Source organism: Delphinus delphis, chromosome 11, assembly GCF_949987515.2.
Source record: "Delphinus delphis chromosome 11, mDelDel1.2, whole genome shotgun sequence".
NCBI classification, from domain to species: Eukaryota; Metazoa; Chordata; class Mammalia; order Artiodactyla; family Delphinidae; genus Delphinus; species Delphinus delphis.
Window position 1 is genome coordinate 91,302,109 of NC_082693.1, and position 70,599 is coordinate 91,372,707.

General features: G+C 49.1%; 2 protein-coding genes across 4 annotated transcripts in view; both read left to right on the forward strand.

Annotated features, from left to right (window-relative positions):
• NCF4 (neutrophil cytosolic factor 4) overlaps positions 1-6,483 on the forward strand; it is an 18,207-nt gene extending 11,724 nt beyond the window's left edge. Inside the window, exons 5-10 of the mRNA XM_060023925.1 lie at positions 68-195; positions 1,391-1,448; positions 2,126-2,224; positions 4,474-4,604; positions 4,884-4,949; positions 6,117-6,483. Of these exons, the coding sequence (XP_059879908.1) occupies positions 68-195; positions 1,391-1,448; positions 2,126-2,224; positions 4,474-4,604; positions 4,884-4,949; positions 6,117-6,312 (678 nt within the window). The 3' untranslated portion in view covers positions 6,313-6,483. The remainder of the gene's footprint in view (positions 1-67; positions 196-1,390; positions 1,449-2,125; positions 2,225-4,473; positions 4,605-4,883; positions 4,950-6,116) is intronic.
• A 30,176-nt stretch (positions 6,484-36,659) lies between these two features.
• On the forward strand, positions 36,660-59,856 carry CSF2RB (colony stimulating factor 2 receptor subunit beta). 3 transcript variants are annotated; one of them, XM_060025593.1, is made up of 14 exons: positions 36,660-36,751; positions 43,867-44,104; positions 45,077-45,200; positions 47,019-47,209; positions 50,459-50,610; positions 50,693-50,861; positions 51,415-51,550; positions 51,711-51,868; positions 53,046-53,185; positions 54,132-54,294; positions 55,364-55,454; positions 55,675-55,732; positions 56,574-56,677; positions 57,343-59,856. In XM_060025593.1, exons 2-14 carry the CDS (start codon positions 43,966-43,968, stop codon positions 58,469-58,471), a joined length of 2,754 nt encoding a protein of 917 aa, XP_059881576.1. In that variant the 5' UTR covers positions 36,660-36,751; positions 43,867-43,965; the 3' UTR covers positions 58,472-59,856. The 3 variants fall into 3 exon arrangements, with proteins under 3 accessions (XP_059881576.1, XP_059881577.1, XP_059881578.1); XM_060025594.1 differs by having other exon boundaries at positions 36,749-36,770; XM_060025595.1 differs by lacking the exons at positions 36,660-36,751; positions 43,867-44,104; positions 45,077-45,200 and having other exon boundaries at positions 47,149-47,209; positions 50,464-50,610.
• The last annotated feature ends 10,743 nt before the right edge of the window (positions 59,857-70,599 follow it).

Genomic DNA, 70,599 nt, shown 5'->3' on the forward strand with positions numbered 1-70,599 from the left:
GCTGGGCTGCAATGTCAAGAGCTTTCTGCTGACCACCCCACCTGTCCTGCATCCTCCCCAAATGCAGCACCTCCTCAGCCTGCCCATCTGGGTGCTGATGGATGAGGACGTCCGCATCTTCTTCTACCAGTCGTCCTATGACGCGGAGCAGGTGCCCCAGGCTCTCCGACGGCTCCGCCCGCGCACCCGGAAAGTGTAAGTGACCGGCCCCTGTGCCCTCATCAGCTAGAGCCCTGGGCCACTTGCTCCTAATCAGGCGCTCTGTCCCAGAGGCCTCTGCGGCAAAGGCTCTTATTTTCCCTGAAAGAAGCAAGGAGTAGAGACCAGGTCTATACCTAAGCACTCCAGGGTGGTTTGGCTTGTTAGGTGAGCTTGGGAAATCAAGCGTAGGGCCTAGAGGACAGGAAGTGTGTTTGACAGTAAGGGCTGGAGGACAGGGGCTGGGCCATTGACGGGGAGAGCTTAGTGCCTCAGCAGCCACTGGGGATGGTCCGAGGGCTTTGGGTGCCTGGGGGGAGTAGGGAGGAGGGAAAGGAGGAAGGAGAAGGGAAGGGAGGAGGGATCGTTCTGTCTGCAAACACTCCTCCCAGCCTCTCCCGGGATGCCTTGTCCCTGCTTGGTTTTTGTTCCATGGGGCCGGCTGTGGCTCCTTGGTGTGTCACACTGGTCCCCAGGGGGCGCTGCTACTCACTCCCTTATTCCAAAGGGCCCACAGCTCCCTCCAGCCCCTCCTAAGCTGGAAAAAGTCTTCAGAAATCCAAGCCACCGAAATAGGGCTGGGCTTCCAAACAAATGGTTGCTGCTGGGCTTCCCTGGTGGCGCAGTGGTTGAGAGTCCGCCTGCCGATGCAGGGGACACGGGTTCGTGCCCTGGTCCGGGAAGATCCCACATGCCGTGGAGCGGCTGGGCCCGTGAGCCATGGCCACTGAGCCTGCGCGTCCGGAGCCTGTGCTCTGCAACGGGAGAGCCAGTATCTCTGAGCGTCCTCTCTGTGTGGTGCCTGGCCATCTCCCCTGTGCACCCAGGCAGGTGTGCTCTGAATGCCAGCTGTGCCCCACAGCAGCCCTGTGTCCTGGGGTGGAGCTCAGCACTTCTTGAAGCCCATTTCCTCAGCTGAAAAATTAGGGGTTGAGTGTGGGAGTAATGTGAAAGGGCTGGCAAGCTATGGCACTAAGCAAATGTATATGTGAGCCTATGCCTCCTGGTCCACAGAAGGGGAGGCAATCCTCCTCCAGGGCAGTGAAAGCTGTGGGGAGTGTGCTGGTCCAGAGGAGCAATTGTAGCTGCATCTTTAACACCCTCTCCCTCCCCTGCCTTTCCTGCCTCTGCTGAGGGTCTCCTCCGGGCACAGAAGCAGGAGAGGTGACAAGCCCCTCTTCTCTCTCCACAGAAAGAGCACGTCCCCACAAGGCGCCGGCTTTGACCGCATGGCAGCTCCACGAGCGGAGGTACCTCACCACTGGGCAGCAGCCTAGCTCCACCCTTCAGCCACTGAGCCCGTCCTGCTGGCGCCCGCTGTGTGCCCAGGATGCGGCTGGGTATTGGGGGTGGGGGTGGAAGGACCCACAACCATGGCCTTGGACGCCTGAGGACTCCCAGCCAGCTGAGGGGAGGGCGTGTGAGGAGCACACAGAGGCAAAGGGGAATCCACCCATCCATCATTCATTCAGCAAGCTCTTCTGGGTCAGCCCTGCCTTGGGGACTGAAGCTTCAGAGGTGACTCAGACCAGGCCCTGCCCTCAAGGGGCTCACACAGCTCCCCAGGGATGCACCCTTAGAAATGAGCATTTCAAAACCAGTGTGGTCAATGCCCTAGGGGTTGTGGGGGCATTGGAGTCCCCAGTGAGGCCTGGGGGATGGGGAGTTGCCCAGTCCATGGAGTCTGGCCCCTTCCCTCTCATGCTTATCCTGGCAGGCCTGGAAGGAGCACCATTCTGGAGTCAGGGAGACATGGGTTCTAAACCCGGCTCCTCCGCTAACAAACAGAGTGGCCTCAGACTAGTCACTTATCCTCTCTGAGCCTCAGTTTCCTCATCTGTTAAATGGGATGCTGAAGCATGTAAGCACTTTAGCAGGAGCTCAGTGAATGTTTCCTCCCTCCCTCCTCACTCCACCTTCTCCCCAGGCCCTGTTTGACTTCACTGGGAACAGCAAACTGGAGCTGAATTTCAAAGTTGGAGATGTGATCTTTCTTCTCAGTCGGATCAACAAAGACTGGCTGGAGGTAAGGTTGGAAGTGAGGATGGAGGTGAGGATGGAGGTAAGGTTGGAGGTGAGGATGGAGATGAGGATGGAGGTGAGGATGGAGATGAGGATGGAGGTGAGGATGGAAGTGAGGTTGGAGGTGAGGACAGAGATGAGGATGGAGGTGAAGATTGAGGTGAGGTTGGAGGTGAGGATGGAGATGAGGATGGAGGTGAGGATGGAAGTGAGGTTGGAGGTGAGGATGGAGGTGAGGATGGAGGTGAGGATGGAGGTGAGGATGGAAGTGAGGATGGAGATGAGGATGGAGGTGAGGATTGAGGTGAGGTTGGAGGTGAGGATGGAGGTGAGGATGGAGGTGAGGTAGAAGTTAAGTTGGAGGTGAAGTCACTTCAAGTCTGTGAGGGGATCAGAGAACATGGAGGTATCTGAGAAGGCCCCAGGGAAGAGATGCTGTCCAAAGGTAGTCCTGGGGATCTGGGCAGGTGGACCGGGGAAGCCTGAGGAGATACAGCTGTGTGTGGCTGGAGCAGCGGGTTCTGAGCCTACCCTTGCCTTTGGTACTGACCCCAACCAACAGTCGCTTTAGGCAAGTCAGTTAACCTTCTGAGTTGAATTTCTTGGTCTATAACAGGGTATCTCAGCCTGTTCACTACTGGCATTTGGGGCCAGGCAGATCTCTGTTGGGGGGCTGACCTGTGCACTGCGGGGTGTTTAGCGGCGTCCTTGGCCCCCATCCACTAGATGCCAGTAGCACCCCTCCAGATGCAACAATCAAATATGTCCCCAGACCTCTGGCCCTGGGGGGCAGAATCACACCCAGCTGAGACGCACTGTCCGTAATCTGGGGTAACGTTACTCACCACGCAGGGAGCGGGTGAAGGTGATGAGGGAGACTTGAGCTCCAGAGTCTGGCGTGACATCCTAGCTCTGTTTTTAACTAGCTTTGCAACTTTGGGAAACTTACTCAACCCCGTGGTTTCCTTTCCCATAAATGGAGACAACTAACAGTGGCCGTTTCTTCACAGGTTTCCGGGAAGGGTTGAAGGAGGCGCCGCTGTTCAGGGCTCGGCCCATAGGGAGCCTGGGCGTGTGGCATCTTGGCGATGCTTTGTCCCTGCACGCGGCAAGCGTGACCCATACAAGGGTTCATAGCATGACTGGAGGTGGGGGACGGGGGTCACCGGGTGGGAGGCCCTGGCCTGGTGCCAGCCTTTTGGGTTAAGTCCTATAGTTATGAAAGACTCTCTTTTCTCAGGGCTCCTGGGGGTGTGTGTGTGAAGGAGGTCATGGCACAGGAGGCAGGGCCAGCCCCCGGGGGTCCTGGAATCATTGAGGGAAGGGGAGGGTCCCTGGCATCCAGGGGCTGGAGAGGAGTGTGGACCAGCCGTTGGTCTCGCAACTTGGCGGTTTTGATTTTACGCCAGTCCCGGAGTTCTGTCTCAGGCAGTCTACAAGCTGTTACAGCTGAGGGGTATTGCTGGGTCATTCTCCAGAAACAGGAAATGTTTGTTGACTTCTTGTTTTCTAGAAGGTTCTATGAGTCAGTATGCTGGCCGACTTCTGGCCTCAGATGGAAGGGAGGGTTGGGGAGGAGTGAGGGTAGCACTTCAGCCTCAGTTTATACGTCTGTAAAAGGGGGCGGAAACAATATGTCTTCCATAGTATTGCGAAGGTTAAGAGAACAGGTGACAAAGCACAGGCAGTGGCTGGGTCTTGGATGGAGTTTAGGAGAGAGGCCTGGCTGGAGGGAGATTTCTGGCTGTCTGGTCTAGAGCAGATGGAATCCATGGACAAATGAGTGAATTGGCCCCACCCCTCCCTCCTCCCTCCCCCCACAATTTTCTCCCTGAGCGCCTACCACCACCTGAGTCCCCGTGAGGTCCACCTGTTTACCTGTGCCTTGTCTGTCGCCTTCCATCACACTGGAAGCTCCAGGAGGGAGGGCAGGGATTTTCATCCCTTCCGAGTGCCCAGAGCCTGCTCCGTAGCCGGCACTCAAGAAGCCTCTGAATAAATGACTGAGTGAATCAATGACTGAGGTGAAAGCAACTTTCCAGATAAATTCAGGTCTTAACTTGTTCTAAAATGGACGCCTTGGGGTGAACAGCTTGGTGACCTTGCCCACTTTTTCTCCTCCCTCTGCCTGAGGGGACCCAGAGCTCATCCGCCTGTCCTGTCATTATAAAGGGGCGGGTCCCCGGGGCATGGCCCCGCTGCCTCTGCTGATAGCAGGCAGGGCAGTGCCTTCTCCCCCTCCCGTCCCCACAGGGCACTGTCCGGGGAACCACAGGCATCTTCCCGGTGTCCTTTGTGAAGATCCTCAAGGACTTCCCGGAGGAGGAGGACCCCACCAACTGGCTACGCTGCTACTACTATGAGGACACCATCAGCACCATCAAGTTAGTGGCCTGCTGGGAGGGAGGGGCCTGTCCAGCCTCCCTGCCCCTCCCCACCCCTCCCCCACCTCCATGTCACACTCTGGGCTCTAAGACCCAAACCAGATCCCATGTCCCCCCACCAAACACACACACTTAAAAGCCTGCAGGGGCTCCCAGCGCCCTCCGGATAAGCCAAAAGGCTGTCACGGGGTGTCAGGGTCCAGCACGACCTGGCCAGCCTCATCCGCCTCTCCCCCTTCCAGCCTGCGGCCTCCTCACCCCTGCCTCTTGTCCCCTTAGGGACATCGCAGTGGAGGAAGACCTCAAAAGCACCCCACTCTTCAAGGACTTGCTGGAGCTCATGAGGTGAGGGGCTGGGGTGGGAGGCACTGGGGGCGTCAGACACCCTGGAGGAGAGAACAGAAGGGGAAACAGTGCATTCAGGGGCTGGGGGTTCTGCATCTATTTCACCTTCTTGTTTTATCCACAGCCCAGCCCTGAGGGGTGGGTATCGCCTCTCCACATTAGAGATGAGTGGGGGGGGCTGCAGAGAGGTAAAGGGGCTTACAGTTTGTGGGCCTGGATTTGCTAAAGTCTCTCTAGGTTCAAAACCTTGGACTTGGACCCTCCGCCCTCAGGGAACCACCACCTCCCAAGATCCAGTTGAGTTACGAACAGTTATTTTACAGAATGGAAATAGCATCGTTATATGCCTGACTGCAAAAGCGATATCTATTCATTATTTTTTCAAAAGAATGTCAGAAATCACAGAAAACGTAAAGAGGTGAAATCCCCTCGCATTTTGCTCCTCTCATTATCTGACACGTATTCAGATTCCTTCAGCACACACCCCACCTGCACCCCGCTCCCCCTTAAATATTATTTACTTGGCTGCACAGCATCGTTCTGCGGATGCACGGTAACTGCTGTAGCCACATCCCCATCTGTGGCCATTGAAGTTATCTTCCGCTTTTTTACTACTGTCAGTAGTGCTGGGATTCACATATTTGCTGACTTGCCTGATTATTTCCTTAGGACGACTTTCTAGAAGTGAGATTTGGGGATCAGGGTGTTTGCGAGTCTGATGGGGCTTCTGACCCATTTTGTCAGATTACCTATGGAAAATTGGATGTTTTCTCCCATCTACCTGCACCCCAGGTGGGACGGTTCCAATCCTTAAAAGGTTCTTCTCCATAGCCACATACACGGGCTTTTTTCTGCTCTATTCTGCGCCCGGCAAAACCCACTCTTCTTCCCTATGACGGTTCTTACGTCTTCAGCACATTGATGCACAAGACATTTCAAGCTGCACCACTAATTTGTTGTGAAAGTCCCGTTGTCCCCTGGAGGTCTCAGTTTCCCCATCTGTATAGTAGGAGGTTGGACCACTCGGATGACAGGGCTGGTGTCCAGCTCTGACCTCTTCTGATGTTTAGATCCCGGCCCTGAAACTCCCTCTGTCCCCTCTCCCTGCCCCCACGCTTAGGCCTAAGGCCGCTGGACCTTTCCTGAACCCTGATCTCTCCCACCCAGGCGGGAGTTCCAGAGGGAGGACATCGCCCTCAATTATCAGGATGCCGAGGGGGATCTGGTTCGGCTGCTATCAGACGAGGATGTGAGGCTCATGGTGAAGTGGACCCAAGGTCTCCCCTCCCAGAAGCACCTCTTCCCCTGGAAGCTGCATATCACCCAGGAGGACAACTACAAGGTCTACAACACGGTCCCCTGAGCCAGCGGCATCCCTGGGGCAGTGAGGGGACACCTAGCAAAGAGCCCTCGGAGAGGATTAGGACCAAGAAAGGCTGGGAGCACGGGACACACTTCCTGGTTCTGCACCAGATGGACCTACTGGCCTCGGCTTGTACCATCTCTACATTTGGTCTCTGAATTAAATAAACCATTTCATCTCAAAGTGCTGGACTGAGGAAGATAGTGTCTTTTGAAGAGAGAGAGGAGAGAGAGGAAAATACCCATTAATGAGCGTCACCGAGGGGTCATTTATATACGGAAGGGGGCCCTGGCTTTGGGCCGCTAATCCAGCTGCCCTGTTCCCTCGCCCTGTCCCCACGTGTGGTGAAACCCAGCGACACTCGTGTCCCTTCTGGTCACTCCCTTTTACGCCCTTTCCCAGGAGTGGCCGCCTGCCTCACGGAAGTCATACTGCCCCGGGAGCCCTCTGGGTCAGGCCAACACCAAGCCCTCCGCATGACCAGGGTCGAGGGCTTCCTCTGCCTTATTGCTGCTGCTCTGCAGAGGGGCAGAGACCTGGGTCGTGGTGTTGGTGGTCTCCATTGTAAGTAGGGGGTGAGCGGAGGGAAGACTCTGGCCCCACTGGGGAGGAAAAGGAAGCAGAATGACGGGATCTTCCTCTGTGAGCTGAAGCTTTTTCTCTCCTAAGCAGCTAAGATGGCAATAGCTGTCACCTCCAGAAGGGCGGCAGGAGGAGCTTGGCGGACGCCCCTCCCCAGTGACACAACCGCTTAACTGATGAACGATACTAAAAACCAACCATTGAAAGTTTCTGGAAATTGTTCTGAGGGCATACAGGAAGTGGAGAAGTATTTATTCTAGAAAAGCCTACTAAATCTCTAAGAACATTGAGTCTGTGGCATTTGAGCCTCCATGTGCTCCCCTCCCTTCCCCATCCCCTGCTCCATGTGATGGAAACTCTGCTCCAGATGCGCTATCCTGAGTGAATGCAGCCAAGAAGATGGGGGACCCCTCTCCCCTCAGCTCCCCGTCGTTTGCCATTTCAGCCCCAGAAAGGGCAGGCGGCCAGTGCCTCTCATCCCCACAGCCCTGTGTTGTGGAAGCGCTATTCCAGGCCATCACGGCCCCCTACATCTGTGTGCTGGGGCCGTCATAACAAAGTACCACAGGGATGTCGCTGGCAGTCCAGTGGTTAAGACTCCACGCTTCCACTGCAGGGGACACAGGTTCGATCCCTGGTCAGGGAACTAAGATACCACATGCCGCCCAGCAAGGCCAAAAATAAAATAAATAAGTAAATAACCACAAACTGGTGGCTTTCACAACAGAAACTTATTGTCTCACAGTTCTAGAGGCTAGAAGACTGAAATCAAGGTGTCTGCAGGGCCACGCTTCCAATGAAGCCTGCTGGGAAATCCTCCTTTGCCTCTTCTTAGCTGCTGGTACTTTTCTGGTGTCCTTTGCCATCCCTTAGCGTGTAGACACCTCACTCTAATCCTCCATCTTCATGTGTGTCTTCACATTTTCCTTCCCTCTGTGAGTGTCTGTCTCGGTGTCCAAATTTCCCCTTTTTATAAGGACACCAGTCATATTGGATTACAGCCTACCCTGATCATTTTATTTTGACTTAATAACCTCTGTCCAGACCCTATCTCCAAGTAAGGTCACATTCTGAGTCACTGGGGGTTCGTATCTTTTGGGGGAGTACAATTCAACCGTAAGAATGCACTAGAAACATCTGTTTAAGAATCATTAAACAGGGCTTCCCTGGTGGCGCAGTGGTTGAGAGTCCGCCTGCCGGTGCAGGGGACACGGGTTCGGGCCCCGGTCCAGGAAGATCCCACATGCCACGGAGCGGCTGGGCCCGTGAGCCATGGCCGCTGAGCCAGTGCGTCCAGAGCCTGGAAGCATGTTTGGATAAGCCGGATAAATTAAAAGTGGTCACAACTGGCTACAATATTTCAAAACTACAGAACATGGAAGTGCAAGGGAAGATCTTAAAAGCAGTCAGAGAGAAGTGGCGATCGCTACAAAATAACAACAATTAGAATGAGAAGTGGACTTTTCAACAGCATCAATGGAAGCCAAAGCCAATATAATTGTATCTTCAGATTTTTGAGACAAAATAACTTTCAAACTAGAATTCTATGCTCAGAAAAACTCTCTTTCAGTAATGAAGGTGAAATGAAGTCAAGTGTGGCTACAAACTGAGGATCTGCCATCGAGATACCTGAACTACGCTGTACGTCAGAAGTTAACACAACACTGCAAATCAACTATACTTCAATAAAAAAAAGAAAAGATACCTGAACTAAAAGTATCATTAAAGTACATGCTTCGAGAAGAGGGAGAATGGCCCTAGAGGGATAGTCTGAGATGCAAGAACAAATGATAAACAAAAAGGTGAACATAAGTTTTGGGCTTGTGTTGACTTAGCTAAGCTGGAACTATATTTCCAAGAACGTCCTTCCCTGCATGGATCCAGGGTAGCGTGGGCCGGAAGAGACATTTTGCAAGAGACTTTTAGAAAGCAAATGTGAAGCAGCAGCCCTTTTCAGTTCAGATAAGAAGTGCTGTCCAGAGAAACCAGACAGCATGGGTAACCAGAGAAATATCTCCTGACTGATTAGCAACTGCTTGTACCAGTGGTGCATATTCAGTGCAGGGACGGGCGGAAAACAAACAAACAAACAAACAAAAACACTGGTGAGATGTTACCATCCTTCCTGGAAAAATGCTACGCACGCCCCCTTCCTGACCTTCTAATGAAAAGCAATGTTTCACATGAAAGAATGCTCAACATTATTAATCATTAGAGAAATGCAAATCAAAACTACAATGAGGGCTTCCCTGTTGGTGCAGTGGTTGAGAGTCCGCCTGCCAATGCAGGGGACACGGGTTCGGGCCCCGGTCCGGGAAGATCCCACATGCCGCGGAGCGGCTGGGCCCATGAGCCATGGCCGCTGAGCCTGCGCGTCCGGAGCCTGTGCTCCGCAACGGGAGAGGCCACAACAGTGAGAGGCCCACGTACCGCAAAAAAAAAGACATTGTAAAGCAATGGAAAAGAAAATGGTGTGATATTGGGACAGGGATTGACAATCTAGCAACGGAGCAAAACAAACAGCCCAGGAATACCATGCGTACCTGATTTTTGATATGTGATAGAAGTAGCTTTGCAGATCTGTAGGGGAAAGGAGGAAGAAAATCAAAGAATGGCACTTGGACAAATTGCTCAACTGTACGGAATCCCAAACAAATGAGACTGAATCCCTAAGTCAAACAATTCCCAAAGGCAGTTTTAGATATATTAGATTGTAGGAAAGAAAAGCAATGCTTTGAGAAGATATATAGAATACTACCTATCTAATCTTGGAGTAGGGAAGACATTCTTAAATAAAGCAAAAATAAATATTAATACATTTGACTACGTTCTGTCAAACATACAAAGTTCTGTTCATCAAAAGATGCATGGGAAAAGATAAGGCAAAAACTAAAAGATATTTGCAAGATATATAAATGACAAAAGATTAGTATCTAAAATATTAAAGAATTCCCACATCTAGAAAAGAAAAATACAAACAATTCTATAATATTTAAAGTGAGCAACAAACATGAACATATATTCCACCAGGGAGGAGAAAATAAAGGGCGAATTAATATATGAAAAGATGCTCAGTAATAATAAGAGGAATGTAAATTAATTCAGTTTCTTTGGAAAACCATTTTCCATTATTTTGGAGAGTTGAACAGTTGTGTATCTTATGATCCAAGAGTGAACTCTTGCATGGGACCAGGAGACGGCAGCTCTCTTTGCAATAACCGCCAACAGAGGTTATCCATCCAAAACTCTCAATCAGAGAATAGTAGGTTCATTCGTTGATTAGAGCACAATGGTGAAACACACAGCAACACAAATGATGTTTAGAAACATAACTGAATGAAAAACATCAAGTCTCAGAAGATAGGATTCTATTTCTATAAAGCTCAAAAACTATGAAGAAAAAATAGCAAACACAAAATTCAGGATAGAAGTTGCTTCCGGGAGGGAGGCAGGAAATACATAGGGGAGGAAGACAGTTGGATACAGATGGTGGGTAATGTGTCGTAGTACTCAGGGTGTGAGTGGTAGGTTCACAGCTGTTTGTTATACTTTGTAGCTTACATACATGTTACACATGTTCTTTTCTATGTACCACTAAGACATTAAGGGTATATTAGAGGTTAAAAATGTAAGAGGGGGAGGGATAAATTAGGAGTTTGGGATTAACATATACACACTACTATATATAGGATAGGGAACCAACAAGGACCTACTGTATAGGACAGGGAACAATACTCAATATTTTGTAATAACCTCTAAGGGAAACAAATCTGAAAAAGAATATGTATATTCACCTGAAACTTTGCTGTACACCTGAAACTCACACAACATTGTAAATCAACTATACTTCAATTTTAAAAAGTTTAAAAGTCAGTTTCCATGGGAGATTCATACTCTCCAGGCTTCAGAACTTTGCGTTCATTTTGTGTTAATGAATTATTTGATCTCTTATGCTAAGAGAGCGTTGGCTCCCTCCCTTGGGTCAATTTGTACATTTTTGGACATGAAGAGAGACTGATCAGTTCTTTCTCTCCCCGCTCCAGAATGGCCATGGCAGGACTGAGGGCTGACATTTCCTGTCTCTACAATAATTGGAGGAGGATGATTTTCTGAGAGGGAGTGACTTCTATGCTTTGCAGTGCCCAAGGCTGCAGTCCGTGAATGTGACCTTAACATGTTTTCTCGACTCTTCTGGCTGACGGACGTGATAGAAATGGGGTTTTCCAGGATGAGGTTGTGGATTGGTGAGCCTGGCCTTGGAGAAGAAAGACCAAGGCAGGGATCCAAGTAGGCGCTGTTGTGGCGAGAGACTTGGAAGCCTCTTCCCAACCTGTAAACTTTGGGACTTTCCTCCTTTGAAATTCTGGTTAATGTTCCATTTCCCCAGAAGCTGGTGCAGTAAACCCGCACAATAGCCCCGGTTTGGAAGTCTGTCTTTAGGAGCAACAAGGAATGGACAAAAGGAAGGAAGGGGGGCCAACCAGGAAGGGAAGAGGGGGAGGGGGAGGAAAGTGAAGCAGCTGACAGCGGTGGGGGGAGGCTGTGAAGAGAGTGAAAGCAGGGGAGGCGCCTGGCTCAGTGAGTGAAAACATGGCTCCTGTCTCCATCACTTCCTAGCTGGGTAACTTGGGTAAAAGACTCAGTTTCCTCCTGTATAAAATGGGCTCATGATAATAGTACCTCCCTTTGTCATAGGGTTTGTGAAAATAAGGAAATATATCTTGTATTCCCTGGCATACCCCAAAAAATGCAGACTTAATAAAAAGAAGACCACCTAAACAGAAGTCACTAAGCCTTAACACAAACTCTGAGCATTTGAGCTGGGGCCCATGGTCCAGCGGGGAATGGGGTGCAGTGCAGCCTGGCTGGAGTCTGGAGGGAATCGCAGACACTGTGATCATATTTTCCCACCCCAATCCACCCACCCCATCCTATGACAATTCCCTCAAGGAAGAAATGCCCTTATAAACATGAAACCGCCCAAGCACTGTGCTGGAGACGCGGTTATTACTGTTAAGTGGACTTTTATGAGCCATGTCCTTTTCCTCTCATGCCTGTCCAGAATACATCAGGAGGTTTCCGGTAAGGCTGGTTTGACTTTTTCACCCATTTGACATTAAACAGTGTACACTTGGACCCAAATAACACCCATTGGGATGTTTGGTGGCGTTGGTCCGGGGCTTATGTCCTTCCTGTTTGGAAATTGGGGCCTTTGAGAAGGAACATTAGCTCCTGTGGATGCTGAAGTCTTATAACCTCAGAAACCTGGGCGATTGGAATCCTGGAATCCCCATGACTGAGTCACAGAACGTCTGAAGATCAGGGTGGTGTTTGGAAGAGGCGGGTGGGGCAGAGGCTTCCCAAACAACAAACCAACGTGGGACGGATGAGATGAAAGTCGTACAAAAAGGACAAAACATTTCGCAACCTGAAGCCAAAAGATACCTGGTGATGGCCCAACAGTGGTGCTACCTGCCCCTTTGTCCCAGGGAAAGCAGAGGTCATCTGGTAGGGGCCACTGCTGCCAGCCTTCTGGGAATGGGTGGCCAGGGGATGAAGCCAGATGAAGCCAGACTTTCCTCTGAATATCTCGTCAAGGCTGTTGGCACCTGTCCTGCAGAGTTAAGGAAAGATGTAAAGGAAGTCAGTGAAAGTCTGCAAGTCAGAAAATATCAACAGCTGGAAAGTGTTAAGATCTCTTGCCAAAGGGGAAAAGTAAAGTTCTTTTGGAAAAATATAATTTTTTTTGGTAATAAGTAAATAAAAATAAGTAAAATATTTTTTCTATGCACTGAAAGCATCCACTTCTATCAGGTGAATGGTTCAAAGATTAAAATATACTTGAAGAATAGCAAATGATTTGCTTGACTTAATCTGACCGAATGGAAGAGGTAAATTTTCTCCCAGTCAAAAACATCCAGGATATGGACCTAGAGATTATCACACTAAGTGAAGTAAATCAGACAGAGAAAGACAAATACCATTTGATATCATGTATATGTGGAATCTAAAATATGAACTTACTTACAAAACAGACTCACAGACATAGAAAACAAATTTATGGTTACCAAAGGGGAAAGGGAGTGGGGGAGAGATAAATTAGGAGTTTTGGACTAGCAGATACAAACTACTGTATATAAAATAGATAAACAACAAGGTCCTACTGTATAGCACAGGGAACTATATTCAGTATCCTGTAATAAACCACAATGGAAAAGAATATGAGAAAGAATATATATATGTGTGTGTATATATATATATATGTAACTGAATCACTTGACTGTACACCAGAAACTAAAACAATGTTGTAGATCAACTATACTTCAATTTTTAAAAGGCTGTACTAAGATATACACTCAAAAACAAATCAAAATTAAATTAGAGAAAATTCTAGAATGTGACCTACAGAAAAGGAAGGAAGAAAAAAGACAGAAAAACAAAAAATAAAATAAAACCAAAACAAAAACATCCAGGATCATATATTGAGCACGTCCTTCTGCCCAGGGCCAGCTCTAAGCACTTCCATGGATCACCGCACTGAATTTTCCAAGTGGTCCCGTGTATAAAGGAAAGTAGCATCCCCAGTTTGGAAATGAGGAAACGGAGGTATGGAGAGACTGAGGAAGTTGTTTGAAGTCCCGCTGACAGTAGCATTTGGACCCAGGCAGTCTGTCTCATTCTTTTAAACACTCCCGATCGTACCACGAGAGCATCTGCCTTTATTTTTGGAACCCAATTCTTTGAATGCTTCAGTTCCTTCCAATATTTTCCCTTAATTTTTGAAACATCATATTTTCTCCTGTCAAACTCAAGGACTGCACCATTCCTGGGTTTCTTGACATGGTGATCGGGTTAGAGAGAGGTCCACTGTAATTCCTCTAACGTTGAGTTGTGGATGCTTGCCATGTTTGGAACAAGTTCGAGATCTTATTTTTACCTCTGGTCTAGTGTCAGAATCTCCTTGGTTAGGCAGAGGAGGCTACTGGCTTCAAATTCACACCAAATGTGCTCTCGTGGGGAATGGCATCGCAAAAGGGCTTCCTCCAACTGTTCCTTGGAGTTGTTGCATTTGAAGATCATGAAATTTAAAGAATATCTCGACCCTTGGGCTTTCAGTAGCGTGTCAGAGAATAAACTTACCTCCAAATACTTATCCTGATCTCTGCATGCAGACACCCAGAAGCCGGGTGGCCCTTCTGGTGGCACATGGGTCTGTTGTAGGAACAGAAATAAACTGGAGAGATAATGATCACGATGAGCATTTCTTGAACTTTTATCACGTGCCTGACACTGATCTAAGCGCTTACCATCCATCAGCACCTTCCCTCTTTGTGACACCCCATGAAGTTCAAGAATTGGAGATATAGGGGGCTGTTAGGAGTTTTGCCCCCAGTCTCAAGCTGGGGAACAAATGGCTCCAGGGGAAGAACATTTCTCCTTTGTGATCCAGTGTTTCTTTTTGTCTCAGAGTTCTGAGAATTTATTCTTTTGCATAGAGGATGAGGTTACATTACCTTGGGGAATAAACTTGTCTTTGATGACAACTCCAGGCAGTGGCTGGACCTCGCTGCTTCCTAGGGGCCCAAGGTCTTCCATTAACTAGCCCAGGTGGTGACCTCACGGGTCAGGGCAGAGAGCAGTGGCCCTGAGAGCCAGAAGCTCCAGGCCAGACCACGCCCCCTTCCCCCTCCTCGTCACCTCGGCTTATCAATTTACAGCAAGAAATATAATTGCAGGGACACAGAACACTTGCAATCTTTATCCAGTATTCTCTCCGAGCCATCCTGGGGAGATGAATTCTAATCCTCAAGGCCTGGAATGGGGAGATAAGTGGGTGATTAGCATGTTTAATTATTTAGCGTGATGGTTGACGGTGTTCATCTCACAGGAGAGATCTGTGCCTTAGTTTCCCCAGGGTCCCATCCTCTGAATAGGACTTGAATGGCTTTGGACTCCATAGCTGCCCTTGTCTGTCTGCCCTGCCAAGGGCTCTACGCCTCCTTCCTGATGGGCCCAGCTGTCTTTAGATACATTAGCAGTTTCAGTGACCAGTAAGCTTTTGGTTCTCTTTTCTTGCCCTGTTCATAAATAATACATGTTGAGGGCTTCCCTGGTGGCGCAGTGGTTAAGAATCTGCCTGCCAGTGCAGGGGACATGGGTTCGAGCCCTGGTCAGGGAAGATCCCGCATGCTGCGGGGCAACTAAGCCCAGCCTGTGCTCTAGAGCCCTCGAGCCACAACCACTGAAGCCCGCCTGCCTAGAGCCCGTGCTCTGCAACAAGAGAAGCCACCGCAATGAGAAGCCCATGCACTGCAAGGAAGGGTAGCCCCCGCTCGCCGCAACTAGAGGAAGCCCGTGTGCAGCAACAAAGACCCAACGCAGCCAAAAATAAATAATTAAAAAAAAATACATGTTGAAAAATTAGAAACTACAGGGGCTTCCCTGGTGGCGCAGTGGTTGAGATTCTGCCTGCTGATGCAGGGGACACAGGGTCGTGCCCCGGTTCCGGGAAGATCCCACATGCCGCGGAGCGGCTGGGCCCGTGAACCATGGCCGCTGAGCCTGCGCGTCCGGAGCCTGTGCTCCGCAAGGGGAGAGGCCACAACAGTGAGAGGCCCGCGTACCGCAAAAAAAAAAAAAAAAAAAAAAAAAAAAAATTAGAAACTACAGCTAAGCAAAAGAAGTAAACAAAAATCACCCGTAGTCCTAGCCAGAGGAAAAAACTTTTGACATTTTTCAATGTATGCCCTTCCAGTCTTTTCCTTTTATATTTTTATATTTATATTTCCTCTTATATTTGCAAAAATACATGATTTATAATTTGAGGACAAAAAGTATTATTTTTCAACCAGCATTTTCACTTAACAGTACATTGAGAACATATTTTTATTCATGAGTATGCCCCATAATTGATTGACAGGGAACTCTGCTCAATACTCTGTAATAACCTAAATGGGAAAAGAGTTGAAGAAAGAATAGATACATGTATATGTATAACTGAATCACTTTGCTGTACACCTGAAACTAACACAACATTGTTCATCACCTCTACTCCAATATAAAATAAAAATTTTTTAAATAAATAAAATTTTAAAAAATTTTTAAAAAAATAAAAAAACAAGGGATTCCCTGATCAACTTAGCCGTAGGAATTCAGTGATGGTTTTTTTTGGGGGGGGCGGGCAGGTAGGGAAGATTTTTAAAAATTGTATCTCCTTCAAATATACAATAAATATATAAAATATATAGGATATAACTTGCCATTATAAGTGCACAATTTATTGACATTAATATGAAATTCATGTTTTGATTGGACAACCCATCCCCTTCCCAAGCCACCCTGCCACACACATTTCCTTATTTTCCTCCCATATCGATAACCTGCCTGTGCTGGTTATTAAGCTATTGTCTCTCAGCTCCAAATCGGTCCTTCTGTCCTCTGCTTTGTTGCCATTTTGAGCCTGGGACTCCCCAACCACATTTCTGCTTTTTCAGCTGGTACCCTCTTAGCGTCTGTTAACGGGGACCCAAGAGAGATGCTTTGAGGCTGGAGGAGGAAGAAAGGACTTGCCCCTTCCTGCCTCCTAGCTGTTCTCATGGGCCTCACTCTGGGAACTCTACCTCACCCCAGCCGTGACAATACTTTCCTCTCCATTTTGTGGTTTTTCCAGCACTGGCAGGACCAGCTTCATTGGGCAACTCTGCCCCCGACCTCCCAAGACACTGGCACCAGCTGAACAATGTCCCTTCTTCAGGCATCTGAGCTTCACCTGAAGCTTCACCTGAAGCTTCACCTGGTCCCTTCTCCCAATTTCTACATTTTTATAATTCCAAGCTCTTCCCTTTTTTCCCCCAGCACTTGGGCTGGTAGCTACATTCTGCAGTTGCTGCCTCCATGATACCTTAAAGTGCCCGCTCTCTCTTTTTACCCTTTTAGTTACCAAGTTAACAACTTTATACTTAACAATTATTTATGTCAGATTCTCCCTGGTCAAATAAATCGTGTGATTTCTTTTTTTAAAATTTATTTTAAACATTGTAAAGCAACTATACTCCAATAAAAATTAATTAAAAAGTAAGACAAATGAATCAAAATAAAGTTTATTTTATCGATGTATAGTTGATTTACAATGTTGTGTTCGTTTCTGCTACACAGCAAAGTTAGATATGTAATCTCTGGATCGGACCTTGACTTATACAATAAATATAAATTAATTTTATTTATTGCATTGTCATTTTCTGGGACTTAGAAAGTCTGTATTCCAGACCTGATTCTACCATTAGTATATAAAGTAGCTAGTATATAAAGTATATAGCATATAAAGTAATTAAGTAAACAATTCCTCAGCTTGTCCTCTCACTCTGCTGTCATCCTCTTGGGATACAAAGTTCTACCTACTAGACTGCTCTTATTTCCAGGCTATATTAATACTAATACTAATACTACTCATTTATTATGAGTTTTTTATGTGCACATAGTTTCTTAGTTGAATGTTCTAATTTAGTCCTCAAAACAGCTTCATAAAGAAGACACTAGTCTTATCTTTACTTTATAAACAAAGACATTGATACACAGAGAGGTTAGAAGATGGCAGTGCCCAAGGACTCACAGCTCTAAGTGGCAGGGACGGAAATCAACCCAGGTAGATGGACTCCAGAATCCAGGTACTTCACCTGTTGGTTGTGGGATTGTAGAAAGAAACAGTCTCTGAACCACAGCTCTGCCACTCATGTGATGAGTGACCAAGAGGCTGAGGTACTGGATGGATTGGATCTTGGAAATGATGCCCTAAGGAGTGGAGGGAGGGAGACAGCAAACCAGGTCCTCAAGCCATCAGTGATTGACAGGGGTCGACTGTAACATCAGCAGATGCCAGCAACATGGAAGGAAGCTGGGTAGAGTCTGATGCCGTGAACTTCAAATGAGCTGGGGATTTTAGAAGACAGGAATGGGAGAAAAAATCCTCTGCTGGAGAGAGCTGTAGAGGAAGCAAATGTCCTCAGGGGAGGGCAGGCTTGATTCAGAGCTGGACGGGTATCATAGTTTTCGGGACTGCCTTAACACAGTAGCATAGACTGAGTGGCTCAACCAACAAAATCTGTCCTAGCTCTGGAGGCCAGAAGCCTGAAGTCAAGTTATTGGCAGGGCTGGTTCCTTCTAAGGACTGTGAAGGAAGGATCTGTCCCGGGCCTCTCTCCTTGGCTTGCAGATGGCAGTGTTTATATTCACAGACTGTTCTTTCTGTATGCATGCCTGTTTCCAAATTTCCTCTTTTTATGAGGATACCAGTTCTATTGCCTTAGGGGTCCATTTTGACCTCATTTGACCCGTAATGACCTCATTTGAACTTGATTACCTCTGTAAAGACTCTATCTCCAAATAAGGGCACATTCTGAGGTCCTGGTGGTTAGGACTTCAGCATATGAATGGGGTGGGCGTGGGGTTGCAATTCAACCCTTAACAGGAATTAAGGGAACAGTCAGAGAAGAGAGCCTAAGCTGTTGCTAGACCAGGAGTTCCCAGGAGTGCAGGGTAGGGTTTGGAAAGGCTGAGGGATCAGACAAGGGGTCCAATTAGGAAGCAAACAGAGAACTTGGGAATGAATTTCTGGGTCACAGGGGAAGCCTTGGGAGCCTGGAATTCTGGCAGTGACTGGGATGACTCAGAAAGTCAATGTGCTGGGTCTGGCCCTGATGGTCTCTTGGGGAAGATGGTAACCAGTTCCAGCTGGCCTGGGGCCACCAGACAGCTGACCTCTCTTCCATTCTTGATAGTTCAGGGCCAAGTTGGGAATGAAGGCCTCCTCAGGGCCCTCTCTCAGGCAGCGTTGAGGCTGGGTGTGGTTTCTCCTCCTAAAAACAAAAGGACAAGGGACCTTCCGCAAGGCCATCAAAGTCGAGATAACATCACTGAGCACCACTGACGATTCTGTGCAGAGGAATGTCCGTGGAATTTCCAGAACCTTTGTGACTTCTCTCAATGAGCCAGATTCATTACCCCTGTCAAGTTTTATCTTGTAATCAGCAGGGAAACAAAATCCTAAGAATGTGGAACGCCCTTATGGCAGTTTTGAGGCTCCTGCCTTAGTGGGTGTTGAGGGAGAAGGAGGCTGCAGAGGGAGTGGCCCCTTGAAGAGAGACAGTGAGGCAGAGAATCTCTGAAGCCTACAGGAGAACTAACTGCATGGAAAGCCACCCCGTCGGCCAGGCTGGGAGGAAGGATCAGAGCTGGGGGTCAGGTCTTGGGGCAGCACCCAGATGGGAGAGGCCCTGATGACCTTGTACCCCAGGGCTGATGAGCCCATGCAGTCTGAATCTACTCAGCTCTCCTCATCTGCCTTCCCACCAAACTCCAAAGCTCCCCCCTTACCTGAGACAGCCTGGTGTGAGAGGACTCATGTGTCCCGTCAGCTCCCCCATTCCCATGCTAATCACCCCAGAACACATGCTTGCCATTTCCTCTGTCATACTCAAGAAACCATCAATTCAACAGAATCAAATTATGCAACAGAGAGAGCAGTCTAGAGATAAGACTAAAACCACAGTCTAGAGAGAAGCAGAATCTCTTGCAGAACCCCGGGGAAGATGTGTCTGAATCTAGGAACAGAGTCTAAGCGCTCCCTGAGTCTTGGGCAGGTCCCTGCCAATGGTGGGGTTGGATGGCGGTCCCCAGGATGGGAAAAGGAGGCCATGTGAGCCTTGAACTCCCTCCCATCTCTCTGTTGGCTCCCTCAACCAGTGCCAGTGCCCCATGTTCCCCAAGGCTGTGCGGGATCCCAGCCTAGGCTGCCATCTCTGAGCCCAGCAGTCCACACCCACCTCTCCTGACTGTTCTATCAGACTTCTGCCTTCAGAATGCCCTCGATCAGAGGCAGCTTCATGCCTCGTGTCACACTCACAGGATCTGTTTGTCTAGGCCTCTCCCCAAGATGCCTCCCAGGGGTCCCTGCATTCTCACCTGGAGCATGGCCTTTAACCTCACAGGTCAGTGGTCTCAGAGATAGTCCCAGTTCCTCCTTTCCCCAAGGCTGAACCTCCTCACTCCCCAGCTGGAGGCTCAGATCCATCCTCAGCCCTAGAACCATTCCTAACCCACAAGAGGAGGAATGAACAGAGTTACAGCTCTTCCCCACCCCTCCTTGAGGCTCTGTTCTCACCTCTGGGTCCAGCCTTGTTTCTGAAAGCCGGGGTTCTCTTATGCCTGACAGCTGAATTCCTGCGTTCCTCCCCATGACAGAGTCTCTAACCTAAAATGCTCAAGATGATCCTCAACTTGATAAAGAATATCTACCAAAAGCCTACCACTAGCATCACACTAATGGTGACAAATTCAAAGCTTTCCCACTAAGATCAGGTAAAAGGAAAGGATATACCCTCTCACTACTTCTTTCCAACATTGCACTGGAAGTTCTAGGTTATGCAATAAGACAAGAAAAGGAAATAGAAAGGTATACAGCTTGGGAAGGAAGAAATAAAACTGTCTTTGTTCGCAAATGGCATTATCGTCTATGTAGAAAATCAAAAGAACTGACCAAAAAAAATCTCCTGAAAATAATAAGCAATTACAACAAGGTTGCAAGATACAAGGTTAATATACAAAAGTCAAAAGTCAATCACTCTCCCGTATATCAGCAATGAAAATGTGGACTTTGAAATTAAAAATACAATATCGTTTACATTAGCACCCCCAAAATGAAATACTTAGATACAAGTCTAACAAAATATGTACAAGATCTATATGAGGAAAACTCTGATTAATAAAATCAAAGAACAAAGTAAACAGAGAGATGCTCATGGATAGAAAGACTCAATATTGTCAAGATGTCAATTCTTCCCAACTTGATCTATAGAGTCAATGCAATGCCAATCAAAATCCCAGGAAGTTATTTTGTGGATATCAACAAACTGATTCTAAAGCTAATATGGAGAAGCAAAAGACCCAGAATAATCAGCACAATATTGAAGGAGAAGAACAAATTGGAGGATTGACACTATCCAACTTCAAATCACTGTAAAAACTACAGTAATCAAGACAGCACAGCACTGCTGAAAGAACAGACAAATAGATTAATGCAACAGAATAGAGAGCCTAGAAATAGATCCACGGAAATATAGTCAATTGATCTCTGACAAAGGAGTAAATGCAATACAATGGAGCAAAGATAGTCTTTTCACAAATGGTGCTGCACAAATTGAATCTAGACACAGACCTTACATCCTTCACAAAAGTTGACTCAAAGTGGATCATAAACCTAAATATAAAATGCAAAACTATAAAATTCCTGGAAGGTAACACAGGAGAAATTCTAGATGACCTTGGGTTTGGTGATGCCACCAAAGGCACAATCCATAAACGAAAAAATTGATAAGCTGGAAAATTTTTAAAAATCTGCTCTGGGAAAGACAGTGTCAAGAGGATGAAAAGACAGGCCACAGAGTGGGAGAAAGTATTTGCAAAAGACACACCTGATAAAGGACTATTATACAAAATACACAAAGAACTCTTCAAACTCAATAATAAGGAAATGAACAACCTGATTAAAAAATGGGTCAAAGACCTTAACAGACACCTCATCAAAGAAGATATACGGACATCGAATAATACGTCGTCAGGGAAATGCAAATTTAGAAAACAATGAGAGGGCTTCCCTGGTGGCGCAGTAGTTGAGAGTCCGCCTGCCGATGCAGGGGACACGGGTTCATGCCCCAGTCCGGGAAGATCCCACATACCGCGGAGCGGCTGGGCCCATGAGCCATGGCCGCTGAGCCTGCGCGTCCGGAGCCTGTGCTCCGCAACGGGAGAGGCCACAACAGTGAGAGGCCCGCGTACCGCAAAAAAAAAACCAAAACAACAATGAGACATTATTACACACCTATTAGAATGGCCAGAATCCAGAACACTGACAACACCAAATGCTGGTGAAGATGCGGAACAGTAAGAATGCTTATTCATTGCTAATGGGAGTGCAAAATGGTACAGTCACTTAGGGAGCCAGTTTGGCGGCTTCTTCCAAAGGAGTTGAAACCTTACGTTTACACAGAAACCTGCATATAGATGTTTATAGCAGCTTCATTTCGAGCTGCCAAAACTTGAAAGCAATCAAGATGCTCTCCAGTAAGTGAATGAATAAGTAAACTGGGATTCATCCAGACAATGGAGTATCATTCAGTACTAAAAGAAAAAAGGAGCTATCAGGATGTGAAAAGACATGGAAGAAACTTAAATGCATATTACTAAATGAAAGAAGCCGATCTGAAAGGCTACATACTGTGTGATTCCAACTATACGACATATTGGAAAAGGAAAAACTATGGAGCCGGTCAAAAGATCAGTGATGGCCAGGGGTTAGGAGAGGGATGAATGGGTGGAGCTCAGACGATCTTTCGGGCGGTGCTGCCGCTCTGTGTGATACTGTAGTGATGGATACACATCTTTAGACATTTGTCCAAACCCAGAATGTACAACACCATGGACTTTGGGTGATAATGATGTGTCAGCGTAGGTTCATCACTAGTGACTAAAGTCCCACTCTGATGCAAGAGGGTACCAGCAGAAAGGGCGTGGCAGTTGCACTGCAGTCCCATTGAGGAGTGGTCTTGAAAAACTAATGAAAAAGCCTCCCAATGGGCATTTTTGAGCAGAGCATTTGGCTATCTACTTAGTATGGAAAGAGAAGTGGCCCAGAGTTAGAGTAAATATAGACTCATGTGTAGGCTGTGGTTGTGTCAGCAGCAGAGCTCAACTTCTGCTGTTAGTCTTGCTTCCTGTCCTTCCCTCTTACAGGTTTTGATCCCAAGGACACATCTTAATAAACACCCCACAACACGCTAAACACCAGCTCAGAGTCTGCCTAACAGGATCCCAGCCTAGGACACAGAGAGAGAAAGCAGGTGAGCGAGACCCTGCGATGGAAGAGCCCGTGGGAGCCATGAGTAATACAGGGAGTCGGGCTGAGGGTGCAAACAGGCAGGGACAGGAGGGAGGGGGCAGAAATAGAGGGGAGTGGTCACAGTGGTGGCAGGTGCTACTGCTGAACAGCTGACAGTGTAACCAGTCCCTAGAGCTGTCTCAAATTCTCAGCCACACGCAAGTCCCCATCTACTCTCCCAGTTCTGCAAAGCTTGGCTCTATGGGCTCCCGAGGATTCCCATCATCCTGCAGAGGGCACAGACTGCTCATTGCTCCCCAGTGTCTGTATTGCCCTTTTCCTAATAAAATAATTTGTGCTGGATACAGAGTGTAGTGGGTTCCCCAAAAGATATGTCTGCATCCCAACCCCCAAAACACGTGAATGTGAACTTATTTGGAAAAGGAGTCTTTGCAAATGTAATTAAGTTAAAGATCTTGAGACGAGACCATCCTGGAATATCCAAGTTGCCACTAAATCCAATGACAAGTGTCTTTATAAGAAGAAGGCAGAGGATAGACACAGAGAGAAGGGAAGACCATAGGAAGACAGAGGCAGAGATTGGAGTTTTGCAGCCACAAGCCATGGAACGCCTGGAGCTGGAAGAGGCAAGGATGGCTCCTCCCTAGAGCCTCCAGATGGAGCACAGCCCTATGACACAACAATTTTGGACCTTTGGCCTCTGAAATTGAAAGAGAAAAGATTTCTGTTATTGTAAGCCACAGAGTTTGTGCTCATTTGTAACCACACCCTAGGAAACTAACATACATAGTTGCCATGAATAAAGACCGAGTTTCCCAGTTTCCCTTGCAGCTGAGTGTGGCCATGAGACAAAGCCCCATCTGTGGGAGTAAGCAGAAGCATACTTCTGTGTGCCTCTCCCAAGCTCTGCTTCTACCAGATGAGGCAGCTTTGAGAAACTTAGAATCCAGGAATAGAACAAAACTTACCTGCAGAGATACCCTCACAGGAAGAGCAACAAACAAACTGTTCCCAAATTTGTGGCCCAGATCAAGCTTTCACCTGTCTGAAGTGTAATGGGGAAAATTAAAACAATTGTATTTAAAATTTATGACTATTTATTCTGAGATTATATCTTTTCCTTAAAAAAAATTAAAAAAAAAAAAAACATTCTTTCTCTAGTGAAATCAACAGTGGTAGGTGGTGTGGTGACTGGTTTTGACTTTTTTTTTTTACGGTACGTGGGCCTCTCACTGCTGTGGTCTCTCCCGTTGCGGAGCACAGGCTCCGGACGCGCAGGCCCAGTGGCCATGGCTCACGGGCCCAGCCGCTCCACGGCATGTGGGATCTTCCCGGACCGGGGCACGAACCCACGTCCCCTGCATCGGTAGGTGGACTCTCAACCACTGTGCCACCAGGGAAGCCCTGGTTTTGACTTTTTTAATTCCATAGTTCCTTTAATTTACCTAACATTCCAGGAAGGGAACTAGAAAAAAGATGAACATCCCCAATGTAAGAATCAGGAATTGATGGCAAGCTACACAAGCAGCCTTGAACAAAAAGGGAACTGACTGACCCGTGGTTGCTTTTGAAAAAGTCCGTACCTAGCACCGCCCTTCCACCCAAATACTGGCAACCCTACGGTGGTCACTATAATAATTTGGGGAAAACTGGGATGGGAAGCTTTACCGGTGTGTAACTTTGCAAAGTCTGAGACATCTGAGGTAGAGCACAAGGTAGGGCAGATGTCAAGGGTCTGACAACATCTTATTCAAGGAATCCATGTCCTTAGAGAACAGACTTGTGATTGCCAAGAGGGAGGGATGGATTGGGAGTTTGGGGTTAGCAGATGCAAACCATTATACATAGAATGGATAAGCAACGAGGTCCTACTGTATAGCACAGGGAACTATATTCAATATCCTGTAATACACCATAATGGAAAATCATTTTTAAAAGAATGTATATATATGTATAACTGAATCACTTTGCTGTACAGCAGAAATTAACACAACATTGTGAATCAACTATACTTCAATAAAAAAACCCAAACAAACAAAGAATCCATGTTTCTGTGAGGGTTAAAGATGGGGAAACCTGTCTGGGTGGGGAATTAAGGAAAGTTTCATGGAGAAATGGAACGAGTTTGAAATGGGTTTGAAATGAGCTTTAAGGATGAATAGAATTTATATTTTTTGCAAATATTTTGAATAGATAATACAATCAAAAATTAAAATTATATTCAGTGAAGGTTCTCACTTGATCTCATAACAATCTCCTTCCCACCCGAGGTGATATTTAAAAATTGAATTTTATTGTAATTTTTAAATGATTATAACAGTAGTATATCCCCACAGAAAAATTTGGAAAAGTCCATCTAGTGTATATCTTTCTACCTGTCTACGTACCTCCCCATTCCATTTCTCCTTGGAGGTAAGAGAGGGTTTGTTTCTTCTCTGGAGACGTGGGAACCCAGGACCACTGTCCATGCCTCCACACGACACTGCCACGGTCACGAGGCCATGCTGGGTCCTAAGGTTCGGAAAGCCAATTTGCAATGTAGCACTTTGTCCTTCAGGGGAAGAAAGCATGGAAAAGAGTGGATATCTGGGATCATATCAAAGTGAATGGCAGGCTTATGACGCTGCCCATCTTGTGCAGTCCTGTCAAAGTTTCTCGGCTGGACATACTAAGTGATCAAGGAAGATACCCCCAATTCCTTGCAGACACACAGTTACTTCCTCATAACTTCTTGGCTGCCTGTACAGAAGCAAAATTTCCTGTTATTTTCTTTTCTTTTGTTTTCTTTTGTTTATTATATTTTCTGGCCACACCTTGAGGCATGCAGGATCTTAGTTCCCCGACCAGGAATTGAACCCATGCCCCCTGCAGTGGAAGCACGGAGTCCTGACCACTGGACCGCCTGGGAGGTCCCTCCGGTTGTTTTCAGATTGTAAGGAAATTATGATCACAGCTGTTTATTACCGATCAGCTCAGGCATCATGCAAAAGAGCTGAATGCATGAGAAGCTTCAGATACCAGAATCTCTTCAGGAATATCAAATGAATACGCAGAATTTCAGGGGAACATTTTCAAAACAAGGGAGTTTTAAAAAATGGTGTCCCTTGGGTAGACACTGGCCTGTAGTCATGCCCCACGGCACCTTTGCACAAGGCTGTGTGGGAGGCTGAGTTGCTGGAGGTCTGAGGCTCACAGATGGGGTTGCATCTGAGCACCAGACACGAAATACCAAACTGTTAGGGGGATGCATGGGGTATTGATCAAATGGAGCTGTCTATGATAGAAAGCAAGGAAAAGCATCAAGTTAAATAGGTAAATTCAGTGGTGTAAGTTAAGCAGCTTTCAGTTAAGGAGTTTAAGTCATGCCTTTGCTCTGCAGTCAGATCTTGTGTGGAAAAAAAAACCCAAAATGAGGCCAGAAAACAAGCAATCACTGAGGATCAGCTTACGTACTTCGACCCTCAGGAGTGAGGGGCCCTGGAGCAGAGCTCCAGCCTAGCCTGGTAGAGTCGAGGAACTCAGGGCCACCCTGCACACGCTCCACTCTGGCTGCCCTGCCATTGGTAACAACGGCTTTACAACGAGAAGAGTTTAATATACACGAAAGAGACAAGTAGTCGAGGTGAGGCACCATCTGGAGTCATTCTTCACTCCTCGAGCTTTGACGCGCTTACGCATCACCCGGAGAATCTTGTTAAAATATGGATTCTGGTTCACTGGATCTGCAGTGAGGCCTGAGATTCTGCTTTTCTGCTAAGATGCCAGGTGATGCTGCTGCTGCTGATCGAGGGGCCACGCTTGGAGTCACAAGGACTCGGCTGGCATCACTTTGGGGGAAGATCTGGGAGCGTTTGTGGAGCAGAGAAGGATGCCATGAATGGGGGAAGAATATATAGTATATAAAAGGGTGCAGCAAAGAGGGCCCCCTCAGCTGCAAGCGACCAGAAAACCACTGAAAGTAGCTGAGCAGTAAGACATGGTGCCTGGAGGGGGAACAGTACCGTGTGAGTCAGTGCAGGGTCTCGACCTCATCAGGAACCCACGTGCTTTCCCTCCTTCTGCTCTAACAGCTCAGAATGTGGGAGATGATGGCTGGCGTGGCTCCGGACGTCACAGGCAGAGGACAATGTCAGGAGGTAGGAATGATGTCTTCCCTTGGAAAGCAAGGTTACCCTTCATGACTCTTTGGCCAGATTGAGTGCACATGCCTCTTCCTTAAGCCCATCCCTGGCAAGAGGAGAATGACCATACATAGCTCAGACGGATCAAGTTCTGCCTCCTTGGGACTTGGGACAAGAATATATCCTATCCAGGATCTGATTATTCCAATATCTTTGGTCTTGAGGGTCAGTATCTATTGTTTGTTGTTTCTGGCTCATTTCCTTGTGAATATGGTGATCGTTCATCACAGGCTTATGTGGCTGGGTGGAAAGTCAACATGGTTTGGCCAAAAAAATGGTGTCTTCTACTAGAAGACAACTAGATCTTAGTGCCCGAGAGGCGTTGGGGTTCAGCTGTCCCATTGCTCCTTCTGGTCAAGTTGGTATTGTAATAAGTCACACGGTTCCGTAGCCACACGGACACACCTGCTCCCTCTTTCATTATGGCCGCCTGGAGGGAAACCACAGAAAGCAAAGACCCGGCGCAGACAGAGAAGGATGTTCTCTCTTCTAACACCCTGTGCTGGGGTTCACAGCAATCTAGGCAACCTGCCTTTACCATGACTGCAGGGTTGGAACAGAACACACCACCGGAAATGGCCATCCAGACCCCAAACAGCTCTCACTGGTGGTCTCTCTACTTGGGCTTCACTTGTGACCGTATTTACAGGGTCTCTGCAGCCCACCACAGTCCTTCTCCTATTACTCCTCTTAGCTTAGACCATGGGCTCTAACCTAAATCCTCCACTTCCTTCTTCCTGCTCTGCCAGGGATCCTTCAGATTCCTGCAACTTAGTTATGCGGAGCAAGTTTCTGGCTAGAGAGCAAGGGCTTCACCTTTCCTAAGCAGAAAGGATCCTGTAGATTTCTCCAGGGTTCGGGGATAAAACAGATCTGGGTTTCTCAGCATGTTATATGGATGAAACTTTCTTGGGAAAGCAACTTGAGCTGAGCCGAAGGCATGATGGGCCTTGGAAACGCTATCACTTAAGGGGTGGGCAGAGAAAGAAGAGATGATGAAGGAGAAATCGAAGAAAATAGGAAAGCGTAGTGTTCCAAGGCCAAGGCACAAACATGCATCAGGTACCGAGTGTTCAACAGCGTCTAAGCTCTATTTCCACAGTGAGGTGACCATGGATTTGGCAACGTGGAGGGCCTTGCTGGCCTTGTCAGAGGCAGTGTAGACGGAGCAGTCTTCCCTGGGCTGAGGAGTAAGTGGGAGGTGAGAAGTGATGGTGGTGACTGTAGACAAGATTTTTAGAAGTGGCACGTGTCTCTTCTGCCCAAGGAGGTGGACCCGACCATCCCATTTAATGCTGCAAACTGCTCTTCCCTCACCCACCCAATCCCCTTACCCTACTCCACCTGTTTTTCCCATGGTAGCGTTTATCCCCTTCAAAAATATTACGTGCATTTATCCTTCACTAACTATGACCTTTGGTGAGTGTGTCTCTCCCTCGTGAGACCAAAATGGTCCCGAAGACAGAGACCCTTGTCAGCTGGGTTCACTGATATATCCTAAGCGCCTAGAACAAAGGGTTGGCACCCAGTGGGTGTTCAAAAATATTGGTTAAGTGAATGAGGAGGAGGAGGATGGTGATTGAGAGGAATGCTGGGGCAAAGGAGGGGGTTGTTTTTAAAGCTGACAGCAGCCTGTTTATGTTTATGGCTTAGAGGACAGTTTGAAAACACGAAAGAGAGAAGTGGAAAATAATGACTCAAGGTCTTAGACATGATAAGTTTCAGAGAACACTTAGAGAGGACGGTCTGGTTGGGGGGAAGTTGCAAGCGGTGACATGTAAGTCTGGAAGGGTTGATCCATGGAGTGTTTTAAATTACTCCGATGGACTCAGAGTTAACGCCCTGGGTAATGAAAATCCCGGGGTTGCTGCTTTTTTTGAGCAAGGAGGTTGACAGATCACTCTGGTGACCACTCGGGGTCACAGTGTTGCAATGTCTCGGGACATACCATTCCAAACCCCATACAGCACAAGTGAATGGTGTCTTCTGGAGTTGTGCAACACGGCAGCCCTCTGAGGAAGGGCTGGCACTGAGAGTGGCGCAAGGCAGGGCTGTCTGATGGGAAACTCTTGGAGACATAATAAGGCCTGACTAGGGTGTGGCAGAGAGGCAGGTAGAAAGTTCTAGAAGGCTGAGTTTTTGCCAGAGCGGAATCAACACAAATTCAGATCTATTAGCAGGTGGGAAGGCAAGAGGGTCAGAGGTACTGAATGTAAATGGTTTATGGAAAGACCTTCAGGACAGGGGCTGGCTGGGCCGAGGAGATAATGAGCTGAGGTTCTGGTGGTTGCAGTTGCTGAAGAAAGAAGAAGGAAGTCACTTAGATACCATAAAATGTTTTGTTAAAAGTATGATGGTAGATAAATTCCCAGTCAAAAGCCACAAAGGGAATTTAGAACTTACCCAAAAAAGGACGATTGGAAGAGCCTGTGACCTTTGAGATTGACGTAGGGAGGCCACCTATGAGCTACTGAGCTCGTCTTTTGTTGCTTTTATCATGCTTATTTGATTCCATCCCATCCTGTCCCCTCTGTTTGATTTAACTACTTTCTAGTCCATTCAATAGACGTTAATTGGGTATCGACCAATCCTTGGCATCAGAATAAGAAATAAATGATAAGAAATAAACGGTATGGTCCCTGCCCCTGACTGGTTGTCAGGCTTCCAAGGAAGACAGAAATGCAAGCAACTGCTGTAGACCGTGGACAATATGCTAAAATGAAAACTCTGCAGGGATTGGGGAGGGCAGAGGCAGGAGCAGGTCGGGACCATTATGGTTCCTCCTCTCACTGAGTTTCCTAGTGAAGAGGTGGGGCGATGTTGAGTTTTCCTTGGTCATCTTGCTTCCCGAGGCCCCAGGAGCTGGAGTGTGCAGTGGGAGGAAAGGGTAGAGAAGGTTCAGGATTTCCCATTTGCTCCTGGGATCCCTGACTCTCCTCAAAGTCATCAGAGGTAGTGTTGGCCTCCACTCAACCTCTAGCTAGCTCTGACCTTGGAGTGCCACTCATTGCCGGGGAGCCTGGAAGTGCGGGTGTGGACACAGTCCTGTGTGGAAGCCCTTTTGACCGCTTGGTGCCCTCCTCAGTGAGCCAGGTCAGTGAGTAGACCCCAGAGACGATCAGTAAAAGCCTTCACCTCCAGGAAGCCTGGCTGGCAAGAACCTCCATGAACTCCAAGGTCTAGCTCTGCGGAGTTCTCCTCTGCGGAGCCTTTTCTGATCTCCTAGGAGATGCATCTCCGGTTTCCACGTGCTTCCACTGTGACTGGGAGGTCCTCACGGGGCATAGGAGGTTCAATACCTAGCACATGGCAGGTGCTCAGTGCTATTTGAATGGATGGATATGTGAGTGAATGTCAACATTTTACGTCCTCCTTCACTCCGTTGTCCCTGCCCCTGGAAGCCTTCCCTTGCCTCGCCGGGCAGTAGTCACCCCTCCATTCCTCATACTCTCATCAGACGCTCTTTGATTATCTACTACAGAACAGGGGCTGGCAAAGTTTTTTTTTTTTAGAAAGGACCAGATAGTAAATATGGCTTTACAGTCCACACAATCTTTGTTTCAACTACTTAGGTTTCCTACTGGAGCACAAAAAGAGTGGAATAGTTAAGAACATGGCCTCTGGAGACAGATGGGCCTGTATTCAAATTCTGATTCCAGACTCCCTCCCTCCCTTCCTTCCTTTTCAGTCAGAGTTACTAGGTGGCCTGATGAGGGCGGGAAGGCAGCCAGGACTCATACAAGGAGGGTGAATTCCTTTCGTAGGGCTGCAGGAACGGAGTACCAAAACTGGGTAGCTCAAAACAACAGACATTTATTGTCTCACGGTTCTGGAAACTTGAAGTCCAAAATCAAGGTGTCAGCGGGGCGGAGCTTACTCAGACGCCTCTAGGGGAGAACGCTTCCTTGCCTCGTCCAAATTTCCAGTGTTGGCTGACAATCCTTGATGTTCCTTTGCTTGGAGATGCACCACTACAGTCCCACGGCCTCCTGCTCCCCGTGTGTCTATACATCTTCCCTCTGTGCGTATCTCTGTCTCCACATTTCCCTTTTATAAGCAAGCCAGTCATATTGGATGAGAGTCCACCCTAATGATTTCGTTTTCACTTGACTACTTCTGTAAAGACCCTATTTCCAAGGAAGGTCACATTCTGAAGTACTAGGGGTTAAGACAGCAACATATTTTTTTTTGAAGGGCCCAATTCTACCCTGTATCGGTGGATGTCAGAGCAGGGTAACAGCCCAGCACAGAGGTGGGCTACACGTGAGCCGGTGAGCAAATAAGGATAATGAAAAAAGAAAGAAAAGAGAGAGGGAGGGGAGTTAGGAGAGAGAGTGTGGGACTACACACTGTCTTTCTTACACATATATTTTATGTCCAATATCTGATTATTCCAAAGCCTTTGTTTCTCACGGGGTCTATATCTACTGCTATTGTTTCTGCAGCTTCTTTTGATGAGTTTGGTGATTGCTGATTGCGAGTTTATAGATGGGAAACCAAGAATGCTTTCCTCCAGAGAGATTTGCATTTGTTCCCGCCAGGAGGCAGAGGCTGTCCTACCCTAGAATCGATTGTGGTCTCCTCCTGGGCTCTGAGTTCAAGGCGAGAATCTTGAGTTCAGCCTCCCCTGTTGTTGGGAGCCCAAGGCATCCATTCCAAATGGTCAGAGGAGTTAATCAGCATTTGCACTGATCGCAGATTCGACACCACATTTCCAGTTTGCTTAATACTCGGGTTTCAGCTCACTATTTTTGTTGCTGTTTTGGTTTTTGTTTGAAAAGAAGGGGTGCCTTAGAGAATTCCTTCTCCCCTCAGGAGTCCAGCAGTGCGCTTAAAGACTAAGTGGACCCAGGATCTAGGGGTTTCGTCATGAAAGGGACCCTCGTCATATCTAGAGCATCACACCAACTGAAGTCGTAGATCTTGTGCTGTCTTTGCTGCTTGATTCACTGTGGAATGCCACAGGGGAGCAGCAGAGGCTGGCCTGTTTCTGATCCCGTGCAGGTGGTATGCAGGAGCCTAGGGGGCCGTTCCCCAGATTTTTGCAGGGTGTCTACTTTGTCCCTTGACCAGCTCCTCTCCACTTTGAAGGGCTTTTCTGTTCAGTTTTGCTGATTCACCCTCTTTCTCAGTATTGCTTCTGACTGAAGGGCCAGAGGAGCTTCCTGTGCTGGGTTGCTGGCCTCTTCGAGATTTCCTTGCTTCTGCGTCACAAAATCGAGAGCAGAAGGTCACTTCCACATCCTCGACTGGTTGCTACTGGTACATTTCTGTCTGATTTTCGTGTTCATTTTGATTAGTATCTAGGAGATATAATCTGTGATTTTGCTTCACTCTCATTTCATCTGGAGGTCTGATATCTACATTTTTCACAGCACCTCAGAAGTTGCAGGTGGTCTTTAGACCAGAATTTGAGAGTCAGGGGTTACCCATGGCATGAGTGAGTTAGAATGAATAACAGAACAGAGCAGGCTGTGGACGAGTCTGGAGTCAGAAAGCTTTTGCCTATCACTTTGTTTAATTGAAGCAAGTAAGATGCAACTAAGTATAAAGTGATCCCATACAAGTGAAGTTCAAAAACAGGCACAATTCAGAATGGTAGCTCCTCAGTCATTTAAACAAAAGTACTATACGCTCAGCAATTCCACTTCTGGGAATATTCTCGAAAGAGGTGAAAGCAGGGACTTGAAAAGGTACGCGTGCATCAGTGTTCATAGCAACATTATTCACAATAATCTGAAAGGTAGAAACAACCCAGATGTCCACTGACAGATGATTAGATAAACAAAACATAGTCTATTCATACTATGGAAAGTTATTCAGCCTTAAAAAAAAAAGGAATTCTAACGTAAGGTAGACAGCTAGTGGGAAGCAACCGCATAGCACAGGGAGATCAGCTCGGTGCTTTGTGACCGCCTGGAGGGGTGGGATAGGGAGGGTGAGAGGGAGGGAGACGCAAGAGAGAAGAGATCTGGGGACATATGTATATGTATAACTGATTCACTTTGTTATAAAGCAGAAACTAACACACCACTGTAAAGCAATTATACTCCAATAAAGATGTTAAAAAAAAAAAGATTAGAAACAAAACAAAAAAAAGGAATTCTGACACATGCTACAACATAGATGAACCATGAAGACATTATGGTAAGTGAAATAAGCCTGTCACAAAAGGATAAATATTTTATGATTCCACTTATATGAGGTACCAAGAATGGTCAATTTCATAGAGACAGAAAGTAGAATGATGGTTGCCAGGGACTAGGGGGAGGTGGGAATGGGGAGTTATTGATGAATAGGGACAGACTTTCAATTCGGGATGATGAAAAAGTTCTGGAGATGCACGGTGGTGATGGTTGCCCAGCCATGTGAATGCACTTAATACCACTGAACTGTGCAAAGTGGTAAAAATGGCAATTTTTTTTTTTTTTTTTTTTTTTTTTTTTTTTGCGGTACGCGGGCCTCTCACTGTTGTGGCCTCTCCCATTGCGGAGCACAGGCTCCGGACGCGCAGGCTCAACGGCCATGGCTCACGGGCCCAGCCGCTCCGCGGCATGTGGGATCTTCCCGGACTGGGGCACGAACCCGTGTCCCCTGCATTGGCAGGCGGACTCTCAACCACTGCGCCACAAGGGAAGCCCAAAATGGCAAATTTTATGCTAGGTATATTTCACTCCAATTAAGAAAAAAAAGACAACTAATTTACAGTGAGAGAAATCAGAGTCGTGGTTATCTTTGAGAGAGAGTGACAGGGTGGAGGCACAGAGGAGCCTTCTGGGGTCTGGGAATGTCCTGTATTTGATCTAGTGATGGTTAGAAGAGTGTATAGATTTATTAATAATCCCTAAACCACACGTTCAGGATTTCTGCATTTTAGAGTATGGAACTTTAAAATATTTTAAATTCAGGGACTTCCCTGGTGGTGCAGTGGTTAAGAATCCGCCTGCCAATGCAGGGGACACGGGTTCGAGCCCTGGTCCGGGAAGATCCCACATGTTGTGGAGCAACTAAGCCCGTGCGCCACAACTACTGAGCCTGCGCTCTAGAGCCCGCAAGCCACTACTGAGCCCAAGTGCAACAACTACTGAAGCCGTGGCACCTAGAGTCCGTGCTCCGCAACAAGAGATGCCACCGCAACGAGAAGACCGCGCACCGCAACGAAGAGTAGCCTCGCTCGCCGCAACTAGAGAAAGCCCACGTGCAGCAACGAAGACCCAATGCAGCCATAAATAAATAAAATTAAAAAATGAAAACAAACAAAAATGCAAATACGGTAGAGAATTTTTTTTTTAATTCTCCAAGCGAAACTTCTTAAGTCCCAGCCAGAGAGGAGCTGGGCTCCATGGCATTCGTGGCAGTTGAGAAAAGAATCACAGAGTTGAGAAAAGCCAGCCTGCCTTGAACTGGGTGGGCTGCAGGCATCCTCCACCCTCCCATCAGAACAGTGCTGAGCAAACACCCGCCCCATCCTGCCCTCTGGGAGCTCGCACTCACATCATAGCCACGCTTCAGCAGCCTAATTGAGCTCCTGTTGGTTTATTTTTGCGTAACGTCTTTTTGTTGCTTATTGGTTTTTATATGATTGGCAACGTTATTTTTAGAAGTGGACCATTGTTAACCTCTGATGTTCCATGCTCAGGCCACCTCCCTGCTGGGTCCTGGTCACACATTCCCATCAGTGAGTCCTCATCACACAGGGAGCCCCGAGGCTAAGGGGTACCTCTGCCCACTGAGGAAGGAGTGTGACCTTCGTTGGGAGCTCAGCTGAGCGAGGAGAGGGACCTGGGCTACCAGGTATCGGAGAGCTGATTACAGTAACAAGCCAACAACTGAGAGAGTTACCCTTCATCACTTACTGCGATGGTGTAAGATGCTATAAGATGGTATAAGCAAGATTGTAAAACTGGTGAGAGAGCCGACTCCCCTTCCCCCATAGGGTCAGATAGATGCTCTCATTGTTGAAGGAGCCAGAACACAAGGCTCCAGCCCTTTCATGGACCTTGGGTTTGGGGGAGGACCAGGGCTAGGGCTTGGAGTGGAAAAGCACAGGGTTCTGAGTCAGAAGGGGGAAGTGTCCTCCCCTACCCCCATAAGGAGGCCTCCACCCAAGACCTCCACCTAAGAGGCCTAGGAATGCAAAGATGCAAAAGAGGCAGGCGCCTGAGTCCTCGACCTCAGCTCCCCCAGAGCCGGCCCTGCACTGCGTGGACCCCGTCTGAGGTGGAGGGCTTGCGTGTGGTCAGGACTGCAAAGCGCGCACAGCGTTTTAACCGGGAGCCAGTCTTCTCAGCAGCGTGGGTCTGTTGCCCTCTCTAGGTGGGGGAAACAGGGCGGGGAGGTGTTAGGCCCTCCCCGAGGTGACACGATGGAGCCCCTCATGCTCCCTGGAGAGCCCAGCGCGCGTTGATCCCAGGTCACAAAGCTCGGTCCAGTGAGCCCACACCACCTCGATTTCTGGAAGGGCCTATCTCCTCCCACTAGTGACCAGGCCTGGGGTGGCCCCTGCTGGGTGGGGTTCCCACCCCCCAGACCACAACGGAGGAGCACAGTCCACGCTTCCTCTGCCCCGTGGGGCATTCCAGGCGCTTCCCAGCCAGGCCTTTCCTGGAAGAAGAAAAGCAAAGAACAATCAGGCCAGAAATCCAGTGGCCATAGGTTCTGGGCACTCCCCACCCCTGGTCCCCACCCCTGCCCTGTACCCTCTTCCTTCGCTTCTCTTCTCTCCTGTCACTGTGTCTCTGCTCAGGAGAAAAGATACTGCTTCCTCCTACAGCCAGACCCCAGTATGGCTCAACGTGAACTGTCACCAAGCCTGTCTTCGTTTAAAATTTTATATTTTGTTCATCATGGATTTAAAAAATTGTTTTACAATATTGTATTAAAATATTATCTTGATTACTGAGTATTTGGGTGTCTCCTGAAATTTTGCGCCCACGGGGATGCCACACTCACTTGGCCTTAACCCCAGCCCTGCTGTGCTCAGGGAGTCATTCGTTCATTCATTCATCCGTTCCACACACAGTCGCTAAGGGCCCCATAGTGCCAGGGCACAAGCTGGGTACTGGGGAGAGAAAGGGAGCCCCACAAGACAGTGTTGGGGAAAGACAGCTGTGAGCCCCGAGGATTGTGGGACAGTGGGGGAGGGAGGTGCAAGGCAAAGGGACCCCAGGGGAATCAAAATCATAGCAGCTAACACTTAGGGTTATCGTGCCCCAGGCTCTGAGCTAAAGTCTTGCTCTGGGACGTTTCCATGGCCCTTCGATGTTTGCAGATGCCTGTAAGTCACAGAGGTGGTTCCGGGACCCTGGTGAAGTTACATGCAGGTAATTTGCAAAAAGTCACACTCTGAGTAGGTGGCGGTGGGAGTCCAGGTCCCTGTGGCTCTGGGCTCTCGCCTGCTCTGGGTATTGCAGCGACTTCCCCCTGTGTCCCCCTGGGGGTGTCAAGGAAGGCTGCGTGGAGGAACTTTGCATTGAGCTGAGAGAGGATGCGTGGAGGTTTACAGGAAGACCAAGGATAGAAGGTAGAAGTACTTCTGGCCGAAGGAACAACGTTTGCAAAGTCAGTAAAGCTCAGAAAAAAAAATTGATATCTTGGTGTCCACAATTCTGAGAAGCTGGGCAGTCTCCTGAAGAGTCACTTGTACGGAAAGAGGCCAGGCCAGCACCGCTTCCTCTTTCAGCTTCTCTGTTTCCTAATGACGTCAGCATAAATAGGAAGACTGAGAAGCTGGCTGGCTGCCGGCTGGAGACTCCAGCAGAAGGTCCGTCTGTCCCAGCACAAAGAGGTACAGCCCGGCTTTGAGGGTAGGCTAAAGGGTAGGGTGGGGAGCAGGGGGAGTGTAGGAGCCTGGGATGGAAAGGACAGGGAGAGCCCGGGGGTGCTGAGTGCACAGGTGTGCTCTGAGGACTTGGGAGGTCAGGGCTTGGTCTCTTGGGAAGTCCTGAACCCAGACTCCTAGGCAGCCAGTGGACGAGGAGACAGTGAGGGCCGACCTGCCTGGGTGTTGTATGAAGGGCCTCGGGGGGCCCAGGCCTCCCTGGAGGATCCTGCTGTCCTGGCAGCAGAGAAGATACCTGGGGCGGTGGAGAGCTCAGGCCTGGGAGTCAGGCCCCTGTGTACCGTTGTCTTTGCTTTGTCACTAAGTTGTCACAAAGGTGTTGGTGGCAGTGAGAATATCCTGCCCTGGGCTTGTGTCTCATGTCTGGAAAGGGGAGAGCACTGATAGTTCCTGACATCCTGGTTCAAAGAGAGAGAGGGAGAGAGAAAGAGAGAGAGAGAGAGAGAGAGGGAGAGAGAGAGAGAGTGTGTGTGTGTGTGTGTGTGCGAGCATACGCGTGTACATATGTGGATGTCCACAAAGATGGAGAGATACTGGGAGACAGAGGATGAAGCCGGGAGCCTTGCTGTGGCCAGACCCAGAGCTTGGTGCGGGTTGAGAAACTCACTTTGGAAGATAAGAAGACGCCCAGTCCCTTGCTTACTTAGAGACTTGTCTTCCCCCGTCCAAGAATGTTTTCTTTACGGTCGCACTCCTCCCTGACACACTGTTGCTTAGTTGGGTTTGGGCCCAGATGTGGACGCCCTGTACTGACGCGTGCTGGCTGAGTGGGGAGCGTCTGGGGGTGTCTGCATCCAGATGTGTGCAGGTGTGTGCACTTGCCCTGTGGACGGGAGGGCAGGTGTTTCTGTGGGTCCCCAGGGGGGTACAAGCCTGTGGACACTTGCCACACAGGCTCCAGTGACAAGTTGCAAATGTGTGATGTTAAGTCTTCAAAGGCCCCACTGTTACACTTTTGTATAAACAGATTCTAATTTTCTCTACTTATCATCTTCCCTGTTTTCTAATGGTTTTATAATGAGTAAAACCTTTCCTATTAATTTTTGGTCACCCTTTTTTTCATTCATTAGTTTTACTTATGTTGTCCTATATCCACTAATACTACAGGATACTTCACGAGTTCTTTAATGAACGTATTTAACACTAACCAAGTAAATATATGGATACCTTCTTTGTTAAAAATTGGGGGTACATAAATGAGATAATAACATACATATTGTCCTATGACTTAGTTTTCCACTTAATATTACATTTTGGACAACGTTCCAGAATAATACATGGAGATTCAACTCATAAATTAGCCCCAAGAGATACATAGCATTTATTAGTATAGACACCCCACAATTTACCCAATCCCGTGTTGCTAGACCCTTACGTGATTTCCAATTTTTCCACACCTGTGAAACTATTTCTGCAGCTCAGATTCCTAGAAGCAGAATTGCAGGGCAAGTGATTGCGCGTTCAAACTAGTAATAGGTATTGTCAAACCATCCTCAAAGTAGCTGAACTAACATACACCTCACAGTCGTGCATAAGAAAGCTGATTTCTCTTTAGGGAAACAATCTTTTTTTTTTTTTTTTTTTTTTTTTTTTGCGATACGCGGGCCTACTCACTGCTGTGGCCTCTCCCGTTGCGGAGCACAGGCTCCGGACGCGCAGGCTCAGCGGCCATGGCTCACGGGCCCAGCCGCTCCGCAGCACGTGGGATCTTCCCGGACCGGGGCACGAACCCATGTCCCCTGCATTAACAGGCGGACTCTCAACCACTGCGCCACCAGGGAAGCCCAGGAAACAATCTTTTAATTGTGTCCAACGTAATGGATGAAAAGTATCTGGTTCTTGCTTGGATACATCCTTTCCCTGGTGGTGGGTGAAGCTGTGTGTCTTCCATATGTTTAATGGCCATTTGGATTCCATGTATGACGTGCATGGAAATGTCCTTTTTCCATTTCTTGATGGGTTCATTGTATTTATGTATTAATTTTAGGAGTGCTTCATTTATTATGTATAGCAACCATTTATTTATATACGTTGAAAATATATTCTTCCAGATTATCATTTGTCTTTTTTATCTGACATGTTTAAGATATCTTGCATTGTATGCAAACGTGCTCATTGCTCTTAAGTCAAATCTGTCATTATTTTTTATTTCATGCTTTCTGGATTCGGCGTCTTATTCAACCGCTAAGATTAAAGAAATATTTTTAATGCTTTTATCATTTTAGTTTTGACTTTTAAATCTTTAATCCATTTAGAATTTGGAGAGGTGGGTAATATGTAAAGTAGTAATCTAACTTTTAAAAAAAGATCAGCTGATTGTCTCAATATCATTAAATATGAGTATGCAACCCGTGCTTTCCTCTGTGATTTGAAATTCCATTGTTCCTTCCCAACTTCCTACTTGGTTATTTTCCTTAAATAACCATCTGTCTACTATTACACTCATTATTTTTCTAGCTAATAGAGCAAGTCCCTCATGTTTGATTTGTTGTAATCTAGAATCAGTTTGTTAAGCCAATCGAAAATCCTTTTGGAGTCTTAATTTAGTCTTAATCTAAACTAAGGGAAGGATTATTTTGGGAAGGATTGACCCCTTGACCCCAAAATAGTGGTCATGACAACAGCAGGCAGCCTTCTCCTTTTCGTCCCTGTAACTGGGAGGGCACTAACATTTCCCTTTGACTCTGATATTGCCCCAGGTTTCTAGTACATACCCAGAAATGCCAATGTTCCCTTCAACTCCTCATTTGCCAAGGTTTATTTCTTTGTTTAATCAGGAATGGCTTTTGTATTAGCAAAAATTTAGGAGCAACTGTCAAGATAAACTTATCCTTTTTCTCCTTTTAATCTGTTGATCTATTTCTTTTAATCATGTATAGAGTTGATGCATTCTTAAAGTCTTTGTCAGATTGTACTATGAAATTGTTTTTGTCTGGAGTGAATTTGTGCTTTGATTTTTATTTTCCTTTTCCAGTTTTTACTTCTATCATTAAATTTCTTCATGAGTTTGGGAATTTTTGTGTACATGTTTATTTTATTTGGAGTGAGAAAGCTTTTGGCTTTTCTCACCTCTTTCTCCCTCTCCCTCCTTCTCCTTTGCCCCTCCCTGTCATCCTCTTGCTCCCATGTTTACCCCTCACTCTTAGTGATTTTTAACCCTTACATTTTAAACACACATATTTAACTTATATTTTCCGTCAGCATTTGGGCTTACTTAGAATATATACGCTCCTCCAGAACCAGACAAGATCCTTAACAAGTTTTCAGTTCTCCTCTTCTTTTCACCCCTAACCTCACAGCCAGCTGCCATGTTAAAATCATCTTAGTTTTACTTCAATATTGTTTCCATATTTATTTCTTTTCACTTTATACAGTAACTATTCTTATTTACTTAACTATAAGTCTTATTGGTTTCTTCTCTCAACACTGGTTCCAGTATCACTTGCTCTCTTTCTTTCCCGGACCTTTTATATTTTCTGAAATCCACACTGGACTCATTTTCTTAGAAAACATCTGAAAAGCTTTCATTGTCCTTACATTTCCAAAATGTTGTGGGTTTTTGCCCTTGAACTTCAAAATAAGCTTGACTTTTTAAGATTCTAGGTTCAAACATATTTTCCTCTCAGTATTTTCAAGACATTACTATCTATTTAGAGTTCCAGGTCACCTGTGACAGAATCTTGCCAACCTGATCTTTTTTCATTGAAAATAACTCGTTTGCTCGTCTTTTTCCTTCTGGAAGCTTCTAGGATTACCCTTTTACTCTTTGATGACAGAAAGCTCATTAGCATGTGACTGAGTTTGGTGCTATTAAAAAAAATGAATCTTGCTTTTCACTTAGTGGATTATCGTCTCCTTTAAAGCCCTGTGAATTTTTCTTCTGTTTCCAAGTGTATCTCTTTGGTTGCACGTGGAAATCCCCAAATAACAGTGGCATAATAATATAGAAGTTTATTTTTTCCCTCACATAGAAGATGTTCAGAAGTAGGCAGTCTCAGACTGGTATGGTTGTTTCACAGTGAGCAGAGGGATTGAGGTTCCTCTTTTTCTGTTGCATATGACCTCCACTCTCAAGATAACCTTATAATCCAAAATGGCTGCTGGAGCTCCAGTCATCACTTCCAAATTGCAGACTGGAGGAAAGGAAAAAAGCAGGAGGACAAAAATGGATTCCTCTTACCTGAGCCAAGTTCCTTTAAGCAGCCTTTCTCGGAAGGCACACCCAATGATTCCACTCACATCTTCTTGGACAACATTTTGTCACATGACCACACTTAGCAATAGAAGAGTGTAGGAAATATAATCTTTTATTCTGTGCAGCAATAAACCTAGCTAAAACCTGAGCTTCTGTTACCAAGGAGGAAAGGGACAGCTAGGTAGCTGCCACTGTCTGCCATACCTGCCCTCAATTCTCTCAGTCTTCTGCTTCTAGATGTTGGAACTCCTGGATTTCTTTTCTAGGTCTCAACTTTTCTCTAAGACTTTCCATCTCCTTGCTTATTTGCTGTCTTCAATAACTACTTTTGTAACATGACGGTTTATAGTGTTAATTCTGTGATTTAGCCCATTATCGAGTTGTGGTGCTTGTTTCTTCATTTGTTTTTTATGATCTCATACCTTCAGATTCCAAGAACTCTGTTTGTTCTTTGCAGAGCAGTCTGTTCTTAAATGCCTATGATTTCTCAAATTTCCCTGAGGATGTTAATTAAGATGTTTTAAAGTTTTGTGTTGTCTTTGCTGTATCTGTGCATGTCTGTAGAATGTCTACTGGGTCAGTATACGTCAGAATAGACACATATGATACCAATAATTGGGAAATACAACCACTATTGGCATCGTGGTTAAGAACATAAACTTTAAAGCCAACCTGCTGTGGGTTTCAATGTCAGCCTGTTCCTTACTAGCTGTATGATCATGGACCCTATACCGATTTCCTCAACTACAAAGTGGAGATTTTAACCTACACGTTGATGTATTAACATCTGTAAAGCCCTTAGTACAGTGCCTGGCTAATGGTAAGCACTTTATAATTGTTAGCCACTAATATGTATTCGCTGCATGTATGTGTCTTTTAGACTTGTGTCCTTTGATGTCATTAATTTGCTTGAACTAGTTACAGTGTAAGGGTAGTCACCTGTTCTCCATACTTCTAACACATTTATTTTGCAATTTGTCCTCTGCTTTATGGTTCGGTTATTTGTATAAAATACAGAAGAGTTCACTTTTATGCACTTCTGTCAGCCTCTGTCTCTCTGATTTCTTCTAGCGCTTTGAAGCTTAAATAGTTCAAAGATTCACTTCTATGGTTTGCAAGTTTCATACGATGTAACTACATACATTTCATTGACCTGATATGTGGAGAATGGTGTGAGGTAGGGATTTAGGCTGATATGTTTTATGTTGTTATTCAATTGTCTCAACACTTTTTATTATTCCATCACTTCACACTGATTTGTGGTTGCTTCTTCATCACAGAGTACATTCTCTGGTGAAATAGAGTTTGTCTGGTCAGTGCGTCCATTGATTTATCGTGTGTGTGTGTGTGTGTGTGTGTGTGTGTGTGTGTGTGAAAACACATTTCTTTACTTAGACCTTTGCAGTAGATTTTGCCATTAGGTGGAGACTCCTTATTTTTATTGAAGTACAGTTGATTTACAATATTTTGTAGGCTTCAGGTATAGAGCAAAGTGATTTGGGGCACATGTATATGTATATATCTATTTTTTTTTTACTTTTGATTCTTTTCCATTATAGTTTATTACAAGATATTGAATATAGTTCCCTGTGCTCTACAGTAAATCCTTGTTGTTTATCTATTTTATATATGGTAGTGTATGTCTGTTAATCCCATACTCCCAGTTTATCCCTTCCCCACTTGCCCTTTGGTAACCGTAAGTTTGTTTTCTATGAGACTCCTTATTTAAAAAAATCTCATTAACTGTCCTCACATATATATATTTTTTCTTCTGAGTTCCCGCAAAAAAAAAAAATCTTGTTAATTTTTGATTAGAATTGTGTTAAACCTATAACTGACTTTCAGATGAATTGACCTCTTTACACGTGCAGTATTTACATTTGTGCTAAGACCCAAAGACAAGCTCTGAGTTTTTAGGCAAGTTACAGGTAGGCAGAGCAAGTTGCCCCAGCTCACGCAGACTCTCCCAAGCCTGCCATGGCATTGCCCCCTGCAGGACCTGAAGTGGACAATACCGTCCCTCAGCTCCAGACAAACCCACGCTTCCTTCCTGAGCATTTCCTGGACTAACCACCCTGTAAACATCATTGAGTTTGGTTCTCCTCATGACCACCATGTGAGATACGTTCGGTTGTGCTGATGTTACAGATGCAGAGAGCAAGGTTCAGGGAGCACTGGGGAGTCAGCCAGTGCACAGGAGGGGCACAGCCTGTGCTGAAAGTCAGTTTGACTGAGCCCAGGGCCGTGCTTTTCCCAGCAAGACAGCTTCTGGGGTGCATGTGTGCATGAGTGAAGTTTTAGACAATCTTATGGGCAGAAAAGGAGTCACAGTCCTCTCTGTTCTACTCTCCTGGTACTTCCCAGGGCTGGATGAAATGAAAAAAGGAGATTCCCCAGGCTTCTGCGGAGAAAAGGGAACTGGCGTTTCAGGGGGTGGTGTGGGAGGAATGAGGTAAATGGAAAAGGGCAGGGAGAGTCCCAGGCCCCTGCGTGTGTGTGTGAGCGTGCATGTGCTCACATCCAGAGGAGGACCACACTCCCAACACCGAGCGACTCCCCCAGGCAGATGTGGGTCAGTACCAGGGGGACCTGGGGACAAAGCAAACACCAGGCCTCCCTCTTAGATTTTTCTCAACTCCGGTGCACTGGGTACCCAATGTGCGATCCAGTGGGAACCCACATCTTCAGAGGCCATTAAGTGTATCTCCCTCACGGTCATGTCCCAGGCACTGAGGCTGAGGAGAAGGGACTGTCCCAGGTGCCAGGCTGAGGCAGCAGTGGGAGCTGGAGCCCAGGCATCAGAGCCACTCCTGGGTCCGCCCCACCACGTGGGCCGAGTCCCAAGGGCTGACGCTTCCTTCCGCAGGCCTAGAAGAGGCAGGGTCCTGGAGAGAGGATCCCCAAGAGGCGAGGACATGGGTCTGGCCTGGCCCCCAGCTGGGCAGGAACACAAGATTCTAGAACAATGAGGAGTCCAGACCCTACCCAGACCTGGACCCACCTGAGCCAGCCACCTGCTCTTCCAGAGCTGACTCCAGAGATGGCGCTGCTCCCCCTGGCCCTGCTGCTGCTCTGCTGGGGGCCCTGCATGGTAGGGGCCCAAGGTGAGCCCGATCGCTCCCTCCCCCTCTCCCTCCGCCTTCTCACTGCTGCGCCCCATCCCTGAGGAAGCTCCAGACCCTATGCCCCAGCCTTCCCTCCCTTCCTTCCTTGCCCCCCGCAACCCCGGCTATTTCTTTTCTCTCCTGGTCATCCCTGGAGTCCCCTCTTCCCTCCTCCCACGTTCCCGCTCATTCTTCTCTGGCCTCCTGTGAAGGCCTCTCTGGTTGTGTGGCTTCTCTGCCCACATTTGTCACTGCGGCATCTGAGGCCTCTGACCTCCTGGCTGGCCATTCCAGTCCTGTCTCTGACCCTCCCTCGCCCCCAGACATCGGCACCTAGACGGCCTCAACCAGTTCCCACCACGGCACCTTTGCTCCCGGGGACTCTCAGCCTGGGGGTCTCTCCTCCTGCCTGGAGGCCCTGCTGAGATGCTCCCCGGGCTCTTCAGGCCCATGAACCCCCCTCCCCAAGGGTTCACTGAGAGCTTGGCTCCCCTGATAACCCTGGAGACCACGCTCCCTTTCCCAGCAGCTGACCACGAGAGCAGGGTGGGGACGTCCCAGAGTAAGGCCCTGCCACACTGCCCCTTAGGGGTGGGTTTGTGCCTCTGCCCCCAGGCTGCAGCACCCAGGGGCCCAGGGGCAGGGCATGTGCCTGATGCATGTCCCCACCCTGGGGTGGGAGGGACCCTGTTCCAGGAGCAGGGCAAGGTGGGGGCTCAGGACATATACTGTGAATCAACTAGACTATGTGTTTCTGTGCAGACAGGAGGGTCCGCGGCTGGCACCCTCACAGCTGCAGAGCCCCCAGCCCTGCCCAGGGCTCCTAGAGACCTCTATCTGGCCTCCAGAAGCCTCTACGGGACTCTGGGAGACTCCTCCCCAGTGCCACACACGAGGAGGGGCTGGGAGGGGCGGTGACAAGGGACATCTGGAGGGGAGAGGTGTGACCCCCTTTCTGCCTCCCCCTGTCAGGGACCTTCCCCCTGCAGACCCTGAGTTGCCATAACGACTACACCAGCCGCATCGTCTGCAGGTGGGCGGACACCCAGGACGCCCAGCGGCTGGTCAACGTGACCCTCCACCGCAGGCTGAACAGGCGAGTGAGGCCGGGCCTGGGGCCGGAGGGCAGGAAGGGCCTCTGCTGTGGGGGCTGTGCCGGGGTCGGGGCTGGACGGGGGTCGGGGCGGGGAGGCCCCTGCCCAGGAGCTGCTGCCCCATCAGGCGGCCTGCCACGCCCGCGGGCTGGTGTCTGACATCAGGTTTGGGGGAAGAGCCTCCTGTGTTAGTATCGTTGTTATGATGGTGATGATAATCTTCTCTTGTTTTGTCACAATTGAACAAGATCACCAGGCAGAAATTGATCTCGGTTCATCCTCCCTGTGAGGCGGGCAGGGATATGATGCCCAATTCACAGATGAGGAAACCGAGGCCGTGGAGGTGAGGTCCCTCCCCCAGGCCACACGGTGGGGAAGTGGCCTGAGTGAGACCAGTGTCCTGCGTCCAGCCTGCATGGCTGGGCTCCACGTGTCCCCGCCCCGGGCCCTGCCACGTCCAGAGTGGCGGTTTCTCCTCTCTCCTCACAGCATCTCCCGGGCTTACCCCATTTGGGAAGGTGCTCCCACCATTCTGGGATTTGGTGAGAGTCTGACTCACCATAATAGAAATGAAAGAGCTGGCATCACAGGGTCTGGGGTGTGCCCTGGAGGCCGCCCCTGGGAAGGAGCCGCTCCCACCCCACAGCGTCACTGCCCGTCCGCTCTCTCTCCTGCCCTCCCAGGAGCCTCAGTCTTCCTTGTCCGCTGTCCTCAGCCCCCACCCCACCTCCCACCCTTAGCTGTGACCCACTTCCTTCTGCTCGGGGACAACAGATCCTCCTACCCCGACCCCTAGCCCCCCACCTCACACGTCTGCCGCCTTCCTGGCCCCGCCCTGCAGGATCTGCCCTGTCCCAGGGCTGCCTGAGGCTGCAGCCAGGGTCCCACCTGGTCTTGCTACTCAAGGACATCGCTGCCACCACAGTCCCCACTGTTTTGTTTTTCAGTCGCCTTTCCCTCCTTTCCTTCTCCACCACAGCATTCAATCCATCAGCAAATGCTGTCAACTTTATCTTCAAATAGAATGTGAATCTGGCTAACGCCATGGTTCCAAACACTTCTTATCACTGGGATAGTCCAAAAGCCTCCTAACTGGTCCCTCCCCTTCCAATATTGCCACCCCCTGCGACCCAATATATCCACAGCCCAGGAGCCAGAGGAATCCTTTCAAAGCACGCCAAAATGTCACTCCTTTGCTCATAACTCTGAATTTTCCCCAGTTCCGATGAAATCAAAATAATCATATTTCCTTAAATTCCTTTTGAGCACTGGCCTCCCATCACCTCCCACAACTAGGCTTCTAGACCTCCCACACTTACATCTCTACTCTGTGCACACTGGTTAACTGCCTAGTTATACAGCGCTCCAAACCTGTGCCTACCCCAGGGCCTTTGCACTTGCTGTTCCCTTTCACTGAAATCCCCTTTCCCCGAAATCCCCTTTCAGAATCCGCATGGAGTCCTCTCTCATCTCCTTCAAGTTTCTGCTCAGATGTCACCCTTTCTAAGAGACCTTTCCTGCCTCCCTTATTTCAAATTGTATCCCCAGCCCCGCCCTTCTGGCCTCTTCATACCTCTTTCCTTCTTGACTTGTCTATGCACAGTGTTCTCCATTTGACACACGACCTAGTTTCTTCAGTTGTTTCGTGTGTGTCTCCCTCTATTAGGATGTCAGCTCTGTTGACAGGGATTTGTGTGTGTTTTGTTCCCCGCCAGGCCCCCTGATCCTAAACAAAGCCTGACACATGGGAACCACTCAATAATGTTTGTGAAGGAGTGATTCTTCTTCTCTCTGGGCTAACCTGCATCCTCTCCTGACAGGGGCCTTCCGCAGCCAGTGTCCTGCGATCTCAGTGATGGCATGCCCTGGTTCAATGGCCATTGTCCCGGCTGTGTGCCCAGAATGTGTGTCATTCCCTACGAAGTTTTTGTCATTGCTGACCATGACTACTTCTCATTCCGACCAGACCAGCCTCTGGGTGCCCAGCTCACCGTTACTCTGAGTCAGCATGGTGAGGCCTGGGGGCCCTGGCCAAGGGTGGTCCCCTGTGTGGACAGGGGTGTCCAGGCTGCAAGAGATGGGCCAGGGAGGGAGATCCTTCAAGGGGTGTAGACAGCGGCTTGAGTTGGGTTTGGTTCTTGGGGGAAGAGGATACAGTCTCCTTAGATGGAGGCATTGGGTCAGGTTCAAGGTGAGGAGCCCCAGCCTAAGGTACCCACCCCTCCCAGATGCTCCAGCACCTGCCACGTTATTGCCTTCCAGACCTGAGGCTTCCCGTCTAGAAGAACAGTCCTTCCTAGTCAGATACAAACTTTCTTCTTTCACCGATTTGGTCTCATGGAACGTCTGTGACAGCCCATTTAATAGATGAGGCATTTGAGACCCAGAGCAACTACGTAACTTTTCCAAAGTGCCACAATGAACCATGACGATAGTGATGGGCCGGACTTGCCGGGTGCTCTCTGCATGTTGGAGATGAAGGTCATCCCCTTACTGCCCTCGCCGCGCGGCCCCCAGTGTGTGCGCTGCGTGTCCACAGAGCCTAAGAAAGTCAATGGTCTTGGGTGACCATTGACCTAAGAAAGTCAATGATCATTTTATATGAATAGTCGGGCTTCATTTAACTGTACCTCAGACAGAAATACAACCAGCACTTTCATTACATTAATTCAATTATATTTGTGCTTAGAATGATTCTGAAATAAACATGGGGTCATTTTTAAAAGTTAGTATTGGGCTTCCCTGGTGGCGCAGTGGTTGAGAGTCCGCCTGCCGATGCAGGGGACACGGGTTCGTGCCCCGGTCCGGGAAGATCCCACATGCCGCGGAGCGGCTGGGCCCGTGAGCCATGGCCGCTGTGATGAAACAGGCTGAGAGAGCAGGAATTTGCCCAAGGTTAGGTACTCAGATGCTAGTGTCTGAATTTATTGTCCTGGATCCCAAACCCTGGGCCACCTGCTGCTCCTTGCAAGTGTCGGATGGGGAAGGGGCTCCAGGCTTTGCTTCCCGCCTCTGTTCATCACAGCAGCACAGAGCTGTTGCCTGGAGGAGGGGATGAGTTAGGCTGTGATGAATTCACTCCAAACAATGTCTCAAAACATGTGTCTGATGGATGAGAAGGAGTCCCGTCCCGGTGGAGCTCAGAGCGTACAGGGCGGGACACACCAGATGTTGTCGGGTGTGATCACTTACTGAAGGCGGGTGCGTGCCACGTGCCGAGGGGCAGTGGACAAGGGGCCCCTGGGAGGTCAGGACAGGCTTCCCCAAGGAGGGAGCTTTGCAGGGAGATCTGAAGGGTGGGAGGGAGGAGAGTGGGAAGAGCATCCTTGGCAGAGCCAGGAGTGTGTGCAAAGGCTGGGCGACTCGGGAGGACGAGGCAGGTTGGGAAAACCGCAAGTAATTGTGTCTCAGAAGCATCAACTTCGAGAGGACTGGGCAGTGGTAAGGAGGGGGGCAGGGAAGGCAGGGGCCTGACCTGGAGAGGCTTCTGTGCTCTGCAAAGGAGTTGTTTAGGGGTCAACATCTAGACGATGGAGAGCCACTGAAACGGCATGTCATGATCAGATGTGGGTGTGATGATGTCAGAGGCGGGTGATGTACAGTGTAGATGGCAGGCGACAGGAGGTGGTGGGAGGACGGAGAACAGAATGTGACCTAAGGTACTCATCCCAGAGAGAAATGATAGGGATTCAACTGCCGTACAGCCAAGGGATGGGAAATTGGAGGGATACAAATCAAAGTTAGGCTATACAAGCAATTCATTCATTAATCTGCTCTTCAATAGAACACTTGCACATACAGGAAAGCAGTGAACAAGCCATCAGTGTCCCTGGCCCTGTGAAGCTTAGGAGTGATGACAGGTGTCATGGTTGAGATGGGGACCACTTAGAAATGGCGAGGGCAGTGTGGCATTTGCCTGCTGGAGCATATGTTGAGTGGGAAGTTCAGTTTTAGCCCAAACCATTTAGGCAATGAATCAGGGAGGCCTTGAGGTGCTGGGGAACGGAGAGATGTGCATCTGATCTGCTCTGAGGTTACACATGTGGGGATCGGAATATTTCACTTCCTCTGTCACCTCCACCTGTGAAATGAGCTCATGGACTACATCTCTCAGGTTGGATGAATAGGTTTTCCATTGGTTTCCCAGTCTGTTCAGTTGGGAGCAGCTTCCTAGGGCTCCAGGCTGACAAGGAGTCCCACTGCATGACAGGCTCAGGGGCTAGGAGTGCATGATTGATTAGTGATGCCTGCTGGGGCTGGGGCTGGGGCAGCGGCGCTCTGGATCTGCCATTCTGGGCTGAAACTTTTCCGAGGCTCCAGCTCTGACACGCTCTATCATGCCCTGTCCCCTGTCCGGCATAGAATATTGACATCTCGTTTGTCCCTTACGGAATTTTTTGTGTTGGAAAGTCCTCTCTCAGCATTCAGATATAGAAGCTTCAGGAAGTCTGCAGCCATGCCATTCATGGATGACTCTGCTCACCCAGTTCTGTAGGTCCCAGCAGGTGTCTGCCTGCTGTTGGTGATGGAATGATTTCGTGAAAAGTCTCTGAAGGTGGACCTACATGTACTCATTCATTTATTCCTTCGTTAATTCATTCACTTTGTCCCCATATGCAATGAACCACTCATCTCAGGCCCTGGGGAGAGGCAAGGGGGTCCGGACCCCACCCCTGACATCCACAAGCTCCTGGACTACGTGAGGGGGCAGATGTGGAAGCATCTATATCCTCCAGGGCTATAAGGATCATACAAAGGGCTATCGTGGGGCAGGAAAAGGAGCAAGGGATTCTGCCTGGGGGAGGGGTCCAAGAATGTTCTAGAGGAGGAGACATGTCTGCTGGGCACTGAGAAGTGCAGGATGACACTGGACACTGAAATAAGAAAGTGTGGACAGGAGAGGGAGTAACATGAGTCACAGCGTCCTCTGCTGGGAAGGAGGCCACACACACCTCCTCATGGGCAGTGGGGACAGGAGGAACCTCCACTTGGAGTGTGACTGGCAGCCCTTTGCATGGAGCTTATGTTCTGGGCGCCCAGCAATCTGCACATCTTCATTCACATGCACATTGGATCCTCACAGTTCAGCAGATGAAGGTCTGAGGCCCACAGAGGTGAGGGGTCTCTCCAAGGTCGCTCAGTCCGTGGCGGCAGTGCTTGGCCTGGAACCCAGGTCTGTCCACACATGGGCCATGCAGGCCCTGAACCTCCCACACAGTCGTCCAGCCCCTTAGGGACCCTTTCCTTCCTCTCCCTCCAGTGCAGCCCCCCGCACCCAGGGACCTCAACATCAGTGTTGCCGGGGACAGTGTCCTGCTGTCCTGGAGTGTGGCCCATGGGGGTTCCCAGAGCCACTGGCTGTCCAGCCTGGAGTTTGAGGTGGTCTACAGGCGGCTTCAGGACTCCTGGGAGGTAGGGACCCCACCAGCTGTGCCCTGCGCCCACGGGGACCTGGCCCAGCCGTCCCTGCTCCAGCAACCCCTCTCTCCCCCAGGACGCCCCCACCATCTACTCCAGCGCCTCCCGGGCCATCCTGGGGCCAGAGCACCTCATACCCAGCAGCACCTATGTGGCCCGAGTGCGCACCAGGCTGGCCCCGGGCTCGGGGCTCTCGGGACGGCCCAGCCAGTGGAGCACAGAGGTTCGCTGGGCCTCCCCGCCAGGTAACAGAGTCGGAATGGGACACTGCCCCCCTGTGGGGAGGGCAGCTCATTACAGCTCCTGGACAGAAGGCGTCCAGGGGTCCGCCCCATGGGATCCACAGAGGCTCTGAGCCATGTGTTCACAGTGACTTCCCTGGCCCACCCCGTCCCTACTGTGACTCTGCAGAGGCAGCGGCTGCATCTTACTCACTTCTGGGCCCCAGTTTGTTGCCCACTTTCTGTGGAGGAACAATTACAATTTAATCACAAAGGCATATGAGCATCTGTGTTTTCGTGAGAGCTGCACCGTACACAGACATACCAACGTGATTGCGTTAAATTCCCAAACCCTGAGGCTGACACGCCCTCCCAGCTTTGCACAGGGGGGTGTGAAGGCTCACAGAATTCACTCTCTGACCTGTGTTTACACAGCTGGCCCTTCGGGCTGAGTTCAACCCCCTGGTCTTTTTGGCCCCAATGCCCATAATCTCTCTGTGATGAGCCTCATGGTGGGCCCACTGAGGGCTAGGGAATGAATGAATGAGGACTGAATGAGGGACTGTCTCCCTCCCAGGGAATGAGTCCCAGCCCCAGAACCTCCAGTGCTTCTTCGACGGGGCTGCCCTGCTCCGCTGCTCCTGGGAAGTGAGGTCCGAGGTGACCAGCTCGGTCTTCTTCACCCTCTTCTACAAGTCCGGCCCCAGTGCAAGGTGAGTGTCCCCTGCCTCTGTCCCCTCTGCTCCTCTAGGCCTAACCATCTCCTGGCCTCCTCCTGCCCCTGGGGGCCCAGCAGAAGCCACAGTTCATCCGGAGGTCTCATCCCTCATGTGGCCCTGCCTCCCCCTGCCTCACCTTTGCCGTGATCCTCAGGGAGGAAGAATGTTCCCCAGTGCAGACGGAGGAGACCAGCAGCCCTTATGTCCGGCACTGCTGCCAGATTCCCGTGCCTGACCCCAGGAACCACAGCCAGTACATTGTCTCTGTTCGACCGAAAGCAGAAGAGAAACTTATAAAGAGCTCAGATAACAGTGAGTTTGCCCCCAGCCTTCTGCACCGAGAGTCTTGTGACAGCACTGTTTCCTTTGTAACCCGTATAAACTCAGGGTTCCCCAGGGCCCAGTCTTCATGTTTGTCACTTTCAGTGAAAAGTCCAGAGAGCAAATTGAACAAACATGATTCCCATGGGTCCTGGAAGTTCTCAAGTGGCAATAATGCAATAGTGACGATGGTCAATAACATGAAGGAAGATGCAATTGATCTTCTCAAGAATATCAATATTAAAACCTTGACCTCATTCTTTTAACTCTGTTTTCCCTTCCAGCTTTGCAGCTGCTCTGAAGTTCCTACTGTTGCCCGTGGCCTCTTGGTCGTCCCACCAAATTTTCCCTTTCTTTCCCTGTTTGATTTTTTCTCTTTCAAGTTTCCAAAGTCCTCCCCTGACGGATATTTTCAGTCTTCAAGATAATTGATCTATGATTTACTTCTTCATAGAGCGTATGCAAATGGACTGGGGACTAGCGCGTATGCAAATGGACTGTAATTCCTTACAGGTTAATTTTCCTGATTCCTGGTACATAGCAAGGACCTTATGCAAAGGAATCTCCTGCATTGCTTCACGATGATCAAGTTCTTCTGCCCAGTCTTTAGTGTGTGTCGGAGACAAGCAGCCAGTTTGTCCTAGTCACCTGGGTTTGAATCCACTACTTCCTCTTTGGGATCCTCCAGGTTGCAGTCTTCGTCTCTACCACTTGTTAGCTGCTTGTCCTTAGCAAGTTACCTGATCATTCTGGGGCTCAGTTCTCTGCCCGAGAAGTGGACAAATTGTGTATTTACTACATAGGGCTGCTGTGAGAATTGAGAGAAATAATTCATGTAGATTGAGCATTCATAATAATGCTTAGGACACTGTCAATACTGTAGATTAGAAAAAATTCATAGTAACTTTATTTCTACTTAAATACTAGGGGTAACCCATACTGTTGGTCACTTCACTACAAAACAAGTGTATCTCAGCATCTCCCAAGTGAAGGGTGGCTCAGGTCAAAATAGATGAGATGGTGAAGTGGGGCTGCAAAGACCCTGAGATGGTGAAACCTGGGGTCCTGGGTCGGTGGAGAGAGCACCTGTGACCAGCATGGAACACAAGGGATATTCCACTGGAGGAATGTTAGAAATGATGTTCTCTAAAAGTTTCCCTCCCTCCAGTCCAGATGGCTTCTCCAACCCTCAACTTGACCAAGGGCAGAGACGGCTACATCCTGCACTGGAAAGAAGGAAAAATGAACTATGAACACATAGCTTGCATCTTCCAAGTCCAGTACAAGAAAGAAGCAGCCTCATGGGAGGTGAGGGCCTGTGCCCGAGGAGTGGCCTGGATGGGGGAAGGGGGAAACGAGAAAGACCAGGGAGCGTGACATCTGCCAGGTTCCTGGCTCCCAGCAGGTGCCCAGTCAGAGGGAGCCACTGGGAGTTGGTGGTCGTGCCCCTGTGCAGTCAGCAGGTCATTGTCCCTTCCCTTGGTGAAGGAACTGAGACTCACAGAGCTGATGTGAACTTGACCAAAATGAACGCGTGACCCTGAATCTCAAAGGAGCTGTAGACTTCAGGACGAGAGACAGGTGGAGGAAGGGTTTTCAAAACTCATAAAGGGGGCATTTCTTCGCGAGAATCTCATCCAGAATGCAAATGTGCAACTGCTAAGAGGAGAGCTGCTCCCTGCGAGGTGCGCAGGGCTCCAGCCTGGGACTCAGTGTCTGGGCCCCGCCCCCAGCTATCCATCAGGGCCTGTGGGCAGAGCCTGGGGCTCCACAGAGGCCAGTTCAGAAACCTCGGAGCCAGCCCCAGACCTTCAGGCTGGAAATGGGGAAACTGAGGCCAGAAGGGGGTGTGTCCGTGGTGGAGCAGGAAGTGGTCCCTGGGCTCCTGAACATCTGTCTAAGGGTCCTGAGTCCAGTCATCCTGCAGTGCACCCCTGGGAAGGCCATAATTAGGGTCCAGGCTGTCCCAGGAGGAGCTGGGAGGCTGAGTGGGGACATGGTGACTGACTCCTGAGGGTTTCTGGGCCTCGGTGTCGTCATATGTCACGGGGTGCATTGCAATAGGTGCTGTCCCCCTGTGGGCACTGGAGTATGGTCCTCCGTGGTGAGAGTGATGCTGCCTCAGATCTGATGCGACTACAAGCTGGGGACTGATGGGTAGCAGAAAATCTGGGGTGTTGAGGCGGGAGGGCTTCATAGCTGTGCCCACGTGCACCAGACCTCAGCACACCTGCTCACACACCTGCACCCACAGGAGACCAAGACAGAGGACTTCCAGAACGCCCACAGCATGTGCCTGCCACCTCTGGAGCCTGCCACCAGGTACCAGGCCAGAGTGAGAGTCAAACCTGACCCCCGAGGCTACAACGGGATCTGGAGCGAGTGGAGTGAGGAGAGCTCCTGGGACACTGAGTGGGGTATGTCCTCCCGGCCCCCACTCACCCTTCCAGGCACAGCCCCACTGGACAGAGGACGGGGATGATATGGGCATGAGACGTAACCCCACCCCAGGCTAGCATCCTTCCCTGCCAGGTGTCATTAGGGATGAGAAAGCGACACCTGGTGTGCAACACGGACTGCAGGTGAGGTCTCGAGAGGGCAGAGGAGAACACGTCTCACCAACAGGTCTCCCTAAGCCTGGACCTTACCCTCTGTTAATATGGCCCATGCTTCCCATGCTTCCATTAGCTTTTGTGGCAGCTACTACCCAGGGACCACTCAGCCCGAGTTTTCTGTTACCATGAAGAGCTACAGACTGGGGCCTGGGATTGGAAAGCTTTGGTCTGATTTCTCAACCTTCCCTCAATCTGCACTTGCTAATTTCATTTATCTGTCACCATTGCCATAGCGGCCACCAGGAGACAAGTACAGAACAAGGTCCGGGAGGTGGTGGCAGAGAGAGGAAAAAGTGTTGGCAGCAAAAAAAAAAAAAAAAATAAGTGTCGGCAGCAAGGTCCCCCAGCCAGCCATAGCAGGGAAAGAGCATGAGGAAGAGGACCCCAACCAAGCAGAAAGAAGAGCTGGGCCCCTGGACCTAAGGGAAGGAGACCAGGGGAGTCCTGGAGGCGCCCAGCCTCTGAGGGGCTTGAGGCCAAGTGGAGAGTTGTGAGGGCCCCTGATGGGCCTTTGCACCTTCTGGTTCCTCCACCATCACCCCTTTCCCCGTCTCGGCCTCTCCAGGCCTCCCTATTCTTGATGACCACCTTCTATGCTGCCTCCTTCAGGAAGTGCCCTATGATTACCTCTGGCTGCAGTCACTGCCCACCTACAGCAGCACCAGCTACTGGACAGGATCTAACCCTCTGTGTCCTGCCCGCAATCCAGCACTGTGGGTGGCTCAGACAAATGTCCTCTTCTTCTTAGTCTGTTTCTGGCCTCTTCTTCCCCTCTGCATGCCAAAGCGGCCACTTCACCTCATCTCCTGAGCCCCCAGCCCTTTCCCTCCCCAAAAGCTAATGCTCCTGTTTCCTCCTGGCTGCCTGGAAGTGCTGCCCACGTGGGTCCTGGCGCTCACCCTGGTCATCAGCACCTTGATCCTGCTCGTGTCCCTGCGCTTCTGTGGCATCTACGGGTACAGGTAAGGTGACTCCAAGATGGAGGAGGGCGCTACCCAGGGCCCCAGACGATGCCAGGGACCCCACAGCTGACTTTCTCTAGTCTCTGCTCTGCAACTCACACCCTGTGGGGCCTTGGTCAAAGCTGCCCGTTCCCTGGGCTTTACTTTCACCTCGGTACATGAGCACGAGGCAGCTGCCCTGAGGTCTTGGGCAGCGGTCACCTCCCTGCTGTCTTTCCAGGCTGAACCAGAAGTGGGAGGAGAAAATCCCCAACCCAAGCAAGAGCCACCTGTTCCAGGTAGGGGCTGGCTGTGCTCCTGCGCCCACGTCCCCACACCCGTGTCCTCCTCCCTTCCGGTGGGCCTTGAGTAGGGGTGGTATGTGGCCAGGCCAGGGGCTGGGAAGCTCTAAGAGCCGGGCCGGCCCCTGTAAGCCCAGCACTGCGATTCTCTGGGCCCCCCCGATGCACAGGGTACCCCGCCCGGGGGGACTCACGTGGAACAGCAGAGAGGGCTGGCGTGGGGATGCCAGGACCTGGGGGGCGCAAGGAGAGCCTTAGTCACATCGGGGGCAGGAGGGGTGGTGGGAAGCAGCGTGGCTTCCCCAGGACAGGGCAGCAGCGCTGAGCTCTGAAAGATCGAGGGTGGTGGCAGGTGGGAGAGGCCACTGCTGGCAGAAGGCGAGTGGAGGATGGAGACAAGACTCCTTGGAGAGGGAACCTGAGGGGCGTGGGCGGTGAGTCTGGGGCGCAGCACGGGAGGCTGAGAGGACACCGGGGAGGGCGCCGGCACGTGGGGGGCGGGAGCCCTTTGGTCAGGCAGGTGGGGCCAGGACGGCCTTGGGAGGGTCTCACGGCCAGTGCGGAGGAGACTAGGGGTGAGCATGGAGACAGGGACAGCCCAGATGGGCGTCCTCGTGGGCACAGGCTGTCGTCCTTGCTGCCCAGGGCCCCGGGCCAAGTCCCAGCCCCTCTCTGGCCTTGTGTTCCTGGGGTCAGGAGGGTGTGGTCGCTGCTGCCCATGCTGAGATGCCGCCACGTCTGGGGGCTCCTGAACCCTCGCCACCCTCAAGGCCCTCCCCCCACCTCACCTCCTGGGGTGCCCCCACCCCACAGGCACAAACGCCCTCTCTCCCCCCAGAACGGGCGCGCCGGGCTCCGGCTCCCACAGGGCACGCGCGCCGTCGGCAGCGGGAGCCACGCACACAGGGGGCTCTGGGGCGCCAGCTTCGCTCAGCCGGAGGGGTGAGTGTCGGCGCGGGATCCCTAGGAGGTGGGACGGTGGCTCCCTCCTGCACGTCGGGGCTCAGGGGAGGTGGCCTGGGACTGGGGCTCAGTGGGAACAGGGCCCTGGAGGCTGACTGCTCTAAAGCGAGAGATGTCCCGGCTGGACGGGGCGGGAAGAGTTTCCCGATTCCCAGCTTAGGGAGGGTCATGGCCAGAAGCCGGAGACTGGAGCAGATGACCTCCCTCGGCCCTGCTGCCCAGGGGGTCGCCACGCTGCCTTGGTCCCGCTGGGTGGCAGAGGATCTGCGAAACCTCATGGCCTCAGCAGCTGAGCGGCCGGCTCACCACTAAGCCTCAGGTGGGGCAGGTGAAGGCCGAGGGCATGGCCGAGCCCAGGCTGGGCGCTGACGCTGCGTGCTGGCAAGGAGAGGGAGGTGGGAGGGACCACAGCTGGCAGAGCGTGACCTTGAAGGAGAGCGCGGGGGCTGGAGGGGGACCCACAGGGAGGCTGGAGGGGCGCCTGGTCTCCTGTTCCCGGCCGGCTCCCTCACCTCGCCCTGCTCTGCGTTTCCCGTGAGCTCTGGGTGGAGCCCGGCCTCCATCCCACCCCCTGGCTCCCTGTGCGGGAGCTGAGGCGTCTGTCAAGGGTGGTGTCAGTGTCCCTGGCCTTGTTCTCCCCACAGGGCGTCCCCTGTAGACTTCGGGCACAGTGAGGTGTCACCTCTCACCACAGAGGACCCTAAAGATGCCTGTGACTCGTCATCTGAGCCTGACATGACTCTGGTCACCTCGGACCTCCGCACGGAGCAGCCGCCCGGGCCCCCGCCAGAGCTGGCCACCCCCGCAAGCAGGCCTGAGAGCCAGGCTTCCGGCTTCGATTTCAATGGCCCCTACCTGGGGCCGCTTGACAGCCGCTCCCTGCCGGACATCGTGGGCCAGCAGGGGCCCCTACGGACAGGCACGAGCAGGAAGCCGCAGCCCCCGGGGTCCCTGGAGTACCTGTGTCTGCCCACAGGGGGGCAGGTGCAGCTGGTCCCACTGGCCCAGGTGATGGGGCCGGGCAAAGCCAGGGATGCGGACCTGAGGTCCAGCCCAGGCACCGAAGGGAGCCCTTCCCTGGAGCCAGGGGCAGGCCCTGCCTCTCCTGAGCCTGGGGTGATGGTGGGTGGTCAAGGCCCGAAGGACAGGGCCCCCCCAGGTCTGCCCACTGGCTCTCGGGGTCCTGAGGAAGGCACTGTGGCCACTGGTTACGTCACCACTGCAGAGCTGACATTCACCCCACCCACGGGGGCCCCATCTCCTTCCCAGGCTCCCCCTCTGAGCCTCCCCTCAGACCGGAACCCCAGCCTCTGTCCTGGACTGGCTGATGGTCCCCCTGGACCCCTAGCCCCACTGAAGCCAGAGTTCGAGGGCTATGTGGATCTCCCTCCAACCGCAGGCCAGTTTCCCCAGTCCCCTCTGGCCAGCCCTGCCCCTCCTGCAGCCAGCAGTCCTGTCCTGGGCCCAGGACCGCCCCGGGCAGATGTGTTCTCAGTCTCCCCAACCCCTGAGGGGCTCCTCGTGCTGCAGCAGGTGGGTGACTACTGTTTCCTCCCTGGCCCAGGGTCTGGCCCTCTCTCACCCCAGAGTAAGCCCACCTCCCCAGGACCCTGTCCTGAGATCAAGGACCTCAACCAGGTGTTCCAGGCCAAGAAGCCCCCGTCTCAGGCCACTCCCCAGGTGCCGGCCATTCAGCTCTTCAAAGCCCTGAAGCAGCAGGATTACTTGTCATTGCCCCCTTGGGACGTCAGCAGGCCTGGGGAGGTGCGCTGAGACCCTGTAGACGTTGAGGGAGGGGCATAGAAGGACAGGGTCTGCCTTTCCTCCCGCCCTGCCTTTCCCTCCTGCCAGCCCCTGGTCCCTTCCATGGTCCTTTCCGCAAAGCCAAGGAGAAGTTTCCATGTTGTAACGTGGAGACCAGAAAAACAAGTCAACCATCTACCTCCTCCCTTGACCTTCAGCAAGGTCAACCTCCTCTTTCTCTCCCTCCCTCTCTGACACACAGGCGCACGTGCGCGTGCACACACACACACACACACACACACACACACACTGTTCTTTCAAATTTACTTCTTTTAGGTTCTGAATTATTAGAGATTTATACACATACTCATTTCATTTGCCCCCATTTTCCTTTTTTCCCAGTTTCCCTGCTTTTCCTATTGTCTTCTCTTTCCACTGATTTATCATTAGAGTGAGTTTGAGGTCTGGGCTAAGCCTATTCTGAGATGCCATGTCTCAGTCAGAGCCTATTCAGATTCTGACATGTCTGGTTTCATGGAGGACTTCTGTCTGTCCCTGGCGGGCATGAACGCACACGACAAGATTCCAGCCCAGGGACCTCCCCGGCGGTCCAGTGATTAAGACTCCGCCCTTCCAATGCAGGGGGCGCAGGTTCGATCTCTGCTCAGGGAACAAAGATCCCACATGCCATACCCTGTGGTGTGGCCCAGTGCAGGGAGGGGAAGAGATTCCAGCCCTGAGGCTTGGAAGAGCAGCCCTGGACTCAGCATGCTTCTGTTGGGCGCTGCAGCCCCAGACGTGGTAGCAAAGCAGCAGCCTCCATTGGCACTCCAAGAAATGGGCATATGGTGTGAGAATCACTGTTCTGAGCTCCTAGGAAGCCCTGCTAGTCTCACAGAGGTGACTGGGGCGCCTCGGGGACCCCAGGCCCTGCATCCTGTACAGGCCACTGACCTGAGCAGTGGACAGTGCCAGCTCCTGGTTGAAGTGATGTCCTTCCTACACCCACGCTGGTGAGGCCTGGAGAAATTCAGGAGGGGAGGGGAGTCCAGAACCCACATCGACTGCAGAAAAGTTGGAAAGAACTGCTCAACAAGGGAAAAAGGAAAATGAACCAAGGGCATGTACACTTGGGCTTATAGTCCAAATCTCCCCGTTGCCCGTCCTCCAGAAAGACCTTACAAATGCTGTGTCCACCAGCCATGTACAAGGGCCTTTTGGTCTGTGGCCTGGCTTATGCTGGGAATCATGGTTCTTTTAAATCTTTGCCTTTCTGATATGCAAAAAAAATAGCATTAAATTGTTTTAATTTGCATTATTTGAGAACGATCATGTTTGCACATATTTTCATAGTTCTTGGGCGTGTGTATTTTTTTTACTGATCTAAGCCCGTTAAGGTCTTCATTGTGTTGGATGTCCACTTTTTTCTGATTAAGCTTTAAAAGCTATTTAGCTCCTGCCTTTCATAGATGGTGTAAATTTGTTTTCCTCGTTTGTGGTTTGTCTCTTAATTTTGTATGTGACGCTTTCGGATGTATTCAACGTAGACTTGCCTGAGGGATCGGATAGATCTACGGGTGAACTTCTTCACGCTTCCACTTTGGGTGTCAAATTGACAAAGCCCTTCCCCACTTCAAAATTGCATTTGTCCAAAGTTATATTTTTTTTATGGTTCTTTTTGTGTTTCAAGCTTTTCATGTGAAGTTATAGTGATTTTGGAATATATGCACGTGAAACGGAAAGCCAGTTTTATGTTTCCCCTAAACGAGTCGCCTGGGTGTTCCGGCATCATGGATTGAATTGCCCATTCTTCGTCCATGTATCTGAAAGGTCACATTTATGATATAGAAAATCCATGTGTATTGTCATTTTCTAGGCTTTCCTTTTTATTAAGTTGTCCCCTCCATGGCACCCCACCATTCTAACTGTTCTAGCTTTATAATATGTTTTAATAGGTGGCAGAGCAAATGTTCTTGTTCCTTTTGTCCACAAATCCCTGTTCATTACAGCATTGTCTGTGGTCGAAGAAAATGATAAACAATTTAAATCCTCACCAATAGTGAAATTAATCACAACATTTGAGTCCATTCTAAGGTGGAATCCTGTGTTCAAAATGAATGAGGTGGGGGACTTCCCTGGTGGTGCAGTGGTTAAGAATCCACCTGCCAATGCAGAGGATACGGGTTCGAGCCCTGGTCCGGGAAGATCCCACGTGCCACAGAGCAACTAAGCCCGTGCACCACAACTACTGAGCCTGCGCTCTAGAGGCCGCAAGCCACAACTACTGAGCCCGTGTGCCACAACTACTGAAGCCCGCGCACCTAGAGCACGTGCTCTGCAGCAAGAGAAGCGACCACAATGAGAAGCCCGTGCATCACAATGAAGAGTAATCCCCTCTCGCTGCAACTAGAGAAAGCCAGCCTGCAGCAACGAAGACCCAACGCAGCCAAAAATAAATAAATACATAGGAAAAAAATCTAAAAAAGAAACAAAAAGAGTGTCTCTCTGTGAGTTGAACAAAGGCACTTTAACAGTCAGGCAGAGAGGCAGGGTTCCCTGTGGCAGGCCATTATGTATGCTAACAGCTATAGACAATGATTGTAATAACAAAAGCAACAAAAAGCAAGGGTTAAAGGAAAAGAAACAGATCCAACATGGAGTCAGAATTGGCTCTTCCCTGTTACAGAATGACGTATCATTGACAGTTTACACAATCTAGAGTTAAGCGTCCTTACAAGATCAAGAAGGAATGTTACCTTTTGTTGTCTTGTCAATGCTGGGAGAATGTTGCGCTTTGGAGTTGAGCAGGTATCGCTGCTGATGGACACACAATGCAGGTACACAGTGCACGGTGCGGGGGAGAGAGGAGGCCGAAGGGCAGAGGAAAAATTTTATGTTTACATTTTCTTCTCTTGCCATAAAATATGAATTTTATTTCACACCTTGAACATGATGATTTGAAGGGTGCCAGGGGCTGGAGATGGGTGATTATACTACCCTTGGGCCAGCGCCCAGGAGCCATGCTGGGTCAGGGACCCCTCCAGAACCCTCCAAGGGGCAGACCTCCCAGGACCCTGGGAGCTCAGCCTGAGCTGAGAGGGCTCCACATGCCACCTGTGCCTGGAAGCTTCCACGGTGATGGTTCAGTTCCCAAGTGGGGTCACTGCCTCCCTACAACACTCAGGATATGTATAAGCCCCAAAGGGACCAGCAGCACCCACCCTATGGGCCAGGTAGAGGTGCCCCTCTCCAAGTCCCCTCTATCCTGAGCTGGGAATAGAGGGGAGAGAGCCACACCACCGCTTCTGCAAAATCTTTAAACAGCGTTGGGTGGTAGAGATTGCCAGGAAGGCTCTGAAAGTCCTTAGACACATATTTGTATAAGGCAGAGAGCCATCCTCAGACCTAGGACCAACCCTGGCCCTAGGCAGCAGGGATGCTCAGGGCCAGAGCAGTGTCTGACCCCTGTGTACTTTTGTTCTCATCCTTGGGTCCAGTCTCATTCCTGAGAACTGGGGCAACCCGGTGCCAGCCTGTGACAGCGGAATCCCTGCCTTCCTTCTTATGCTGGAGTCTCTGTCCTAAAAGACTCAAGAGTCAGACCTGTCCTGTTCTGTCCCTCCCCAGCTCCTGCTGCGCTTCTGGTCCCATACCCTGGGTCCTGCAAGTGGGACCCCTCATACCAGAGACTTCCTCTTGGCCCCCCTGATTAATGAGTGGGGACTTGCTTCCTCCTCTGTTACTACCCACCCCTCTTCTCTGCTTTCCTAGCTCTCTCTGCATAGGTGGTTTCCAAGCTTTGCGTTTTCACTGATATTCATGAGTTAAAAAAAAGAAAGAAAGAAAGAAAAAAGAAGAAGAGAAGCAGTACCAAATTTTTTTTTTTTTTTTTTTTTTTTTTTTTTTGCGGTACGCGGGCCTCTCACTGTTGTGGCCTCTCCCGTTGCGGAGCACAGGCTCCGGACGCACAGGCCCAGCAGCCAGGGCTCACGGACCCAGCCGCTCCGCGGCATGTGGGATCCTCCCGGACTGGGGCATGAACCCGTGTCCCCTGCATCGGCAGGCAGACTCTCAACCACTGCGCCACCAGGGAAGCCCCCAACTTTTATATTTTTAATCAGACCAGTTAAAAAGAAACCATCAGGGACTTCCCTGGTGGCGCAGTGGATAAGACTCCGCACTCCCAATGCAGGGGGCCCAGCTTCGATCCCTGGTCAGGGAACTAGATCCCACATGCATGCCACAACTGAGGAGCCCGCCTGCTGTAACTAAGACCTGGCGCAACCAAATAAATAAATATTAAAAAAAAAAAAAAAGAAAGAAAGAAACCATCGTTTGGGACTTCCCTGGCTGTTCAGTGGTTAAAACTCTGTGCTTCCACTGCAGGGGGCGAGGGTTCCATCCCTGGTTGGGGAACTAAGATCCCACATGCCGTGCAAAGAAAAAGGAAGAAGAAGGGCTTCCCTGGTGGCGCAGTGGTTGAGAATCTGACTGCCAATGCAGGGGACATGGGTTCAAGTCCTGGTCTGGGAAGATGCCACATGCCGCAGAGCAACTAGGCCCGTGAGCCACAACTACTGAGCCTGCACATCTGGAGCTTGTGCTCCGCAACAAGAGAGGCCGCGATAGTGAGAAGCCCGCGCACCGCGATGAAGAGTGGTTCCCGCTCACCGCAACTAAAGAAAGCCCTCGCACAGAAACGAAGACCCAACACAGCCGAAAATAAATAAATAAATAGCGTTCCCTTTAAAAAAAAAAAAAAAGGAAAAAGAAAAGAAGAAAGAAACCATCATTTACTAAACCTTAGACCAGCTTCTTGACCCTAGGCTCTGACGTCCCTTTTCTTAGAGCCTTTTCTTTAGAAAACTTGTAAACTCTTTCTCTGCCCCTTTGAGATATCACATCATTTTTAAAAGCCCCTTTCCAGTTTTACAACCCAGAACTGTCTTTCTCAAGGACCTGGCTTCCAGCCCTTTGAAGTCTCATCAGCAAAGAATATGTGTCTCTCTCTCCCAGTTACTGCACAGAGGTAGGTGCCTAACCACAGTGCGCACCTCACTCCAAGTTGTAAAACTACCTCCTGACATGAGATAAGATGAAGTTTACTTCTTCTTTGGCTAAAGCCAGTTGGCAAACACAGACAGCCCGTGAGCTTCCTCTCTGGTAAGCTCTTAAAAAAAACCCTGCTCTTTTTGTTTCAGGAAAGTTGAGTTTAAACTTGGTTCTAATCTTTCTCTACTGTTGCAGTGATCTTAAATAAAGTCTTCCTTGTTTTATTTTGCCGGGTACAGTTCGCTTTGGCAATGGAAGCCACAGCGGTGGGACAGTCCCTTGGAGTCCCAAACCCACCAGGGATTATGGCTTATGGAGAGATTTCTAATGTTATGGGACCTACTGGTAGGGTCCCTCCTTTAATTTATTGTGCTGATTGATTTCCTAAGTTGGCACTATCACTGCCTTGTGGGATTGAATTCTATTCAGTCAGATATCCCTTTAAAACACTGCTGGATCTGATTTGCCAATATTTTATTGATGATTTTGCACCTGCATTTGTAAGTCAGGTTAATCTATAGATCTCTTTTTACATTAGCTTTAGCAAATTTTGGGAACATGAAAGAAAAAGTTAAAGAGTATGATAAGTTAAAAAACATTGCTTTCACGTTTGGATTTCAGGAGGAAAAAAGCTGTCAAATCTCAAGTATTTTAAAATTCTGTTACAGTAAAAAAGAAAACAGAAGGCTGTCTCTCTTAACGCTGCAATATTCATTGAGGTAGCATGTTCTCTGAATATCACGCTGCTTTAAGAAATTTACTAAACTTGCTGTTGCATCATTTATGTATTCTGACATAATTTTTGAACCATCATCAGTTTTCATGAATGATATAATTTACCCTGAACAATGTTTCAGAAGCCTTTGAAACAACTGAATTATTCAAAGATTCTTAATATGAGCAATAAAAAGTAAATGAACACGTTTATTAGCATCAGAGGAATTCATTTTTTTCTGGGAGGTGAGTTTGAGTTTAGGAAAAGCGGGTAAAGCAGAACTGCATTGCTTTGGAGGCTTTTTCTTTAGTTTTAAACTCTAGCCTGCAAGCCTGTTTCTGCTTAGCAGCTGGCCGACCTCCATTCATCTTCCTGATCTTAGGTTTTCTTTCTAAAGAGGGACTTATGGGGCTTCCCTGGTGGCGCAGTGGTTGAGAGTCCGCCTGCCGATGCAGGGGACACGGGTTCGTGCCCCGGTCCGGGAGGATCCCACGTGCCGTGGACCGGCTGAGCCCGTGAGCCATGGCCGCTGAGCCTGCGCGTCCGGAGCCTGTGCTCCACGACAGGAGAGGCCACAGCGGTGAGAGGCCCGTGCACCGCAAAAAAAAAAATAAATAAATAAAGAAGGGCTTATGTGCTTTCTCTCCACAGTTTAGGGATGTGGCAGCTGCATTGAACTAATTAGGAAGTTTTCTTTCCATCTTTACCTTTCCTCTGGGATCATTTAAATAACACAAGGACTATCTGTTGCTAAAAAGTAACTTGTCTTAAAAGAACTTAAAAACTTAAATGAATTTAAAAATTTAAAAGAACTTGCTTGTTAAACTGTCTAGACCTGGTACATTTATAAGTGTTTAATTATTAAATATGCTTTTCCATTTGTTTCTATGGTTATTGTTTTTTGGTATTTTACAACTTCAAAGGAGACTTGGTGTCTGAAAAATACTCTTTCTACATTCACCTCTCAAGGATCTGTGTCCAAAGCAGAAGCCCCTGTCAGAGCTATGTCTGTCTTTTGTAGCGTAGTATTAACTTAATATGCTTCTGTGGCATATTTACTTTTTTTTTTTTTTTTTGGTGGTACGCGGGCCTCTCACTGTTGTGGCCTCTCCCGTTGCGGAGCACAGGCTCCGGACGCGCAGGCTCAGCGGCCATGGCTCACGGGCCCAGCCGCTCCGCGGCATGTGGGATCTTCCCAGACCGGGGCACGAACCCGTGTCCCCTGCAACGGCAGGCGGACTCTCAACCACTGCGCCACCAAGGAAGCCCAACTTTTTAAAAATTTTATTGAAGTATTGAAGTATAGTTGATTTACAATGTTGTGCTTAATTTCTGCTGTACAGCAAAGTGACTCAGTTATACATATATATTCTTTTCATATTCTTTTCCGTTATGGTTTATCACAGGGTATTGAGTACAGTTCTCTGTGCTACACAGTAGAGCCTTGTTTTTTATCCATCCCATATATAATAGTTCACATCGGCTAATCCCAAACTCCCAGTCCTTCCCTCTCCCCCCACCCCTCCCCCATGGCAATGTGGCATATTATTAAACTGAGCATCAGATTAAAACCAACATCAGAAAGATTCTCATCTTTTTTTTCTCTCATTAGCATTTCTGCTTCTTTTTGAATTGGTTTTGGTGCATTATAGCTTACAGGATAATTGGGCATTTCATCCAGCTCTTCCAAATTATCGGCACAAAGTTGCACATAACATTTTCCTATACTTCTATTAATTTTCTCTATCTCTATGACAATATCTACTTTTCTCATTTAAACATTACACGCTTTTGTTTTCTCTTTTAAAAATTAGACCTAGGCCAGGGCAGCATTAAGTCTTCTAAAATACTCAGAATAAAATTATTGATATAATCTACATATGCTAGATAAGATCATTAATGCCCTCAGTGCAAAATGTTTTCTAACCCAGAAGCCGAAAAAGTCCTAGTGACAACTTCATCAGTATTAACATTTCACCTTTGGCGGGTCGTTATCAGGTTCCTTCAAGAAAATTCTTTACATGGAACCTAAGACCTCATGATACCAAAACATCAGGACTTCCTTCTTCTGGTGGGAAGAAAGAGGGGAATTATTCTTCCTTCTTCCTCCTTTCATCTCTCCCTCCCTTCTTTCCTTCCTTCCTTCCATCCTTCCTTCTTGTTAGCTCTTGCCTCTTTTTCTTAAGTGGCTATGCCAAGGGCCTCATGTCCCTCCAGGTAAAGTTAGCTTATCTCTAAAAAGAAGGAATTACACCCTGTCTGCAAATTTTTCATTCTAAATTGCCTTCTCAAAATTATGTTTAAAAATAATTCAGAGTTGCGGTTGGAATTCCACTTGCTTGCTGTCTCTGTACGTATATGCTTCTCTTAAAAATTAGAGAAAAGTGCGTGATTGCATCATTATCCCAAGCGAGATAAAAGGAACGTGTGATTGAATGTCACGTGGGCCCTGGTAACTTCATCTGGCCGTTGCAGGGGGTCTCTTGGCCACAGGCAAACCCCACTGCCTCGTCTTCGAGCAGAGGGCTGGGAACAGGGCCAGGGGGCCTGGCTTAAAGCAACACCACGCATTATCTCATGGTCTCTGGGTCAGACCAGATGTGGCTTAGCTGGATGGTCCAGCTCAGGGTCTCTGGGAAGGACACAGCCAAGGTGTCAGCTGGGGCCACAGTCATCTCAAGGTTTGACTGAGCCAGGATTTGCTGCCAAGTTCACTCAGTGATTGTTGGAGGGATTCAGTGTCTCGTGTACTGAAGGAATAGGAGCCTCGGTTCCTTTCTGACTTTTTTTTTTTTTTTTTGCAGTACGCGGGCCTCTCACTGCTGTGGCCTCTCCCGTTGCGGAGCACAGGCTCCGGACGCTCAGGCTCAGCGACCATGGATCACGGACCCAGCCACTCCGCGGCACGAACCCGTGTCCCCTGCATCGGCAGGCGGACTCTCAACCACTGCACCACCAGGGAAGCCCCCCTTTCTGACTATTGACCAGAGCCTGACATGCTCGGTTTCATAACACGTGAGCTGTTCCTCAAGCAATTTGCACCATGGCAGCTGGCTTCACCAAAGTTAGCAGGAGAGACCAAGAGAGTACCAGGAGGAGGAAGCCATGGCCTTTTACAACCTAATCTCAGAAGTGAGGTCCCATTGCTTGTGTGGTGCTCTGCTGATTAGAAGCAAGTCACTAGGTTCATCCCATACTCCCGGGGAGGAGACATAAGGGCATGACTTCCAGAAGGCTGGGATCATTGGGAATCGTTTGAGAAGGCTGCCAACCACAGGAGTCTGAAACAAAACCACATACGTGTGGGAATTCACTATCAGACAAGGTATCATTTCACATCCTGGTGAAAGGGTGGATGACTCACCCCAAAATTGTTGAGATAATCAACTCTCGTTTGGAAGTTAGGTTCCCTACCTCATACTATTCACAAATATAATTTCCAAATGGACTAAAAATCTAAAAATAAAACAATAGGGACTTCCCTGGTGGCGCAGTGGTCAAGAATCCACCTGCCAATGCAGGGGACACGGGTTCGAGCCCTGGACCGGGAAGATCCCACATGCCGCGGAGCAACTAAGCCCGTGCACTACAACTACTGAGCCTGTGCTCTAGAGCCCACGAGCCACAACTACTGAGCCCACGTGCCACAACTACTGAAGCCCATACACCTAGAGCCCGTGCTCCGCAACAAGAGAAGCCACCGCAATGAGAAGCCCGCGCACCGCAATGAAGAGTAGCCCCCGCTCGCCGCAACTAGAGAAAGCCTGCATGCAGCAACGAAGACCCAACACACCCAAAAATAAATAAATAAATAAATGTATGAAAAATAAAACAATAGAATACCATAAAAATAGTAGAAGAAAATACAGGCAACGGTTCTTATGATCTGCAGATAAGAATGTCCTCTAAACCTGATTAGTGGGAACAATTCATGAGAGAAAGAAGCTCCCTGGTGTTGTTCTGATTGTTGTATTCCCAGGACTAGAAACTGTACCTGGCATGTTACAAATGCTTAAGTAATACTTGAAAAATGACTGAAGGCATGAAACCCAAAAGCCCTAACAGAAAACACTGACAGATTTGACTATATACAATTTTTAAAGGTGTATGTGGTGGTGAACACTAAAAGTAAAGTCAAAAACAAAACCATACGCAGTCACTATGGAAAGCAGTATGGAAGTTCCTTAAAAAACTAAAAATAGAGATGCCACATGATCCAGCAATCCCACTGCTGGGCGTATATCTGAAGAAGACTATAATTCAAAAAGATACATGCACCCCAATGTTCATTGCACTATTTACAACAGCCAAGACATGGAAGCAACCTAAATGTCCACTGACAGATGAATGGGTAAGGAAGCTGTGGTATGTATACACACACACACACACACACACACACACACACACACACACACACACACAATGGAATATTACTCAGCCATAAAAAAGAATGAAATAATGCCATTTGCAGCAACATGGATGGACCTAGAGATTATCATACTAAGTGAAGGAAGTCAGACAGAGAAAGACACACATGACGTGATATTGCTTATATGCAGAATCTAAAAAATGATGCGTACGAACTTACTGACAATGTATTTCAAACCAAAGATGTCTCTGAGGAATTTCTTAAAAGACATTTACATCAGTCAAGTATCAGAGCACAGATAAAACTGACTTTAGTTTGTGGATGTTGAAGCTTCAGGATACACTTAGCAATTCAGTCAATAAATAATAAAATGAAGTATAGAGTTTTTTCTTTAAAAAAAAAGGGGGGAGAAAAAACTGAATAGCACTTACACAGTGCTCATTTCTGCAACTGGCCACGTGGACATAACTAGTGTTAATAACTTTCCTTCCACCACCCATTCTGTGTTTTCCTTGCCCTCCGCCAGCACTCCCACGCTCCTGGTTCTTTACCCGGTGGGGCAACTCACAGCATCCTTGAAGGTGGTTCTGCCTCTCTTGGGTTGCTGTAGTTTTGTTCTAACTTTTACCATTGACCATGTAATATTAAGAGGCATTGCACAAAGGCCCTGGGCTCCAGAGGCTCTCTTCCTTCTACATTGTGAAATAACAATCCTCTTCTCCCTTGAGAGTCAAAACTAATCACCCCTACAGGACGGTGACTCCCTTCTTACCTGTTGGTTCAGTGATGTGAGAAACCCTCACTGGCTAGGTGGCAGCCCCAGCTTCCAGAACACTTGTGTGATGTCCCCTGTTAGAAGCATTTCTCCCTTGGGAAGTAAGATCTCTAAACCACTAAAACCCAACGTGGCAGAGACAGGAACAAAATTTTTGCCAGTGGACCATTAAGAAAGGCCAGTCCCAGTTCTGGCCCTTGTTCCTGGACCAGTATTTTCCAAAAGTCTGGATCTTTTCCTTTCCCCGATGCACAGTCCCTTTGGAGAGAGCTAGAACATTTACTATATACATATTTGGCAGTGTAGCAGGGTCCTTCCTTGAGGGGACCCACCCTTCCCTTCAATCAAGGGGCTCCGGGTATGTGAACTGGCCCAGACGAGGGGGTAAAGCTCCCTAGTGTGGTGATTCTAATCACATCTCTGTCCATTAAGAGTGTTTTCACTTGTACAGATTAAGACTTTCATAGGCTGCCCCACTACATCAGTCCTAAGTACCCCGTGACCAATTAACTTCTGCTAAAGCCCTCTCAGGTCGTACTATCCTTTGACTATTTCAGCTCTGCTTCCCATGATGCCAAGCACACCCACCTTTCAAGTACTTCCTCCTAGGCTCCACTCCACCTGGATCCCATCAAGCCCCACTGAATTCCGGGAACCCATTGCAAAGGTGGCATCTCCCACCATTGTCCCTGGTCTGCAAAGAAAACCACTGCGGAGCCTTTTAAGAAGGCTTGTGTTCCTCTCACCACTGAAGCAGGGATTATTACACTTCCAAAGGTCTCTAGGAGCATGTGGTTTGTTTGATAGAAAGTGAAGCAAAGAGACTAAAGAGAAGAAGGTGTTACGGTGATGCTAACATCCCTCAGTCAAGCATTTGGTTTCTCCTATCGTCCAACAGTAAGTTACACCTTCCCTTAGTGTCGCTACAGAGGTTGCAGGGAGTGGGGAGATCACACCTGAAAGATCCAGCTAGTCTGATCAGTTTCCAAGTGCTTGCACATCACGAATTATGTCCTGCTGTGAACTTGTCCTAACAACGAAGCATTCTGAGCAGACGCTCTACACGCTTATTGGATATTTTTGTCTCGTGCGGCTGAACATCTGTACTGCGGTGCAGCTCCGTGTCCCTGGATGACTGATGGGAATGAGGCTTCCCCATCCTCAGTAGGCTTTGCCACATCTTACCACCCCAAAGTATTTTTCCCCAGCTTTATTGAACTATGATTGACAGATAAAAATTGTACATA

Excerpts from the sequence above, each read along its gene's own strand:
- CSF2RB (XM_060025593.1), top strand. The coding sequence starts at position 43,966 with ATGAGGAGTCCAGACCCTACCCAGACCTGGACCCACCTGAGCCAGCCA. Across the intron at positions 50,611-50,692 it reads GGCTTCAGGACTCCTGGGAG|GACGCCCCCACCATCTACTC; the intron begins GTAGGGACCCCA and ends TCTCTCCCCCAG. Across the intron at positions 56,678-57,342 it reads AGCTTCGCTCAGCCGGAGGG|GGCGTCCCCTGTAGACTTCG; the intron begins GTGAGTGTCGGC and ends TTCTCCCCACAG.